The following is a 69,033-nucleotide window of genomic DNA, read 5'->3' as shown; positions in this document are numbered from 1 at the left end:
GGAGCCATGACTGGCTTGTGATGCCGAAAACCGAGAAGATGGGACCTTGGGGCAGCTGCAGGGCTGAGCGCAGTGAGCACTGATGGGTGGGAAGGAAGCCAGACCAGAGCCAGCCAGGACATCAGGCAGCATGGGGTGAGCACAGGAGCTGTCCGGGCGGCTTGTGCCTGCCTACAGAACTGAGGGAGAATGAGTTCCCAAAGCCTGGGCCTCAGGAGGGCTCCCTGGACGGGGAGGCCAAGGCACTGGCCCCACATCAGGCTAATCTTCTCTTTGGGGGCATAAGGAGATGCTGGGTAGGTGAAGGGTGTTCTGTGGGTCAGGGTCTTGGCCCCAGAGCCTTGGAGTCTGCTCTAATTTCAGGAAAGAGGGAAGGGTCAGGGATGCTTCTCTCTGGAGGGTAGGGCATGAGCCTTAGTCCCCTGCCTCCAGGCTCCCCCTGTTCCAGTCCTGAGATGCCTTCCCAGGCAGCAGACCTGGACCTCCAAGACACCGAGGAAGTGGAGGTCAGCAGAGACACCTGGCATGGTGAGTGAGCAGCCCCTGTCCCACTCTAGGAAGCCTTAGGGACCCCCCAGTGGATGCAACACTCAGCACTTCCCTGGATCTGCTGATGATCAGGGCCATCCTGCCTGGGACCCTGATTGAGCCTAGCTACCAGATTTGTCTACTCGCAGAGGCTGGGTGGGCGGGGTTTGACGGTGTCCGTGATGCTGAGGCCATAGCCAGCCCCTATGGAACTGTGAGTCAGTTCCATAGGGAACGGTGAATCCTAGGACCATCCAGACTCCATCCCTTCGGCAGAGCAGGCCTTGGAAACTCTTGTCACCTGACTTTTGTGGGGTTGGTTAGGCAAGTGTCTTCCCAGCCATCTCCGCCTCTGTAAGCTAAGTTCCAGGTCTGTGCTAGCCCTTAATAGCAACCTGAACTAACTTCTCCCAGCTAAGAGAGGCATCACAGGTCTAGTTAACCACCAGTGAGGCTCCTGCATAGGCTCAGGGCCTCCAACTGAGGGGGGCCCAGCTGCTCCTGACACCATCTTTATAAGTCTTCCAGCCCGCTCTCCCCAATCCAGCCTCTCCCTCCTGCTCTGAATAGTCCCCATTCAGGCGTCCCCTGGCCTCAGCTCCGAGACCACCATAGCCATAGTAGGGGTGAGGCTGGGAGCCATCTGCCATTTCTCCTTTCAGACTCTGAGTGGGAGCCTAAGAAGACTCGAGCCTCTCTCAATTCCCACAGCCCTGGAGATGGGCTGGCCTCAGATGGAAGGGCACTGAGGGGCCTCTTGAAGAGTCTCCCCAGCATGTCTGAGTGTGGGGACAGCCTTGGCCAGGAATGCACCTTGGAGCAGCCAGCAGCCCTGCTGCCTCCAGGGACCACGCCCTGCCCTCGGAAACGGGATGCTTGGCGCGGGGTACTCTTACCACAGGGAGCCCAAGGGGCTGAGGACAGCACCGAGGAGGCTGCTGAGCTGGGCAGTAGTTTGGGTGGCGCGCCGCGGGGCACCAAGCCTCACCGCTGCGAGGCCTGTGGGAAGAGCTTCAAGTACAACTCCCTGCTGCTGAAGCACCAGCGCATCCACACGGGGGAGAAGCCGTACGCCTGCCAGGAGTGCGGCAAGCGCTTCGGGAGCTGGTGGGGCTTCATGCAGCACCACCGCATCCACACGGGCGAGAAGCCGTACGAGTGCGGCCAGTGCGGCCAGGCCTTCAGCCACAGCTCGCACTTCACGCAGCACCGGCGCATCCACAACGGCGAGAAGCCCTACAAGTGCCACGAGTGCGGCCACGCCTTCAGCCAGAGCTCCAACCTGGTGCGCCACCAGCGGCTGCACACGGGCGAGAAGCCCTACGTCTGCAGCCAGTGCGGCAAGGCCTTCATCTGGAGCTCGGTGCTCATCGAGCACCAGCGCATCCACACCGGCGAGAAGCCCTACGCGTGCGAGGACTGCGGCAAGGCCTTCCGGGGCCGCTCCCACTTCTTCCGGCACCTGCGGACTCACACCGGCGAGAAGCCCTTCGCCTGCGGCACCTGTGGCAAGGCCTTTGGCCAGAGCTCCCAGCTCATCCAGCACCAGAGGACGCACTACCGCGAGCAGCGCACACCCCAGTAAAGCCTGTGGGCGAGCCTGCTCCTCTTGGGTGAGGTGGCAGGACGTGTCCTGTGACCAAGTTATGATAGCTAAAGAAACTCTGTTTTCTGCTAGGCATCCGTCTTGATACCCACTTCCAGTCCCTGGAAGATAAGTTCCCAATAACCCTGACTCAGTGACCTCCACCCGGAAGTGCACAGCCCTGACCATCTACTTGTTATGCAGATGGCTTCTGTGACCTGCTTGTGCAGACATTCAAGGACTATTTTGAGTTCTCCTTGGCTGCCTAATCTTGGCAGAACAGAACAGCTCCTGGCTTGCTTGTGCAGATACTTAAGGTCTTCTTGTGGGTTTTGCCTTTTAGAATCCTCCCCTCACCCTCTTCGCACAGCAGTCTCTAGTTTGGCTCAGAGATTTTTGTCCCGCTAGCGGTTTCAATAAATTCAACTAATTATAATCCGGATTGAGTCTGTGGTCTTTTCCTGGGGGTCTCGAACTCCATAACATTTGGGGGCTCGTCCAGAATCCCTGGAAGACCCCAGACTCAGGGCCAGGGGTTTCAGGATAGGCTCTAAGCAGGGCGAGGCCTGGGAGAGCCTGAGACCATGGCTGCCACAAATTAGAGTCACTAGTGAGGAACAGGCCCTAGATCGGGGCAAGTACATTGTGGACGTGGAGGCCTAGGCTAAACCCAGGCTGTGACCACTGTAAGTTTGTAAACAAAACAAGTAAAAATGGCCGGCCAATGCACATTTGAAACCCAGACCAATTAGTTCTGTTCTGGAAGTCCCGACATCTGGGGAGATAGAGGAGAGATCAGACATGATCAAAGACCCAGTCTCCAGGTACAGAGGAGGAGGACACATGCTCCTGTCCCCTGGTTTTAGTATATAAGTGAAGATGGTACCACATGTCTGTTTGTCTGGTCTCCACTGACTGCTTGGACGTTCTGTGTTTTCTGGTGTGCTTGAGTTTCACTGCAGACATGGGAAACCAAACCTCGCGGCTGCTCTCTCTCCCCACAGGTTCTCACTTCTGGAGCTTCGTTTCCCAGCTCCCTTCAGGGCCTTGCTGTCTCTTGCTCAGCTTCCTCTGCCTCTAACCATGGCTAACCGCGCCTTTCCTCATCTCGCCCCAGGAGCTGCCTGCTGTCTGTCCCTCTCACTGGCTGGCTCGCTGGAGCCCGCTGTTTAAATTGCACAGGTACATCAGGAACTTCTCTATGCCCTCCTGTTGGCCATCGTTTCCCCTCGCTCTGCTTCTGAAGGGTCTCTTTCCAGCAGCCCACACCCAGAATGTCTTATCTCTAAGCCGTCTTTGATCTCTGCTTGCCTTGGTCACTGGATTCGATTTTGCAAGAATTCAGGTGTCTTTGAGGTATGGATAATATTGAAGTATTATTTTATGCTGTTCCACTTTATTAAAAGCTGGCTCTGGAGTTGGGTTATGGTCCTCCTCTCCTGACCCAAGCATGCCTGTTTAAAAGTTTCCTCTAAAATATCTGTCTTGGGTCAGACAGGTCTCCTGCCTCTGACAGGGAAAGAAAAAACAGCCAGGAGAAAACACTCAGTGCTTCAGAACAGCTCGAGTGACTATTCCAATAGGAATTGCTGCTGTTTGCCTCACACCCCTTTTCTTGGTTTTACTTAACTCTCTCCAACTTTTGCTAAAATATAAATTCATCTCAAGATTTGTAAGACTATTATATCAACTTTCTGTGCCTTGAGGTTTGTAAGTGTATTGGATATGGTTAAACATCTGTAAAGAAAACAAAAGCAACCTGATGCCAACATTTCCTGAGTTCCCATAGTTGTCTTGTTTTTATAGTTTTCTGCCTAATGGCCTCTAGGTTACAGGTACTTAAGTTATTCTGCAACCTGACGACTTTATGAACAGATACTTCTGAACCTTTTCAGGTTGTCTGCCTCCATCTGCAGACACACACAAACTGGTTATAAAGGAAAATTAAACCCCCTGTCTAAAATCCCTCATTAGTAACTCCAGATATGAGTTGGGCTCGTTGAAAGTTAGTATTAAAGGTGTGATGGTGCATGCTTTTAATCCCAGCACTCAGGAGGCAGAGACAGGCAGATCTCTGTGAGTTCAAGGCCAACCTGGTCTACAGAGCAAGTTCTAAGACAGCCAGGGGCCACACAAAGGCGCCCTGTCTCAAATAAAAAAGTTACTATTCCTTCAAAAAGGATGAGATAGACCAGGTCACTGGGCCTTCACCTGAGTGTCCAGGAGCTCCTCCCTCCTAATTTATGCACTTAGGCCCAAACTGAATGAAGCCTCAAGGTTTTCTGGGAAAGCTAGGGTACACAGGCTACAAACTAACAAGGATGGGGTCACCTCTGCAGCAGTGGGAAAGCTGTTAAATATACTGGGTAGAGGCTGCAGGTACTGATACTCCCTTGGGAAAAAGTCCTTACAACAAATGTGTATTTATTTGCTACTTATTTAAATTTTTAATCAAAAAAAGACATAATAAAAATTAAAGTGGCTAAATGTAATTACAGATGTCTAGTTCTGACTTCTGCTTTTCTTGGCTCTTGTAACCAAAAAAATCGTTCCCCCATTCCAGGTCATGGATATTCAAGCTCTTAATAAAATGTAAACTTTCTCTCAGGATCTGTAAAGACCTTTTGGGGGGCGGGATGTAAAATTCCAAGCAAAAAAATTAGTTAATGATTAAGATTTTCAAATTCCTAAGGTTATACAGGTCTACTCAGGTTAACAGAAACTTAGATATATGTCTAGCCTCCTTGTCTTTGTTAACTTTGTTAAGCTTTAGCTACTTGGATAAACTAAATCATACCAAAAAACTGTGATATAAAAAGTTTAAAAAAAAGTAAGGCTCTCAATCTCTCTGTGGACTGTATTTATGATTTAAAGTTTTATTTTGATTCTAAAAGATTTTCAATTAAATCTTCAATTAAAAAATTTAAGGCTAAAACTTAATAAGAATAAAACTATTAAATCCTAATCTTGTAAAAACTGCCAACTTGTAAACTGTTGAAGATAATTAAGACATTCAAGTTAATCGTCAGTCGCCTTATAAGTAATAGTTTGTGCTCAAACTATGCTTGTAGTCATGCTAAATGCAAATGTAATTCATTTACAAAGACACTTTTTTAACCTTCTGTATGTTTTCAAGGTTAAGGCTAAAGTAACTGAAAAATAAGTAAAGTTTGTATAAAATCAGGTATATTGAATAGACTAGAAGATGGCCTCAAACGCCTCAGAGAGCTGCTAAATAGAGCATTTAAAATGTTTAACAAGAAAAACTGGGTTGGGGATTTAGCTCAGTGGCAGAGTGCTTGCCTAGCAAGCACAAGGCCCTGGGTTCGGTCCTCAGCTCTAGAAAAGAAAAAAAAAAAAAAAAAAAAAGAAAGAAAGAAAGAAAAAACTTCCCATAATAGACAAAAATGCCAGCTCCTAGAGACAGCCCTAAGGTCTTCTCCAAGGAATATGATGGGGCACCGAGGACTCCATCTGGATTATGGTGACACTAACCACTGAGCAAGTAATTGCTCCATGCTGTGCCCACCCCCAGGACCCTTTCTGAACTGTGGACAAACTGGAGAACTGACTGCCGCACTTTGCCTGGCCAAGGTAGGCCAACATCTCAAGTTCCTCATCCACAGGAATGTCTCTCAGAACTTCTGAGCCTGGCACCTTAAGGCTGATGCTACCCTGCACAGACCTTTTCTTTTGGGTCCACCAACCAGCTCCCAAATCATGACACAGACTTATTAGTTTTGAATGCTTGGCCTAGTTTAGGCACTTTTCTGGCTAGTTCTTTTAACTTACATCAGCCTGTTTCTCTTGATCTACCTTTTGCCTTAGGGCTTTTTACTTTTTCTTACTTTCTTGTCCTATGTCTAGCTGACTAGCCCCGAGCATCTCCTCTCTTCCTCTTCTGCAGATCTTCTCACTCGAGCCTAGCTTTCTCCTTGTATATATTCTCTCTGCCCAGCAGCCCCACCTATCCTCTCTCTGGCTAGCTATTGATCGTTTAGCTTTACATTAGACCAATCAGGTGCCTTAGGCAGGCAAGGTGAAACAAATGCAACACATCTTTACATAATTAAACATACATCCTTACATCATTAAACAAATGCAGCATAAACAAATGTAACACCCCTTTACACAATATTCTGCAGCATAAATAAATGTAACACACCTCTACACAATTAAAGTAATATTCTGCAGCATGAACAAATGTAACATATCTTTGCCTAGTTAAAATATTACGCAACACTATCCAGTGTGGCAGCCAAAGTTAGGGCTGTCCTGTGCGATGACCAAAGACTGAAACCACCTGACCTCTGCTCCTAATGAAACCATCGAGATCATCATGGAGGAGCTTCAGGTAACCATCCAGGTAGTGGGTAAGTCTGTCGATTTAATTGACAGAGAGGCCATCTGGTTGATACTTCTTGCTCAGATTTGGCCTTATCAGATCTCTGATGATGCTGGGGGCTAACTGAGCTTTGTCAGTTGACAAGAGCAAGCACCCAGCCCCCTCCCCCACACACAGCAGCAACTGCCTAGTCAGTCCATGTAATATGTAAAAATCAGGCTCTTGCTTTTTCTAGGGCCACTAAATCTCCTAAAAAAGGCAAACTTCACACTAAAAGAGATAAACTCTCAAAACAGATTTCAGTGTAACTTTTACAATTATTTTATTTTATTTTATTTAGTTTTCAAGACAGGGGTCTTTCTCTGTGTAGGCCTGGCTGTCCTGGTTCTAAACTTGCAACACCCCTGCCAAACTTCAAAGTTCTAACCAGGAAGCAGCCGTATATAATTTCCGCATAGGTGTGCCTTTTCCCTTCATTTAGTCCAGAGCGTCCTGAGCCCTGGCTCACTCTGTAGACCAGGCTAGCCTCAAACTCAAGAGATCTGCCTGCCTCTGCAGGTGTATGCCACTACCACCCAGCAAAACTTGCTTTTCAAGGACTGCTCTCAGTAATTAGCTACCTATGTTTCATGGGAAATAACTGGATTAAAAAAGCATTTGGGGTCTATAAAAGTTATGAGAGTCTAGAGAAATGATTTAGGGTATATAAATGCAAGTTATAAAGGTCTAAAAAGTAATTTAAAGTACATAAAAAATTTTAAAGTTTCAGATTTCTTGCTTGCTGTGCTATTGTTATGGGAACAGTCCAGAAGTCCGGAGTTTTAACATTAATCAATGGAGTTCTAATAAGCTATTAATCTAGCTCTGGAGAAGCACTGACCACTATTATCAGAGTCACAAGCTCCATTTCTTAAATGTTCTTTTGTTGTTTTCTCAATGTAGACTTAGCATTTCTCCCTGTGCTGCAGACATTGCTGACCAGTCTATACACACCCAGCCCTGTGGACAGAGGAAAGTGTTCACACTGTTAACCCAGAACCAGCCTTCAGAGTCCCCAGGTGCTACGGCTCAAAGGCATGAGTCTACTTCAGCTGTTTACAGACATTGTTAACTGTTTTTTCTGCAACGGGTATTTCAATTCCGATTACAACCAGTGGCGATGCTAATATATCTAAAACTTAAACAATTCATGTGAGCTTCAGAGTCTCAACTCAGATCCACCTGTCAAACAGACTCCAGATAAGTATTCCTGTCAGTCACCAGCCTAAGCTTCCACTCCTAAAGTCTATATCTGTCCCAGCAGATTTCCAATCAACTACACACTGCAATCTGCTCCAAAACCACCGAGAGCCCCATACCTACTGAAATCTGATGTAAACCAGATGTTTCTAACAAAATTTCCTACCAGCTTGAGCCCCACTTTGGGCCAGCATTCCAGACTGCTCCAAAACTATCTGCACTTTGATATCTTCACACGGTCCAGCAGAACCTGGGCAACAGACCAGACATACCCTGCGCCCTCCCAGCCTTTGACCAGCTTTCTAGCCTTCCCTATTTTAGCTGAAAAGCAGTTACAGAAGAAAGTATATCATCCCTCATCAACAGAAGGCTGGAATGTTAGGTCCAAAAGAAATCAGTTCCCCTCTACCGAAAGGAGTCACTTCCCTTCCCTGGCAAAAGGGACAAACAGCTAACTGTCTATGATGCCTATTAGCACACCAAAGCTCACGCCAGCCTCCAGGATCCTCCAGTATTACAAATACCTGTTAAACTCAGAGTTACAAAAAGGGTACTCAGTCAGGTGGTGGTGGTGCTCGCCTTTAATCTCAGCACTTGGGAGGCAGAGCCAGGCGGATCTCTGTGAGTTCGAGGACAGCCTGGTCTACAGAGCAAGATCCAGGACAGGCACCAAAACTACACAGAGAAACCCTGTCTCGAAAAACCAAAACCAAAACCAAACCAACCAAACAAAAAAAAAATCCTTCCCTCACCCGCTTCAAACGACAATGTCTAGTTCGGCTCGAGATCGTTGTCCCGCTAGCAGTTTCAATAAATTTAACTAACTATAATCCAGATCGAGTCTGTGGTCTTTTCCTGGAGGTCTCGAGCCCCATAACACAAGGTCCTGGCCTGAGAGTCCTTGGGGCTGAACCCTGAAACTAAGGACTGGCCAGGTCTGCCCACAGCCAGAATACTATGGAATGGAGACCTGGGGAGTGGGCGAGTGCCTGGAGCAGATGAGGGTCAGCTTGCCCAGAGGTGCCCATTCTCCAAGCTATGCTTGAAGGCCAGGTAGACTGTCCTCCACCTTGGTGTAGGAGCCTCACAAAACTGGTTCTGGTGCTTTCTAAACATGGCATGTTCCCCCCCTGCTCGGCCCTTATGTGTTTGTCATTTCAACCCCTTGACCCCCAATGAAGAGGCTGCATATAATCTGGTTCTATTTGCAACACGCCAACCAAACTTCAAAGTTTTTTCTCACCATTCAAGCAGCCGTGCATAATTTCCACATAGGTGTGCCTTTTCCCTTCATCTAGTTGACTAGACCGGCCCTGACTACCGCTGCCCAGCGATGAAGCCTTCTGGCTAAGCAGAGGGACCCTGGGTAGTGCCCACATGCCGTAGTGGGCTCACCAGCATAATCACCCCTTGATAGCAGGCATGGACCACGGGGAAGACTGCAGCCACTGAGGGACAGAGGGTGGAACTGAGCAAGGGGTTGCTGGGCAGGGCCGCAGCACTTCTGACAAGCAATGGGCAGCCCTGGATTTGGGGGTGGGGCAGGGTGGGGGCAGGGCACAGAGCAGCTGTGGAAGAGCCGGACCCTGCTCGCTGAGTCCTGTGATTGTGGCTGCTACAGGCACATAGCAGCCATTGTGAGAGCATCCTAGACCTGGAGGGTCACCAACAACCACCACACCATTCTGGAGTCCCCTGGGAAGCTGGGACTTCACTTTCATTCATGGAGTAGGGGACAGGACTCCAGGGAGGACACTGGAGCAAAGGAGCAGATAGCTGCTGGGATACCCAGGCAATAAGTGGCCCCAGAAGGCTCAGAAACCCAAGGAGCAGGACAAGGTTGGGAAACTGAGGCAGAAAGACATCAACTGAGAGCTACAGATGGGGAGGGGTACAGCCCAGTGGTAAAGTGTGTGGTTGGCCACATGTTTGAGTCCTGGGTTCTATCTCGAGCCTGGCTGAGGTAGGAACTGTGATAAAGGTACAACTGTAACCTCGTGGAGAACTAAGGTGTGTGGTAACCGGTCCCAGGGGTCCCAGCCCCCAGGGACCCTCTCTCTCTTCTGCTCCCTCCTCAAACAGAAGCTTCAGCCTGGGGGGCTGCAAGCCACTGGTGGGGGAGTCAGGACACGCTGAGGGTGCTTCCGAGGACAGTGTTGTTGGGGCCTTTGTTCTAGGTCACAGCAACAGATTCCGTCCCCCAAACATTTATTATAGAAAACTACAGTATTGCTTCATGGTGAGAAAGAAAGTTCAATGGCAATGGGATGCTTAGAATTCAAAGTCTTCACCTGCCTGGTTGAAGGCCCAGGCGAACCTCTCTCTCTGGGTCTTGCTGTAGATCTTCTCTATAGGTACTCCAAACCTCTTGCACCTGTAGGCAACAACATCAGTTGAGTCCTGCCCTGGAGGCCAAGGTGTGGAAGGAGGGTGGTGGCCTCGGTACATCAGGGTGACCAAGACACCTTGTGCCATCCAGATCTGCTGTCCTGGGCACTACAACCAAAATTACATTTCCTCCCTAGGTAGCAAGACATACCTGGTATGGCCCAGGTAGCCACTGCGCAAAGCCCACCCCTCCCCGCCTCCCATTCCCAGTGGGAAGGACAAGCACCCACGTGATTTAGTGTCCCCAGGGCACTGCCAGCTCCAGCCACCTCAAAGCTCAGAAGGAAGAGGCCTAAAGACAAGAGGACTCAGTATCGGGGACATCCAGTCAGGTGGTCCCTGCCACAGGAAGTTGTGCCTAGGTACAGGATGGGGCACCTATGGGACTGTACTGGGGCCTCCTAGAACCCCCAGGTCACACACAGGCACAGTGGCCTCAGGCCTACCCACCAGGCAATGCTGATCCTGGGGTCCAGATAGTTGAGCTTAGCGGTGCCCAGGGCCACCTGCTTGTTCTCCTCCTTGTCTGTGGCCTGCGTGTGCAATCGTACCAGCTGTTCCTCCAGCCTCAGCAACCGCCGCTGTTTCTGCAGCAAACTGTTGGAAAAGGAGGTGTCCATGCCTGCTGCTGAGAGCAGACCCCATGTCACGGCCTCCTTTGCCCCGGCCTTGACGTCCCTCCTGCAAATGGCCTTGTTAGCCTTCTCCAGGCACAAAGTGAGAAGTCCAGAGGGGGGTCAAAGGTCAAAACAAGCCCAGAGAGGCCGCTGGCTCCACCGATGGAGGGAGCCTTGGGATGTCAACAAGCAGGCAGGCGAGGACAAGTAACATGAACAAATACCTTTGTGACTAGAGGTGTTCAGCCCTTATCCTGTCTTTTGAAGAAAATAAATGGGGCTGGAGAGTTGGCTCAGCAGTTAAGAGCACTGGCTGCTCTTCCAGAGAACCTGGGTTCAATTCCCAGCACTCCCACGGTGATTCAAAACTATCTGTAACTCCAGTCCCAGGGGATCCGATGCCCTCTTTGACCTCCATGGGTACCAGGCACATACATGATGCACAGACATACAAGCAGGTGAAACACTCAGACATAAAATAATAAATAAATCTTAAAATTAAAGAAAATGAATTTTAGGTAAGCGGTGGTGGTGCATGCCTTTAATTCCAGCACTCAGGAGGCAGAGACAGGCGGATCTCTGTGAGTTCAAGGCCAACCTGGTCTACAGAGCAAGTTCCAGAACAGCCAGGGGCCACACAAAGGCACCCTGTCTCAAATTTTAAAAAAAAAGTAACTATTCCTTCAAAAAGGACGAGATAGAGCAGGTCATTGGGCTTTCACCTGAGTGTCCAGGCGCTCCATCCTCCTAATTTATGCACTTAGGCCCAAACTGCATGAAGCCTCAAGATTTTCTGGGAAAGCTAGGGTACACAGGCTACAAACTAATAAGGATGGGGTCACCTCTGCAGCAGTGGGAAAGCTGTTAAATATACTGGGTAGAGGCTGCAGGTACTGTCTGACACCCCCTTAGGAAAAAGTCCTTACAACAAATGGTATATTTATTTATTTATTTATTTATTTATTACAGCCAAGGCTACACAGAGAGACCCCGTCTTGAGAAAAAAAGAACTAAATAAATAAAATAAAATTTAAAAAGAGGCGTTCCTTTTACCCTTCTCCTTACCTGCCCATGGCAACCTGCTAACAATCACGACACTGTGATACTCTGATCCCAACCCTCGGACTCAGTGCTCCACATACAAATACTGGAGAAATGGACACACGTGGGAAGGCGCTACAAAAGGCACTTACAACACTGTGCACTCACAGCAGGGGCCTAGCCATAGCAGCCCGCTCAGCGACGGGCACGCTCCAGCAACGGCAAAGCCACCATCAAGTGCACACGCAGAAAGGCCAGGAGGCCAAGTGTGTCCTGTGGGCCGCTGTGCGCAGGAAAGGAGACACGAAGCCTCATGCCCTGCAGAGTGCTTCTGGTGGCACATGGGACATTTCCCAGCAGCTGTTCTGTGACAGCTGCACGCCTCACTGAACGCCCTCTAGTCTGACTGACATCTGCAGCATGCCACTGTAAAAAGATGCCACTCTGCACCTCGGGAAGCTTGTTGCAAGAAAGAAAAAGCTTCAGCCCTGAAGAACCACCGTCCTGTGATCAGGAATGCTCAAGGACGTTACAGAAGCAAAAAGGACAGTAGGGATGCCATGGATAGCTGGACACAAAGTCTTACCGCTGACTATAAGCCCCCGAACAACAGAACCCACGGACGCAAGAAGAAATAAGAAACCTGGACAGCGGTATCTCAAGCAGAGACCAGAGCGGCCACTAAAAGTGTCTCCCAAAGCAAAGCCCCCTTAAGGGCACAGCCAGAGCATTCCACCAAACCACCGACCAGGTCTCAAATAGAAGAGGGAAACGTGTCCCAGCCCATGTTCTCAAACCAGAATTACTCTGATCAAACCAGACAAAGGCGTCCCTCTGGATACAGAACAAAAGCTCCAACGAAAACAGAAGGCAGATCCCTCAGGAGAGAAAGGACATAGCACCCAGCCATGGGAACTCAGGGAGGGCTTTACATCTGAAGACAAATCAGCGTCGTGCACCGCATGAGTCTAAAAGGACAAAGCCCACAATCATCTCAGCAGAAGACCATGTGACAAAACCCAGTGCCCATCACGATCACACATGTGTACACAAAACCCTGCAAATTCCGAGAGAAGCGTCTATGAAAACCCACAGTGAACATCATACTCTATGGTGCTGGTTAGTGAAAGCTTTGCCTCTCAAGCCAGACACAAGACAAGGGGACCCCCACTGACTGTTAACCGTGTTCTGGAGGGTCCAGCCAAGTCAAGCAAAGGAAACGTAAGGCCTCCATGCCATGGATGGTGGCTATCCACCTGTACACACTCAATCGTAAGCCACCGTTTACAAGCGCAAGGAACGAAGCAAACAGACCACCAGCAGCTGCGTTTCTGGAAGTTAGGGTGGGACAAAAGTCACCACAACTGGGCTTGGCTAGCCACCCACAGGACAGCCCACTGCGAGGCTAGGTCCCGAGGGGTGCCCGGAATTAGTATCTCAGGAGGATTCCTGCTTTTCCCACTAGTCACTAGGCTCACTAGGCTCAACACATTTCACAGACAGATAACGTTGTAGTGGGTAGCCATTCCAGCTTTGATCTGGAAGTTCCAACCCCCATTGAGGCTTCGGTAACTGTCACGCCTACAAGGCGGGGCCAAGGGAGGACCCGGAAGACTCTCGATCCGGATGTGCTGCTCTCTCTGTTCCTGGACCCTGGACGGTGGAGGTAGACCGAGCAGAGTTCTCCAGAGAACACCGCTGGACTGCGATACACCTTCCCCAGACCCTGCGACCTACCTATCCCTTCATTTGTAAGTTGCGCCACTAATAAACTTTCCTTTTAACTACGTGGAGTGGCCTTAATTTCACCAATATAACGTGGTTCATGCTGGGCCTGGCTTTCCTTCTTAACATCTGGGTCTCTGCTTGTGGCAGAGGACTGGGGCAAGTCTCAGACGTCTTCCCGACAGACGGAGTCTCACATACACAGCCCCCCACGTGTCATCCCATTTGTGGTGCCAGTAACAAAAGGAACAAAAAACCGAGGAGCCTGGGGCCTCTAACATTTTCTGCCCTTGACAAAAACTTTCCCTTTGCCGATCCTGTCTCCTTTGCTGACTGCTCAGCTCCCAGCACACGCGGCACCCTTGGGCATCAACTCAGATGTGGCCTGAGGACATGACAGCAGTGAGCATCAAAGGTGACATGCACTAGACCCTAGGTCCTCTGAAACCCGGTGAAGGGCTGTAGCAAGAGAAAAGACAGAGTACAGTGGACAACACTCCTGTGCCCCCAGAGCCTGGACTCCGTGCATTAAAACCACAGCGAGCGGACTGGGGAGATCAAGAGCGCTGGCTGCTCTCTTCCAGAGACTCAGATTTGATTCCCAGAACTCACAAGGCTCTCCACCATCTGTAACTCCAGTCCCAGGGGATTTGACGCCCACATCTGGTCCCCTTGGGCATTCCATGCATAGACACACATGAAGGCAAAATATCCATACACATAAAAATAAATACATAATTAGTTTTAAAAAACAATGGTAGGGTAAGATGTCAAAATCGCCTGTGGAGGACTGGGTGTGGTGGTGCACATCTTTAATCCCAGCACTCAGGAGGCAGACGGATCTCTGTGAGTCCAAGGCCGGCCTGGTCTACAGAGCAAGTTCCAGGCCAGCCAGAGCTATGGATGAGACCTTGTCTCAACCTCCCCCCCAAAACAAAACAAACAAATACAAGGAGGGGTGAATGGCTTCTGCATCCAGGTGCTCGGAGACTCTTACACTGCTTAACACTCATAATCTTCATAATCTCATGAATACAGAGGGCTCAGCCACCATAAAAGGAGCTTTGGGAGGAGATTGGGGTGGGTGTGGGGAGCACACCCACCCCAATTCTGAATTCTGAAGTACTAGAGTTGGGTTGCTTGTGAGCTCTGGGGCTAGTGCCCCTTGGCCCCCAAAGGCTGGGGATTCTGGGTTGCTATGCCTTTTCTGAGCAGGTCCATTCTAACTCTCCATGTTGAGGTGCAAAGGCTCAGGACTGGACTCAGCTCCAGGCCACCTCTCTGGAGTCATGAATTCACAGGTCTTCCTGCTGGACATTGCCCACCATGGCAGCCCTACCAACTTTGGGCACTCCTCTGGAGTCCTAAGCTGCTTGCTGGCTGGGAGCCTAGCACTGGCCATCTTGAGAAATCAGGAGTGGCAGCTTGTGATCATTGGTAGCACGTGGCTCCTTTAACTGCCACTACAGCACAAGGCACACCAGATGGGACTCAGCCCTCGAGGACTCTGTGCTGATGTCAGCCCACTGCATGAGCAGTCTGCAGCCTTTCACAAAGGGCCTGGGTACATCCTGCCTTCCCTGGGGAGGCAGTGTGGCTGCCAGACACAGTTTGCTCCAAATGGGACTGGTCACTGTAGAAGTGATCTGGAACAAGGCCTGGGCAGGGCACATGAGCCCCCTTACACCTGGGAGATTTGAGAGTACACTTGGCTTCACTCAAGACACATCCTGCCTTTTAGTCACATCTGTGAAAACACTCTTGTCCAGATGTGGCCTCTGGATGGGAAAGTAAGTGTTTGCAGGGCCACACTTACTGAATTCATATTCAGTGAATGTGGACCATGTATCAAGGTGTGGAGGGGGCAGTACTGAGAACATCTGTGAAATGCAGGTGTGGAGGGGCTGCAGTGAGAACAGCTGTGAAATGCAGGTGTGGAGGGGCAGCACTGAGAACATCTGTGAAATGCAGGTGTGGAGGGGCAGCACTGAGAACAGCTGTGAAATGCAGGTGTGGAGGGGCTGCAGTAAGAACAGCTGTGAATGCAGGTGTGGAGGGGCTGCAGTAAGAACAGCTGTGAATGCAGGTGTGGAGGGGCTGCACTGAGAACAGCTGTGAAATGCAGGTGTGGAGGGGACAGCACTGAATACAGCTGTGAAATGCAGGTGTGGAGGGGCAGTACTGAGAACAGCTGTGAAATGCAGGTGTGCAGGTGTGGAGGGGGCAGTACTGAGAACAGCTGTGAAATGCAGGTGTGGAGGGGCAGCACTGAGAACAGCTGTGAAATGCAGGTGTGGAGGGGCAGCACTGAGAACAGCTGTGAATGCAGGTGTGGAGGGGCTGCAGTGAGGTTCTGAAACCACAAAGTGCCACCACAGCCACAGAGAGAGATTTGCACGGAGGCCTGGACCTGGCCCGGATACTCTGCCTGCCCCACTGGGGCAGATCTCAGCCACAAGCACAGTGTGTATGTACTGAGCCTCTGACCTGTTATCACTGGACTCGAGGTGGCCTGGGGGACCCCTAACAAAACCAGCCATGAACAATCCAAATATGAGCTGAAAATTCCATTGCAGCTGCATAAAAACACAATACTTAGCTTTTCCTCGACAAACTACAAATGTTTGCTGAGAGAGATTAAGGAAGACTTAGTTTAGATTTTACACACACACACACACACACACACACACACACACACACACACATACTGACTTCTGATATTCCTGATCCTCTACCTCCCAAGTGCTGGGATTACAGGTGTTTACAGATTGTGTTCAGACTGGGTACTGCATGGTGTGGTACTCCCAAATCCATCAGCAAACCTAACAACACCCCTACATTCATGGGAGAAAACTTTAAGTGTCCCCATGTAGCCAAAAACAATCTTTAAAGAGAAAAACAAAGTTAGGAATTGGGCCGTGGTGCATGCTGACGACCCCAGCCCTCGGGAGGCTAGGGCAGGACCGTTATTTGAGACCAGCCTGGGGTGCACATGAGACTGTGTCTCAAACAAACAGACCAGTTGGAGGTCTCATTCTTCCTGATCCCCACACTCAGCCAGCAGGATAGACTGGGACTGACCCAGGACACAGATGAACAGAACAAAACCAAAGTCCAGAAATGAACCCCACATCTGCAATCAACCGGTATCCAACACAGGTGCCGGGTGCATCCAGTCAAGGGCAGAGACGTTGTCTTAGCACACAATGCCTGGAAGTCTGGTGTTTACAGGAGCGAGGCTGGACCCTCAGACCCCAGACAAAAGCAAATTCAGGATGAACCAGGGACTGTGATAGCTAGGGCAACAGACCTCTCAGGAGAAAATGTGGGAATCCACCTGCATTATGGAGCCAGACAAAGCCTTAGGCACAACACTGACAGAAATGATACAAGAAAAACAAGACCCAGTGGGCTCTCCAAGCAAGGCAGCCACACCAGGACTCCTACGAAGGGAGGCAGCCACCCCAGGACTCCTACCAAGCAAGGCAGCCACACCTACCGCCCCAGAGAAGCCTGTTGAGGCTGCTGGATGCAGGGAGGGGCTGCTGATGGATACAGGTTCTGTTTCTGAAACTGGCCACACATCTCTCAAAACTGTGTGCTTTGTTTTGCTTTTTGTTTGGTTTTGGTCCTTTTTAAGACAGGATTTTTCTATGTAGCCTTGGCTGGCCTGGAACCTATTATGTAGACCAGACTGGACTTGAACTCATAGAGATCTGCCTGTCTCTGCCTCCGCCAATGCTACCATGCCCAGCGGAACTGTGCACTTTGAAAGGGTGAAATATGTGCCGTGAAAATTAGCTCAACCAAGCCGGGCGGTGGTGGCGCATGCCTTTAATCCCAGCACTCAGGAGACAGAGGCAGGCGGATCTCTGTGAGTTTGAGGCCAGCCTGGTCTACAGAGCGAGATCCAGGACAGGCTCCAAATCTACACAGAGAAAGTCTCGAAAAAGTAAAAAAGAAAATTAGCTCAACCAACTGCTCAAAATAAAAACCAGAAAGAGCCATCGCAGGCCTGCAGCCCACATCAAAGGCCAGGGCTGTTCCTTATACAGCTCTGTAATTATATTACCTCTGTCTGTGAGTAATAAAGCTTTCAAAAATCACAAAATTAGCTACAGAAAATCTTAAGTCCAAGGCTGATTCCACCCAGACTGCTCGGGGGTGGGCCCCGGGGTCCCGGCTCTCAAGGCGGCAGCCCCACACATACCTTTTGGACTTACTCTGCCCTCCAATTCTCAGGTCAGCCTTCGCCTGCTCCAGCTCCACCTGGGCCTCAGCCACCTGGGCCTTCTTTGTCTCAATCTGTGAAGAAATCAAGCCCGACATGGCTGCTTCTGTCCCCGCCCAGACTTGTCCTCAGGATTCCATCCACAGCTATTGGCCCTACATTCTTTGGGGAGTTACAGCAGATAGAACCCAGAGCCTCACAGCTGCTGGGTAAACGACTCCTGATACCACCTCTGTCCTGGCTTTACATTCTGAAACAACTCAGATGACAGAAGAGCCTGGGAGAAGGCTCCATGAAGCCACCTGGGGCTGACCCTAGCCTGATCTGTGGCTGGGAGTGAGGTCAGGAGGCCTCTAGGGCCCAACAGCGCCACCTGCACCAGCCACAAATTGATCCAACATGCCCGCCGCCGTCCTGACCTCTTTCCCAAACTAGAACACAGGCTGTGTCCTAGCAGGGAGATGACAGGCAGCCTAGCCCAGCTCTGAACCCAGATGCGGGTTCCTCCCACGGCTGACCAGGTCATGGCCCCGCGCCCCTGTCCCAGGCTCCCGGAGCAGCTGTACCCACTACACACTCCTGCCCTTCATGGTTGCCCGGCCCCAGGAAAGAGCAAAGTGAAGCAGTCAGTGCGGGGACAGCCGCATGACAGGCGCCTTCCCACCTTGTGCTGGAGCGTCCGCATCGACTTCTCGAAGGTCTTGGGGATTGCTCTCTGATGGTTACAGAGGACAGCCACAGCCCGGTTCGCCCGTTTGTAAGCTAAGACTTTGGAGGTTAGGCTGTCTTCAGCTGAGCAAAGACAATGAGAACTGTCACTGGGCTGCAGGCCGCTCTGAGTCTCCCTCTCTCCTAGTCTTTGGCGGTGCTGGCGCTGGAGGCCAGGGCCTTGGCACGCTGGCTCAAGTGTTCTACACTAAGCTACGTCCTTGGCCCTCAAAGGGCTCTTTCTGGATATGTTGTAAATGTGGGTCCCTTCTATGACACAAAGTCCCAAGGAGGAAATGACCTAAGGTGTCCCCACAAGCCAGAGCCAAGTAGGTTTAGCCATAGCAATGGAGGCACCAGGAGTCCTTTGGACCATGTCCTATTGGGGCAGAGGCAGGAGCCCAAAGCCACCCCAGGCTCCGCCATTTCCTTCTGGAACAGGGTAACCTGGAAGCCATGAGGCCCGAGGAAAGGTGAGTCAGTATTGTCTGAGCATGTGCAGTCTGGGATCCTCACCACAGGAACCCCCAACACTGAGGCTCTATGTACACATGGTATACCTCAGCTTTGCTGAGCAATATTCTCACCAGCTACGTCATTGAAAAACTGAGGTGCAGGATGCTAAGTCACTCCTGAGTCACCCATCTGCATAGCCACTTGCTCTCATACTCTCGAGAATTCTAAGGCCAGGTATCCCCAGAGCAGGTGGCCATTCTTACAAGATTTAACAAAACCATACTGGGAAACAGGACCCTGAGGTTTTTTCTTCAAGACTGGGCCTGGGAGGATGTTCTTCTGCCCAGGTTCCTGGCTCCCTAACTACATGTCTGCCCTGATGCACGAGAGATGTCCTCAGGGCCATACAGCTCACTGGCTCCAGGTTAGTCATTGTGGCAGCTTGGGGTTTAGTGAGGAAAGAGGGAAGAGCCTGGATTCAACATTTAATGAGACTGAGTCTTCACCTTGCCCTGACCAGAGAGTTCCCAGGCCCATGGGTCTGTTGTCTCCTTGAGGAAACGATGCCTAGGGAGTGGAGTGGGCATGGGTGGTAGGCATTGACCTTCATGCCCTTCTGTGCTGGGAGGAACAGAAGAAGCAAATATTGGGCAGGCTTTGCCTCCACTGAGCATCTGAAGACAGGAGAGGGAGACAGAGATCCCAGGTTGATAGCAGAGGGATCAGACAAAAAGCTGGGAAGGTCTGGGGTTACAGAAGAGGCCAGGAGTGTGGGGTACACAGCCTGTTAGGAACCTGCAAGATCTAACTAAGAGAGGCAAGGCCCTACCTAGAGGAGGAGGGTTAGGACAGACAGCAGACCAGGGTAGCAGCTAGAAGCCATGGAGCAGCAAGTGTGACATCTCCTTGTTGGGGGCCAGCGAGGCCATCCCTGCTCTGGGACTGACCCGGAGCATTCTCCCACCAACCGACATCAGCTCACGCCTAGGGCAGGCCAAGGCACAGCTCCCACGGGGGACAGTCTGGGTAGCCCTCAGGGTCAGGTGTAGGAACCTACTCACCCCTGGTCAGCACCCGCAGCTGCTCCTGCAGAGTGATGGAGGCATTGTAGGTGCGGAACACCTTGGCGGTCAGCCCCTCCATCAAGTCCTGCAAGTGTTTGTTCAGGCCGGCAGTCTGGGTACAGAGAGGAGAAAGGAGTCACGGATGGTTTCCATGGAGACATGAGTGTCATGGGCTATTCTCAGCCACTGGGAGAGGGCAGGGAAGGGGGCGTCAGCTGCTGGGTCGGAACAGAGAACACACTGGGGGCAAAGACAAGCTAGATGTGAATCCCTACTCTTTTTTGTTTTTGTTTTTGTTTTTTTTGAGACAGGGTTTCTCTGTGTAGTTTTGGTGCCTGTCCTGGAACTTGCTCTGTAGACCAGGCTGGCCTCGAACTCACAGAGATCCACCTGGCTCTGCCTCCCAAGTGCTAGGATTAAAGGCGTGCACCCCCACCCCCCAGCTCGAATCCCCACTCCCTTCCTGGACCCCACGCGCCCATCACTCAGGCTTACAGTCAGTGCATCAAAGAGGTCGTCCTTAGGGTCTTTGTCCTCCAGGAAGTGCTGAAGGTTCTGGAACACCTGAAACAGAGAAGAGCTTAACTTATTGGCACACTGAGACTCCTGGAGCACAAGCCAGCTGAGCAGGAAGGAGGTCTCACGAGGACAGGAAAGATCGCATCATGCACACCCGCAGAGTACAGAGGGGTGCATACACCAAGTCCTGGGAAGAGGTGGTATCAGCACAGTGCCAGGCCTACCCACTGGAACCTGTGTCTGCCCTCCCAACCCAAGCCTGCCCATGGTCAGTGGTCACTCACTGCTAACTCACTCACAGCCATGTGGTTAGAGCTGGAGCGGGTCTTTTGTGCCTCCACAGACCCACTCAGTGACTTCAGCAGGCAGCTAGCTCACTCCTACCCCCTCTTCCGCCAGCAACACTGACTTTTACCCAGGTGACCCAGGGCCCTGTACTGGTGGCCAAATCAGCCACACTTAGCATCACAGAGCCTCAGGAGAACAATCTCCCTCCTCTGCTCACTTTCAGGAGATGGCATGATGATCCTCCCGGCCAGGCCAACTTCCAGAGGAGAGTGCCCAGGCTGCGCAGGCCTCTCCTTAGTTTTAGCTTGCCCATCCTACCAGAGGTGCCAAGGTGGCACCAAATCATCCTTGGAATCTTATAACGTGGCCTTCTGTAGAAACAGGGTGGCCACAGGTGTGGCTGTCAGGGTGGGGTTTCATAGAGCACAGTGGCCCTGACTCCGACAGGACAGCATTGTGTGAGAGAAGACAATGGGAGAAAGCAGAGGCCCAGCATAACCAGCAGCGGCATCCAGTCTCGTGGGGCAGAAGCCAGGAGAGCAGGAAAGAGGTCCCCCAGGGTGAGGCAAAGCCAAGGCACTCATGGCACCAATGGTAGCCGGGAGAGGCAGGAAAGAGATTCTCCCCAGGCTCCTAAGGAACCAGTACTCAAACCCTGGACGGCAGGCCTCCCAGACCAAAACGCTTGTAATAGGTGTGTGTGCGTGTGCGTGCGTGCGTGCGTGCGTGCGTGGGTGCGTGCGTGCGTGCGTGCGCGTAAGCCCTGGCTGTGACGCCTCATCACACAGCCACAGGAGACACTGAACATCCCCCGTGGCTCTGCCACGCTCCGACAGAGATCCCATTGCGAGCAGGGTCAGTGAAGGCACTCACCAGCTTCTCCACCGACACGCGGTTGTTATAGCGGATGGAATCCTTCCCCAAGAAGTCCAGCTCCACAACGTGCTCTCGGCCGTCCGCCTTTTCGTGCAGCCGGACGTGCTCCGCACGGAGCGAGCAGCAGCCCACGGTGTCGGCCGTCTCACCCTCTTCCTTCCCATTTCCTGTCCGCAGTGCCAGCTAGATCGGGGTGGACACTGGTCAAGGCTGAGGTCTGTGGCAAAGGAGCACGCTCACAGCACTCACGCATACACAGTGGCACATACACGGGCATGAAGTCTAACTCTCTCTCTCTCTCTCTCTCTCTCTCTCACACACATACACACACACACACACTCACACATGCACACACTCACACACACACACACACGCACTCACTCACACACACACACACGCACTCACACACACTCACACTCACACATGCACACGCACTCACACGCACACACGCGTGCGCACTCACACATGCACACACACACACTCACACACGCGCGCACACATACCTATGATGGAGGCTCCAGCTCCGGGGAGAAGCCACCACTGTCCTTGCTGCCCAGCTCTCAAGGTCCCCACACCATGCTATACCTTATCGATAAAATAAAGGGCCACAGCCAGCTGTCTTTTCTTCCTTTCCGGGGACTTCCAGTCGGCCTGGTACTGAGCACGGATCTCATCGACGACCCCCTTCAAGCGGCGTGCCACCTCATACTTCTGCCAATCCATCTCCCCCTAAGTGAAGACAACAAACGTCACTCCACGTTCCTGGGGAGGTGGGAGAGCAGGTGACCGGACTCCTTCCCACCTCAAGCAGGTTTGATTGGGTGAGGGGTGGGGCGGCAGAGCCCAGCCTCAGAAAACTATGAGCCCCACTCGGACGCCTGTTCGACTGTGGCCACTGGGCCCAGCTGCTCTCAACACTGGCTGCCTGATCCTGGGTCATCTCTGGAGGCTGCACTAAGGGCTGAAGAGTCTCTCGCACCTGCCACCCTGGACTAGCCCAGAGGGGAAGGCCTGACACTCATGCTCTGGGGCCCAGGGCTCCCCTGGAAGGTCACGCTCTCACCTTCAGCTTGGAGCTGGGGTTCAGTATGATGTACTTGAAGGAGTTCTGGACATTCTCCATCCACGCAGCCAGCCACGTGACTGTGTTATCTGAGCGCACCTCTTTCCACTGGTGACCGGCCGGGGGCTCGGGGATCTTGGAATCCCTGCAGTAAAAAAACAGGGAGTCATAGTCTCAAGCCCTTGGTCCTCAAATACAAGCAACTCAAGGCCCCTAACTTCCCTATGTGTGTCCTGCGGCCACGCGCCTATGCAGGTATGGCTTCAGAGCTGGCTCCAAGCTCTCCAGACCCAAACAGCTGCCAACTTACACACACACACACACACACACACACACACACACACACACACACACACCCCAAGATCATACCAGAACAGAAAGCTCTATGCAGAGAATGCTGAAGCCCCAACCAGGTGGATGCCGTACACCAGCTGACACCCAGGGTCACTGCAGTTTGAGAGGTCACACAGGACTAACAGCAGCACAGCACCAGCAGAGCGCAGCAAGCCCCACGCCCAACATGCTTTTAGGTATTTGGTAAGCCAAACGCTGAAAACGCACAGCACACCACCCAGTAGGAGAACCTCAGCCCCGCTGAGCAAGATGAGAAATTCTGCTGGTGCAGAGAGATGCTGTCCACAGCTACACCTGCTGACCCAGAGCCCTGCCAAGACCCAGGATACATGGGAACAGTGTCCGGCGTCCCATCCAGTGAGGGGTCCTACCCTAAAGAGCTAAGGACAAAAGCCACCTCACCAGGCAGCCTGGGCTAGACCCAGCCAGGGTCCAATGCCCACCCATGAGAGCCTGGCTGGCTGGGTCCCACACACCTGCTGCAGTTGATGACCACATCCTCCGGCATGACTCTCCTCTTCAACATCCCCATCTTGGGATGGTCCCCTCGGCCGCAGAACAAGCCAGGTGGCTCCGTCTTGAAGTTGCCTATTTTTTCTCTGTGGCCATCTAGAATACAGTAGCCAAACTCCTGCTGAAGCTCTTCTGCCTCTTCTTTTAGCTTCTGAGTTAACACAGTACGTGGGCATCAGGAGAGAAGAAGCTAAAACCAACCCAGTTCCTGTACTGACCCAGGTCCCTCCTGCTGCTGCTGCTGCTGCTGCTGCCGCTGCCGGAGGCCTCAAAGCCCTGGCTTTCCAGCAGATGTGGGGAGAACACGGCATGAAGTTCCTCAAGCTGCAGCTCAGCAGCAACAGGGTAGCCTTCAAGGCAGGAGGAAATGAGGCAGGTTCTGGAATCACCCCAAACTCCCTGCAATGGCTGGCCAAGAAGTAAACAACTGAGAGAGGACTACATGGCGGGAGGGCTCCGTTAAATAGAGGGGAGATGTGAAAACCTGATGGTGGTGGCGCACGCCTTTAATCCCAGCACTCGGGAGGCAGAGGTAGGCGGATCTCTGTGAGTTCGAGGCCAGCCTGGTCTACCGAGGGAGTTCCAGAACAGCCAAGGCTACACAGAGAAATCCTGTCACTAAGTAAATTAATTAATTAATTAATTAATTAATTAAATAAACAGAGGGGGAGATGTGGAAAGAAGCATAGTAGAGTCAACTCACCCCATATTCCTGCCCTTGGGCCCTGTGCTACTCATAATGTTTCAAATGGAAGTGTGCTTTCTCTCTCTCCCCCCTGACCCCCACCCCTTTGGTTTTTCAAGACAGATGTAGCCTTGGCTGTCCTGGAATTTTCTCTGTAAACCAAGTTGGCCTCGAACTCAGAGATCCACCTGCCTCTGCTTTCTGAGTGCTGGGATTAAAGGTATGGACCGCCCCGATTCAGTGGTAGTGTACTTTCCAATGTGCCCCAGGAAAATGGAATTATATCCTGGACACACTTTATTTTTTTTATTTTATTTTTATTTTTTTTTTTTTTTGGTTTTTTGAGACAGGGTTTCTCTGTGTAGCTTTGCGCCTTTCCTGGAACTCACTTGGTAGCCCAGGCTGGCCTTGAACTCACAGAGATCCGCCTGCCTCTGCCTCCCGAGTGCTGGGATCAAAGGCGTGCGCCACCACCGCCCGGCTAAAAATCAGTTTTCTTTTTTGTTTTTGGTTTTTTTTTTGTTTTTGTTTTTTTGTTTTTTTGAGACAGGGTTTCTCTGTGTAGTTTTGGTGCCTGTCTTGAATCTCGCTCTGTAGACCAGGCTGGCCTCGAACTCACAGAGATCCTCCTGGCTCTGCCTCCCGAGTGCTGGGATTAAAGGCGTGCGCCACCACCGCCCAGCTGGACACACTTTAAAAAGGGGCATAACTTGAAAGTACTCAGTACCTGCTGTGACAGCACCCAGAACCTGGTCCACCTCCTAAGGCTTTTGTGGGAGGAAGGCTCTGTGGGGGACTTCCTGCAGCTTGCACCCACCAGCTACCTCCGGGTTTCCCAGAACCCACTGCTGACCTGCTTCTGCTCCCTGGGCAGGGTCCTGCGGGCCTCAGTTCTTTCCATGAAGTGCCTGTGGATCTCCACGAAGTCGCATTTGTCAAGGTGTGTGATAAGCTTTCTCTCCTCAGCTGTCATCTCCTGGACCAAAACCAGCAACACGTGCTCAGCACTCTATTACAGGCGCCGACCCATGGCGCAGGGAGTCCACACTTGGGGCCCACCGTACAGGATCACTGTGATAAACCCCAAACACGGGGCTGGAGTCCGGGCAGAGTGCTAAGGCCGGGCCACTAGACCAGTGGTTCTCAACCTGTGGGTCATGACCCCTATAAGGGGTTGGACGACTTTTTCACAGGGGTCACATATCAGATCTTTACATTATAGTTCACAGTAGTGAAATGACAGTTATGAAGTAGCAACAAAGTATCTTAGGGTCACCACAACATGAGGAACTGTATTAAAGGGTTGTAGCATTAGGAAGGTTGAGAACCACTGCACCAGACCCTCAGCCTCCAACAACTATTATACCAGAGATCCAGGTGCACGGTAGAGGCCTGTGAATAAGTCACGTGACCTCAGCTGGAAACAGCTGCCTCCTGGGCACATGGTAAAGCACAGATGCATGACTAAACCCAGGAGGAACAGGGACAGCTTAGAGGGCAGTGTGTGTAGTCTCAGCTTCAGACTTGTGGCCCTGACTCACATCCCGAGCCTTGCTCCTTCAGAAAACAACCAAATGAAATCCCCAAGTGAGCCCCTAAATCCACACCCTTCCCCAGGGCAAGGCCCCCCATGCCTCACACCATCAGGGGCCAAAGATTCTGCTGACAGAGCAGCTCACCCCAGGCTCCCAGTGACAGAAGCGCACCACCCCCAGACGCTAGCCAGCACGAATGGACTCTACTAGTACGAACCCAGGTGGGGACTAGCCAAGGATACCCATTTCCAAATGTAATTTAACGTTTCAGTAATGAAAGTGGTAAAACCCCTGACCCCCTAGCTCTGCTTTGGAGATCCCCATCCTATGCAAACTACCCATGTTGGTGGATGACAATTGCACTTTAGGGACAATTAAAGAAGAAAGCTATTAAGCACTGGATAAACTGTGGCAAATTCACTCAATGGAATATTAAAAATCCCTCTTGCCTTTGAAGGTTGGAACTTCTGCCAGACTGTGCAGCTCAGTTAATAATATGCCTTAAGACCACGTAAGGCCATGTACTTGGGGCTGGAGAGATAGCTCAGCGGTTAAGAGCACTGGCTGCTCCTCTAGAGGACCCGGGTTCAATTCCCAGCACCACATGGCAGCTCACAGCTGTCTGTAACTCCAGTTCCAGGGGCTCCATCGCACCAGGCACGTGTGTGGTGCACACATCTGTGCATGCAGGCAAGATACCCATACACAGAAAACAAAACAGAAAAGAGTATATACTTAACCTGCCGTCCTACTGTGTGCTCAGCCTGCTTGGAACCAACCTTACCATGCCTTGGATTTTCTACGCAGCCAGCTTTCACAACCCAAGCTAATGTATAGCCTGCAATCTTAAACTATGGACTCTTCCACTCCCCTGGCTTATAATAATGTGTGTGTTTTCTGTAACTGTTCAATAAATTCGGAACAAAGCCCTCTGTTAGGGACAGACACAGGCACGACAGACAGACCACATACCACAAAGCACAGACAGGCAGAAGACACAGGGAGAGAAGTGGAGAATTCAAAATTTGGGCTCGCTCTTGGTCAAAGCTACTCATGTGACGTCAACGCAATCACATTAAAGAAAGAAACAAGCTGGGTGTGGTGGCACACACATTTAATCCCAGTACTCTGGAGGCAGAGGCGGATCTCTGAGTTCGAGGCCAGCCTGGTCTACATAGAGAGTTCCAGGCTACACAGAGAAACCTTGTCTCAAAAAATTAGAAAAAAAAAAAAAACATATATATATATATATATATATATATATATATATATATATATATACACACATATATATCTCCAAATGACAAACCATACAGGAAAAGATGCTCGATGCTGTCAGTCACTAGGGAAATGCTGGGGGTGCAGGCTTGTGGTTGCTAGGTAACAAGATGCAAAGATCAGGCCAGGCTTACATGTAACACATGTCTTAAAAAAATAAGGAAAGAGAGAAACCTCACACAATACTTTCATCTCCACACTGTGTGCTTATTTTCATGGGGCAGAAAACACCCCCTGGACTGCTCCAGCCTCCCACTCTGAGAGCTGGATGCTGTCATCAGAGCCCCCAGAACAAGGTCACCACAGTCTGCCACATGCTGGGCAAACACTGTGGCCATTGAAAGCTGGCTGGGCTATAGAGATGGCAGCTGGCTGGGCAGCCACCCCCGAGTATCCCCACCAGACAGGTCCAGGGCGGCTGCTGGAGCCACTGGGACACACACCTTCCGCCAGTCACTGAAGAAGTTCCTCTGGAAGACTTCCTTGGTTGTACACTCAAGATGCAGCATTTTCCCATACAAAGTGGCGACCTCCTCCGCTGCCAAGCTCAACTTCACCGGCTTTCCTGCAGATACCACACGTGCTGACTGAGGGACCGCCACAGGCCCCGTCCAGGTGACACAACCTCCTACTTTAGCACACAGTACACCCTGAGAACACCCTAAGTCAAAATGACCAGCACTTGAGGAAGGTAAGGGCCACACACTCCTGGAGTGGCACCAGGAACATCACTGTGGGGTCTGCAACAGCCTCGGCCACCCAGTCCTTTCTTTATTACGCCGCTTCCTGCTACTCAGTTTGTATTATATGGAAGAGCGACACATGCATTTCATTATTATTGTGTGTGCGTGTGCACACATCTCACATGGGGGGTAGGGGCCCCACACATGCCATGGAGTGCCTGTGGAGGTCAGAGGACAACTTCGTGGAGTGGGTTCTCTCCTTCCATCTCTATGTGGGTCCCAAGGATCAAACTCCAGTCACCAGGCTTAGGTGGCAAACGCTTTTACTCACCGAGCCATCTTGATGGTCAAAAAAAAAGCATTTAAAAAAATATTTTCATTTTATTGCAATTCTAGGGATGAACCCCGGACCTCACGCACGCCAGGAAAGCACGCCACAGGAGCTACATACCCTTGGCCCTCACATGTGCGATTCTTTTTTTTTTTTTTTTTTGGTTTTTCGAGACAGGGTTTCTCTGCGTAGCTTTGCGCCTTTCCTGGAACTCACTTGGTAGCCCAGGCTGGCCTCGAACTCACAGAGATCCACCTGGCTCTGCCTCCCGAGTGCTGGGATTAAAGGCGTGCGCCACCACCGCCCGGCCTTCTTTTGTTTTTATTGGGAGAGAGTTCTCACAATGTTGCCCAGGCTAACCTTAAACTTGAAATCCCCCGGCCTCCGCTTCCTGAGTCTCTGGGATTACCCTGTTGTCACACCACTCCAGGCTTCTTCCAGATTCCTAAGACACCCCCCACACACACACACACACACACACACCCCGGTGTTCTGAAACCTGCCTGCGGTTCTCCTGCCAGGATTTCTGGGAACCTTGGGCTCCCCCATAGGCCCGTCCAGGATCTGTAGGTCCCAGCGACCTGCAGCGTCACAGCACACAGTCACTTCAGGGTCCTTTCCTTTTGGAGTAGTGTGAGGTGAGCACAGGGCAGCGTAACCCAAGAGTGCACAGGGGTCCCCAGGGTCCTAGAGGAAAGACTCCAAGCCACAGCCCTGTCCACCCGCTAACCATCTCCGAGCAGGAGGCCTGGCTAGGCTGTAGGGGATAAAACAGTTCTTATAGGACCTCTCTGACCTTGCAGACACAGATGAGGAGCCATGACTGGCTTGTGATGCCGAAAACCGAGAAGATGGGACCTTGGGGCAGCTGCAGGGCTGAGCGCAGTGAGCACTGATGGGTGGGAAGGAAGCCAGACCAGAGCCAGCCAGGACATCAGGCAGCATGGGGTGAGCACAGGAGCTGTCCGGGCGGCTTGTGCCTGCCTACAGAACTGAGGGAGAATGAGTTCCCAAAGCCTGGGCCTCAGGAGGGCTCCCTGGACGGGGAGGCCAAGGCACTGGCCCCACATCAGGCTAATCTTCTCTTTGGGGGCATAAGGAGATGCTGGGTAGGTGAAGGGTGTTCTGTGGGTCAGGGTCTTGGCCCCAGAGCCTTGGAGTCTGCTCTAATTTCAGGAAAGAGGGAAGGGTCAGGGATGCTTCTCTCTGGAGGGTAGGGCATGAGCCTTAGTCCCCTGCCTCCAGGCTCCCCCTGTTCCAGTCCTGAGATGCCTTCCCAGGCAGCAGACCTGGACCTCCAAGACACCGAGGAAGTGGAGGTCAGCAGAGACACCTGGCATGGTGAGTGAGCAGCCCCTGTCCCACTCTAGGAAGCCTTAGGGACCCCCCAGTGGATGCAACACTCAGCACTTCCCTGGATCTGCTGATGATCAGGGCCATCCTGCCTGGGACCCTGATTGAGCCTAGCTACCAGATTTGTCTACTCGCAGAGGCTGGGTGGGCGGGGTTTGACGGTGTCCGTGATGCTGAGGCCATAGCCAGCCCCTATGGAACTGTGAGTCAGTTCCATAGGGAACGGTGAATCCTAGGACCATCCAGACTCCATCCCTTCGGCAGAGCAGGCCTTGGAAACTCTTGTCACCTGACTTTTGTGGGGTTGGTTAGGCAAGTGTCTTCCCAGCCATCTCCGCCTCTGTAAGCTAAGTTCCAGGTCTGTGCTAGCCCTTAATAGCAACCTGAACTAACTTCTCCCAGCTAAGAGAGGCATCACAGGTCTAGTTAACCACCAGTGAGGCTCCTGCATAGGCTCAGGGCCTCCAACTGAGGGGGGCCCAGCTGCTCCTGACACCATCTTTATAAGTCTTCCAGCCCGCTCTCCCCAATCCAGCCTCTCCCTCCTGCTCTGAATAGTCCCCATTCAGGCGTCCCCTGGCCTCAGCTCCGAGACCACCATAGCCATAGTAGGGGTGAGGCTGGGAGCCATCTGCCATTTCTCCTTTCAGACTCTGAGTGGGAGCCTAAGAAGACTCGAGCCTCTCTCAATTCCCACAGCCCTGGAGATGGGCTGGCCTCAGATGGAAGGGCACTGAGGGGCCTCTTGAAGAGTCTCCCCAGCATGTCTGAGTGTGGGGACAGCCTTGGCCAGGAATGCACCTTGGAGCAGCCAGCAGCCCTGCTGCCTCCAGGGACCACGCCCTGCCCTCGGAAACGGGATGCTTGGCGCGGGGTACTCTTACCACAGGGAGCCCAAGGGGCTGAGGACAGCACCGAGGAGGCTGCTGAGCTGGGCAGTAGTTTGGGTGGCGCGCCGCGGGGCACCAAGCCTCACCGCTGCGAGGCCTGTGGGAAGAGCTTCAAGTACAACTCCCTGCTGCTGAAGCACCAGCGCATCCACACGGGGGAGAAGCCGTACGCCTGCCAGGAGTGCGGCAAGCGCTTCGGGAGCTGGTGGGGCTTCATGCAGCACCACCGCATCCACACGGGCGAGAAGCCGTACGAGTGCGGCCAGTGCGGCCAGGCCTTCAGCCACAGCTCGCACTTCACGCAGCACCGGCGCATCCACAACGGCGAGAAGCCCTACAAGTGCCACGAGTGCGGCCACGCCTTCAGCCAGAGCTCCAACCTGGTGCGCCACCAGCGGCTGCACACGGGCGAGAAGCCCTACGTCTGCAGCCAGTGCGGCAAGGCCTTCATCTGGAGCTCGGTGCTCATCGAGCACCAGCGCATCCACACCGGCGAGAAGCCCTACGCGTGCGAGGACTGCGGCAAGGCCTTCCGGGGCCGCTCCCACTTCTTCCGGCACCTGCGGACTCACACCGGCGAGAAGCCCTTCGCCTGCGGCACCTGTGGCAAGGCCTTTGGCCAGAGCTCCCAGCTCATCCAGCACCAGAGGACGCACTACCGCGAGCAGCGCACACCCCAGTAAAGCCTGTGGGCGAGCCTGCTCCTCTTGGGTGAGGTGGCAGGACGTGTCCTGTGACCAAGTTATGATAGCTAAAGAAACTCTGTTTTCTGCTAGGCATCCGTCTTGATACCCACTTCCAGTCCCTGGAAGATAAGTTCCCAATAACCCTGACTCAGTGACCTCCACCCGGAAGTGCACAGCCCTGACCATCTACTTGTTATGCAGATGGCTTCTGTGACCTGCTTGTGCAGACATTCAAGGACTATTTTGAGTTCTCCTTGGCTGCCTAATCTTGGCAGAACAGAACAGCTCCTGGCTTGCTTGTGCAGATACTTAAGGTCTTCTTGTGGGTTTTGCCTTTTAGAATCCTCCCCTCACCCTCTTCGCACAGCAGTCTCTAGTTTGGCTCAGAGATTTTTGTCCCGCTAGCGGTTTCAATAAATTCAACTAATTATAATCCGGATTGAGTCTGTGGTCTTTTCCTGGGGGTCTCGAACTCCATAACATTTGGGGGCTCGTCCAGAATCCCTGGAAGACCCCAGACTCAGGGCCAGGGGTTTCAGGATAGGCTCTAAGCAGGGCGAGGCCTGGGAGAGCCTGAGACCATGGCTGCCACAAATTAGAGTCACTAGTGAGGAACAGGCCCTAGATCGGGGCAAGTACATTGTGGACGTGGAGGCCTAGGCTAAACCCAGGCTGTGACCACTGTAAGTTTGTAAACAAAACAAGTAAAAATGGCCGGCCAATGCACATTTGAAACCCAGACCAATTAGTTCTGTTCTGGAAGTCCCGACATCTGGGGAGATAGAGGAGAGATCAGACATGATCAAAGACCCAGTCTCCAGGTACAGAGGAGGAGGACACATGCTCCTGTCCCCTGGTTTTAGTATATAAGTGAAGATGGTACCACATGTCTGTTTGTCTGGTCTCCACTGACTGCTTGGACGTTCTGTGTTTTCTGGTGTGCTTGAGTTTCACTGCAGACATGGGAAACCAAACCTCGCGGCTGCTCTCTCTCCCCACAGGTTCTCACTTCTGGAGCTTCGTTTCCCAGCTCCCTTCAGGGCCTTGCTGTCTCTTGCTCAGCTTCCTCTGCCTCTAACCATGGCTAACCGCGCCTTTCCTCATCTCGCCCCAGGAGCTGCCTGCTGTCTGTCCCTCTCACTGGCTGGCTCGCTGGAGCCCGCTGTTTAAATTGCACAGGTACATCAGGAACTTCTCTATGCCCTCCTGTTGGCCATCGTTTCCCCTCGCTCTGCTTCTGAAGGGTCTCTTTCCAGCAGCCCACACCCAGAATGTCTTATCTCTAAGCCGTCTTTGATCTCTGCTTGCCTTGGTCACTGGATTCGATTTTGCAAGAATTCAGGTGTCTTTGAGGTATGGATAATATTGAAGTATTATTTTATGCTGTTCCACTTTATTAAAAGCTGGCTCTGGAGTTGGGTTATGGTCCTCCTCTCCTGACCCAAGCATGCCTGTTTAAAAGTTTCCTCTAAAATATCTGTCTTGGGTCAGACAGGTCTCCTGCCTCTGACAGGGAAAGAAAAAACAGCCAGGAGAAAACACTCAGTGCTTCAGAACAGCTCGAGTGACTATTCCAATAGGAATTGCTGCTGTTTGCCTCACACCCCTTTTCTTGGTTTTACTTAACTCTCTCCAACTTTTGCTAAAATATAAATTCATCTCAAGATTTGTAAGACTATTATATCAACTTTCTGTGCCTTGAGGTTTGTAAGTGTATTGGATATGGTTAAACATCTGTAAAGAAAACAAAAGCAACCTGATGCCAACATTTCCTGAGTTCCCATAGTTGTCTTGTTTTTATAGTTTTCTGCCTAATGGCCTCTAGGTTACAGGTACTTAAGTTATTCTGCAACCTGACGACTTTATGAACAGATACTTCTGAACCTTTTCAGGTTGTCTGCCTCCATCTGCAGACACACACAAACTGGTTATAAAGGAAAATTAAACCCCCTGTCTAAAATCCCTCATTAGTAACTCCAGATATGAGTTGGGCTCGTTGAAAGTTAGTATTAAAGGTGTGATGGTGCATGCTTTTAATCCCAGCACTCAGGAGGCAGAGACAGGCAGATCTCTGTGAGTTCAAGGCCAACCTGGTCTACAGAGCAAGTTCTAAGACAGCCAGGGGCCACACAAAGGCGCCCTGTCTCAAATAAAAAAGTTACTATTCCTTCAAAAAGGATGAGATAGACCAGGTCACTGGGCCTTCACCTGAGTGTCCAGGAGCTCCTCCCTCCTAATTTATGCACTTAGGCCCAAACTGAATGAAGCCTCAAGGTTTTCTGGGAAAGCTAGGGTACACAGGCTACAAACTAACAAGGATGGGGTCACCTCTGCAGCAGTGGGAAAGCTGTTAAATATACTGGGTAGAGGCTGCAGGTACTGATACTCCCTTGGGAAAAAGTCCTTACAACAAATGTGTATTTATTTGCTACTTATTTAAATTTTTAATCAAAAAAAGACATAATAAAAATTAAAGTGGCTAAATGTAATTACAGATGTCTAGTTCTGACTTCTGCTTTTCTTGGCTCTTGTAACCAAAAAAATCGTTCCCCCATTCCAGGTCATGGATATTCAAGCTCTTAATAAAATGTAAACTTTCTCTCAGGATCTGTAAAGACCTTTTGGGGGGCGGGATGTAAAATTCCAAGCAAAAAAATTAGTTAATGATTAAGATTTTCAAATTCCTAAGGTTATACAGGTCTACTCAGGTTAACAGAAACTTAGATATATGTCTAGCCTCCTTGTCTTTGTTAACTTTGTTAAGCTTTAGCTACTTGGATAAACTAAATCATACCAAAAAACTGTGATATAAAAAGTTTAAAAAAAAGTAAGGCTCTCAATCTCTCTGTGGACTGTATTTATGATTTAAAGTTTTATTTTGATTCTAAAAGATTTTCAATTAAATCTTCAATTAAAAAATTTAAGGCTAAAACTTAATAAGAATAAAACTATTAAATCCTAATCTTGTAAAAACTGCCAACTTGTAAACTGTTGAAGATAATTAAGACATTCAAGTTAATCGTCAGTCGCCTTATAAGTAATAGTTTGTGCTCAAACTATGCTTGTAGTCATGCTAAATGCAAATGTAATTCATTTACAAAGACACTTTTTTAACCTTCTGTATGTTTTCAAGGTTAAGGCTAAAGTAACTGAAAAATAAGTAAAGTTTGTATAAAATCAGGTATATTGAATAGACTAGAAGATGGCCTCAAACGCCTCAGAGAGCTGCTAAATAGAGCATTTAAAATGTTTAACAAGAAAAACTGGGTTGGGGATTTAGCTCAGTGGCAGAGTGCTTGCCTAGCAAGCACAAGGCCCTGGGTTCGGTCCTCAGCTCTAGAAAAGAAAAAAAAAAAAAAAAAAAAAGAAAGAAAGAAAGAAAAAACTTCCCATAATAGACAAAAATGCCAGCTCCTAGAGACAGCCCTAAGGTCTTCTCCAAGGAATATGATGGGGCACCGAGGACTCCATCTGGATTATGGTGACACTAACCACTGAGCAAGTAATTGCTCCATGCTGTGCCCACCCCCAGGACCCTTTCTGAACTGTGGACAAACTGGAGAACTGACTGCCGCACTTTGCCTGGCCAAGGTAGGCCAACATCTCAAGTTCCTCATCCACAGGAATGTCTCTCAGAACTTCTGAGCCTGGCACCTTAAGGCTGATGCTACCCTGCACAGACCTTTTCTTTTGGGTCCACCAACCAGCTCCCAAATCATGACACAGACTTATTAGTTTTGAATGCTTGGCCTAGTTTAGGCACTTTTCTGGCTAGTTCTTTTAACTTACATCAGCCTGTTTCTCTTGATCTACCTTTTGCCTTAGGGCTTTTTACTTTTTCTTACTTTCTTGTCCTATGTCTAGCTGACTAGCCCCGAGCATCTCCTCTCTTCCTCTTCTGCAGATCTTCTCACTCGAGCCTAGCTTTCTCCTTGTATATATTCTCTCTGCCCAGCAGCCCCACCTATCCTCTCTCTGGCTAGCTATTGATCGTTTAGCTTTACATTAGACCAATCAGGTGCCTTAGGCAGGCAAGGTGAAACAAATGCAACACATCTTTACATAATTAAACATACATCCTTACATCATTAAACAAATGCAGCATAAACAAATGTAACACCCCTTTACACAATATTCTGCAGCATAAATAAATGTAACACACCTCTACACAATTAAAGTAATATTCTGCAGCATGAACAAATGTAACATATCTTTGCCTAGTTAAAATATTACGCAACACTATCCAGTGTGGCAGCCAAAGTTAGGGCTGTCCTGTGCGATGACCAAAGACTGAAACCACCTGACCTCTGCTCCTAATGAAACCATCGAGATCATCATGGAGGAGCTTCAGGTAACCATCCAGGTAGTGGGTAAGTCTGTCGATTTAATTGACAGAGAGGCCATCTGGTTGATACTTCTTGCTCAGATTTGGCCTTATCAGATCTCTGATGATGCTGGGGGCTAACTGAGCTTTGTCAGTTGACAAGAGCAAGCACCCAGCCCCCTCCCCCACACACAGCAGCAACTGCCTAGTCAGTCCATGTAATATGTAAAAATCAGGCTCTTGCTTTTTCTAGGGCCACTAAATCTCCTAAAAAAGGCAAACTTCACACTAAAAGAGATAAACTCTCAAAACAGATTTCAGTGTAACTTTTACAATTATTTTATTTTATTTTATTTAGTTTTCAAGACAGGGGTCTTTCTCTGTGTAGGCCTGGCTGTCCTGGTTCTAAACTTGCAACACCCCTGCCAAACTTCAAAGTTCTAACCAGGAAGCAGCCGTATATAATTTCCGCATAGGTGTGCCTTTTCCCTTCATTTAGTCCAGAGCGTCCTGAGCCCTGGCTCACTCTGTAGACCAGGCTAGCCTCAAACTCAAGAGATCTGCCTGCCTCTGCAGGTGTATGCCACTACCACCCAGCAAAACTTGCTTTTCAAGGACTGCTCTCAGTAATTAGCTACCTATGTTTCATGGGAAATAACTGGATTAAAAAAGCATTTGGGGTCTATAAAAGTTATGAGAGTCTAGAGAAATGATTTAGGGTATATAAATGCAAGTTATAAAGGTCTAAAAAGTAATTTAAAGTACATAAAAAATTTTAAAGTTTCAGATTTCTTGCTTGCTGTGCTATTGTTATGGGAACAGTCCAGAAGTCCGGAGTTTTAACATTAATCAATGGAGTTCTAATAAGCTATTAATCTAGCTCTGGAGAAGCACTGACCACTATTATCAGAGTCACAAGCTCCATTTCTTAAATGTTCTTTTGTTGTTTTCTCAATGTAGACTTAGCATTTCTCCCTGTGCTGCAGACATTGCTGACCAGTCTATACACACCCAGCCCTGTGGACAGAGGAAAGTGTTCACACTGTTAACCCAGAACCAGCCTTCAGAGTCCCCAGGTGCTACGGCTCAAAGGCATGAGTCTACTTCAGCTGTTTACAGACATTGTTAACTGTTTTTTCTGCAACGGGTATTTCAATTCCGATTACAACCAGTGGCGATGCTAATATATCTAAAACTTAAACAATTCATGTGAGCTTCAGAGTCTCAACTCAGATCCACCTGTCAAACAGACTCCAGATAAGTATTCCTGTCAGTCACCAGCCTAAGCTTCCACTCCTAAAGTCTATATCTGTCCCAGCAGATTTCCAATCAACTACACACTGCAATCTGCTCCAAAACCACCGAGAGCCCCATACCTACTGAAATCTGATGTAAACCAGATGTTTCTAACAAAATTTCCTACCAGCTTGAGCCCCACTTTGGGCCAGCATTCCAGACTGCTCCAAAACTATCTGCACTTTGATATCTTCACACGGTCCAGCAGAACCTGGGCAACAGACCAGACATACCCTGCGCCCTCCCAGCCTTTGACCAGCTTTCTAGCCTTCCCTATTTTAGCTGAAAAGCAGTTACAGAAGAAAGTATATCATCCCTCATCAACAGAAGGCTGGAATGTTAGGTCCAAAAGAAATCAGTTCCCCTCTACCGAAAGGAGTCACTTCCCTTCCCTGGCAAAAGGGACAAACAGCTAACTGTCTATGATGCCTATTAGCACACCAAAGCTCACGCCAGCCTCCAGGATCCTCCAGTATTACAAATACCTGTTAAACTCAGAGTTACAAAAAGGGTACTCAGTCAGGTGGTGGTGGTGCTCGCCTTTAATCTCAGCACTTGGGAGGCAGAGCCAGGCGGATCTCTGTGAGTTCGAGGACAGCCTGGTCTACAGAGCAAGATCCAGGACAGGCACCAAAACTACACAGAGAAACCCTGTCTCGAAAAACCAAAACCAAAACCAAACCAACCAAACAAAAAAAAAATCCTTCCCTCACCCGCTTCAAACGACAATGTCTAGTTCGGCTCGAGATCGTTGTCCCGCTAGCAGTTTCAATAAATTTAACTAACTATAATCCAGATCGAGTCTGTGGTCTTTTCCTGGAGGTCTCGAGCCCCATAACACAAGGTCCTGGCCTGAGAGTCCTTGGGGCTGAACCCTGAAACTAAGGACTGGCCAGGTCTGCCCACAGCCAGAATACTATGGAATGGAGACCTGGGGAGTGGGCGAGTGCCTGGAGCAGATGAGGGTCAGCTTGCCCAGAGGTGCCCATTCTCCAAGCTATGCTTGAAGGCCAGGTAGACTGTCCTCCACCTTGGTGTAGGAGCCTCACAAAACTGGTTCTGGTGCTTTCTAAACATGGCATGTTCCCCCCCTGCTCGGCCCTTATGTGTTTGTCATTTCAACCCCTTGACCCCCAATGAAGAGGCTGCATATAATCTGGTTCTATTTGCAACACGCCAACCAAACTTCAAAGTTTTTTCTCACCATTCAAGCAGCCGTGCATAATTTCCACATAGGTGTGCCTTTTCCCTTCATCTAGTTGACTAGACCGGCCCTGACTACCGCTGCCCAGCGATGAAGCCTTCTGGCTAAGCAGAGGGACCCTGGGTAGTGCCCACATGCCGTAGTGGGCTCACCAGCATAATCACCCCTTGATAGCAGGCATGGACCACGGGGAAGACTGCAGCCACTGAGGGACAGAGGGTGGAACTGAGCAAGGGGTTGCTGGGCAGGGCCGCAGCACTTCTGACAAGCAATGGGCAGCCCTGGATTTGGGGGTGGGGCAGGGTGGGGGCAGGGCACAGAGCAGCTGTGGAAGAGCCGGACCCTGCTCGCTGAGTCCTGTGATTGTGGCTGCTACAGGCACATAGCAGCCATTGTGAGAGCATCCTAGACCTGGAGGGTCACCAACAACCACCACACCATTCTGGAGTCCCCTGGGAAGCTGGGACTTCACTTTCATTCATGGAGTAGGGGACAGGACTCCAGGGAGGACACTGGAGCAAAGGAGCAGATAGCTGCTGGGATACCCAGGCAATAAGTGGCCCCAGAAGGCTCAGAAACCCAAGGAGCAGGACAAGGTTGGGAAACTGAGGCAGAAAGACATCAACTGAGAGCTACAGATGGGGAGGGGTACAGCCCAGTGGTAAAGTGTGTGGTTGGCCACATGTTTGAGTCCTGGGTTCTATCTCGAGCCTGGCTGAGGTAGGAACTGTGATAAAGGTACAACTGTAACCTCGTGGAGAACTAAGGTGTGTGGTAACCGGTCCCAGGGGTCCCAGCCCCCAGGGACCCTCTCTCTCTTCTGCTCCCTCCTCAAACAGAAGCTTCAGCCTGGGGGGCTGCAAGCCACTGGTGGGGGAGTCAGGACACGCTGAGGGTGCTTCCGAGGACAGTGTTGTTGGGGCCTTTGTTCTAGGTCACAGCAACAGATTCCGTCCCCCAAACATTTATTATAGAAAACTACAGTATTGCTTCATGGTGAGAAAGAAAGTTCAATGGCAATGGGATGCTTAGAATTCAAAGTCTTCACCTGCCTGGTTGAAGGCCCAGGCGAACCTCTCTCTCTGGGTCTTGCTGTAGATCTTCTCTATAGGTACTCCAAACCTCTTGCACCTGTAGGCAACAACATCAGTTGAGTCCTGCCCTGGAGGCCAAGGTGTGGAAGGAGGGTGGTGGCCTCGGTACATCAGGGTGACCAAGACACCTTGTGCCATCCAGATCTGCTGTCCTGGGCACTACAACCAAAATTACATTTCCTCCCTAGGTAGCAAGACATACCTGGTATGGCCCAGGTAGCCACTGCGCAAAGCCCACCCCTCCCCGCCTCCCATTCCCAGTGGGAAGGACAAGCACCCACGTGATTTAGTGTCCCCAGGGCACTGCCAGCTCCAGCCACCTCAAAGCTCAGAAGGAAGAGGCCTAAAGACAAGAGGACTCAGTATCGGGGACATCCAGTCAGGTGGTCCCTGCCACAGGAAGTTGTGCCTAGGTACAGGATGGGGCACCTATGGGACTGTACTGGGGCCTCCTAGAACCCCCAGGTCACACACAGGCACAGTGGCCTCAGGCCTACCCACCAGGCAATGCTGATCCTGGGGTCCAGATAGTTGAGCTTAGCGGTGCCCAGGGCCACCTGCTTGTTCTCCTCCTTGTCTGTGGCCTGCGTGTGCAATCGTACCAGCTGTTCCTCCAGCCTCAGCAACCGCCGCTGTTTCTGCAGCAAACTGTTGGAAAAGGAGGTGTCCATGCCTGCTGCTGAGAGCAGACCCCATGTCACGGCCTCCTTTGCCCCGGCCTTGACGTCCCTCCTGCAAATGGCCTTGTTAGCCTTCTCCAGGCACAAAGTGAGAAGTCCAGAGGGGGGTCAAAGGTCAAAACAAGCCCAGAGAGGCCGCTGGCTCCACCGATGGAGGGAGCCTTGGGATGTCAACAAGCAGGCAGGCGAGGACAAGTAACATGAACAAATACCTTTGTGACTAGAGGTGTTCAGCCCTTATCCTGTCTTTTGAAGAAAATAAATGGGGCTGGAGAGTTGGCTCAGCAGTTAAGAGCACTGGCTGCTCTTCCAGAGAACCTGGGTTCAATTCCCAGCACTCCCACGGTGATTCAAAACTATCTGTAACTCCAGTCCCAGGGGATCCGATGCCCTCTTTGACCTCCATGGGTACCAGGCACATACATGATGCACAGACATACAAGCAGGTGAAACACTCAGACATAAAATAATAAATAAATCTTAAAATTAAAGAAAATGAATTTTAGGTAAGCGGTGGTGGTGCATGCCTTTAATTCCAGCACTCAGGAGGCAGAGACAGGCGGATCTCTGTGAGTTCAAGGCCAACCTGGTCTACAGAGCAAGTTCCAGAACAGCCAGGGGCCACACAAAGGCACCCTGTCTCAAATTTTAAAAAAAAAGTAACTATTCCTTCAAAAAGGACGAGATAGAGCAGGTCATTGGGCTTTCACCTGAGTGTCCAGGCGCTCCATCCTCCTAATTTATGCACTTAGGCCCAAACTGCATGAAGCCTCAAGATTTTCTGGGAAAGCTAGGGTACACAGGCTACAAACTAATAAGGATGGGGTCACCTCTGCAGCAGTGGGAAAGCTGTTAAATATACTGGGTAGAGGCTGCAGGTACTGTCTGACACCCCCTTAGGAAAAAGTCCTTACAACAAATGGTATATTTATTTATTTATTTATTTATTTATTACAGCCAAGGCTACACAGAGAGACCCCGTCTTGAGAAAAAAAGAACTAAATAAATAAAATAAAATTTAAAAAGAGGCGTTCCTTTTACCCTTCTCCTTACCTGCCCATGGCAACCTGCTAACAATCACGACACTGTGATACTCTGATCCCAACCCTCGGACTCAGTGCTCCACATACAAATACTGGAGAAATGGACACACGTGGGAAGGCGCTACAAAAGGCACTTACAACACTGTGCACTCACAGCAGGGGCCTAGCCATAGCAGCCCGCTCAGCGACGGGCACGCTCCAGCAACGGCAAAGCCACCATCAAGTGCACACGCAGAAAGGCCAGGAGGCCAAGTGTGTCCTGTGGGCCGCTGTGCGCAGGAAAGGAGACACGAAGCCTCATGCCCTGCAGAGTGCTTCTGGTGGCACATGGGACATTTCCCAGCAGCTGTTCTGTGACAGCTGCACGCCTCACTGAACGCCCTCTAGTCTGACTGACATCTGCAGCATGCCACTGTAAAAAGATGCCACTCTGCACCTCGGGAAGCTTGTTGCAAGAAAGAAAAAGCTTCAGCCCTGAAGAACCACCGTCCTGTGATCAGGAATGCTCAAGGACGTTACAGAAGCAAAAAGGACAGTAGGGATGCCATGGATAGCTGGACACAAAGTCTTACCGCTGACTATAAGCCCCCGAACAACAGAACCCACGGACGCAAGAAGAAATAAGAAACCTGGACAGCGGTATCTCAAGCAGAGACCAGAGCGGCCACTAAAAGTGTCTCCCAAAGCAAAGCCCCCTTAAGGGCACAGCCAGAGCATTCCACCAAACCACCGACCAGGTCTCAAATAGAAGAGGGAAACGTGTCCCAGCCCATGTTCTCAAACCAGAATTACTCTGATCAAACCAGACAAAGGCGTCCCTCTGGATACAGAACAAAAGCTCCAACGAAAACAGAAGGCAGATCCCTCAGGAGAGAAAGGACATAGCACCCAGCCATGGGAACTCAGGGAGGGCTTTACATCTGAAGACAAATCAGCGTCGTGCACCGCATGAGTCTAAAAGGACAAAGCCCACAATCATCTCAGCAGAAGACCATGTGACAAAACCCAGTGCCCATCACGATCACACATGTGTACACAAAACCCTGCAAATTCCGAGAGAAGCGTCTATGAAAACCCACAGTGAACATCATACTCTATGGTGCTGGTTAGTGAAAGCTTTGCCTCTCAAGCCAGACACAAGACAAGGGGACCCCCACTGACTGTTAACCGTGTTCTGGAGGGTCCAGCCAAGTCAAGCAAAGGAAACGTAAGGCCTCCATGCCATGGATGGTGGCTATCCACCTGTACACACTCAATCGTAAGCCACCGTTTACAAGCGCAAGGAACGAAGCAAACAGACCACCAGCAGCTGCGTTTCTGGAAGTTAGGGTGGGACAAAAGTCACCACAACTGGGCTTGGCTAGCCACCCACAGGACAGCCCACTGCGAGGCTAGGTCCCGAGGGGTGCCCGGAATTAGTATCTCAGGAGGATTCCTGCTTTTCCCACTAGTCACTAGGCTCACTAGGCTCAACACATTTCACAGACAGATAACGTTGTAGTGGGTAGCCATTCCAGCTTTGATCTGGAAGTTCCAACCCCCATTGAGGCTTCGGTAACTGTCACGCCTACAAGGCGGGGCCAAGGGAGGACCCGGAAGACTCTCGATCCGGATGTGCTGCTCTCTCTGTTCCTGGACCCTGGACGGTGGAGGTAGACCGAGCAGAGTTCTCCAGAGAACACCGCTGGACTGCGATACACCTTCCCCAGACCCTGCGACCTACCTATCCCTTCATTTGTAAGTTGCGCCACTAATAAACTTTCCTTTTAACTACGTGGAGTGGCCTTAATTTCACCAATATAACGTGGTTCATGCTGGGCCTGGCTTTCCTTCTTAACATCTGGGTCTCTGCTTGTGGCAGAGGACTGGGGCAAGTCTCAGACGTCTTCCCGACAGACGGAGTCTCACATACACAGCCCCCCACGTGTCATCCCATTTGTGGTGCCAGTAACAAAAGGAACAAAAAACCGAGGAGCCTGGGGCCTCTAACATTTTCTGCCCTTGACAAAAACTTTCCCTTTGCCGATCCTGTCTCCTTTGCTGACTGCTCAGCTCCCAGCACACGCGGCACCCTTGGGCATCAACTCAGATGTGGCCTGAGGACATGACAGCAGTGAGCATCAAAGGTGACATGCACTAGACCCTAGGTCCTCTGAAACCCGGTGAAGGGCTGTAGCAAGAGAAAAGACAGAGTACAGTGGACAACACTCCTGTGCCCCCAGAGCCTGGACTCCGTGCATTAAAACCACAGCGAGCGGACTGGGGAGATCAAGAGCGCTGGCTGCTCTCTTCCAGAGACTCAGATTTGATTCCCAGAACTCACAAGGCTCTCCACCATCTGTAACTCCAGTCCCAGGGGATTTGACGCCCACATCTGGTCCCCTTGGGCATTCCATGCATAGACACACATGAAGGCAAAATATCCATACACATAAAAATAAATACATAATTAGTTTTAAAAAACAATGGTAGGGTAAGATGTCAAAATCGCCTGTGGAGGACTGGGTGTGGTGGTGCACATCTTTAATCCCAGCACTCAGGAGGCAGACGGATCTCTGTGAGTCCAAGGCCGGCCTGGTCTACAGAGCAAGTTCCAGGCCAGCCAGAGCTATGGATGAGACCTTGTCTCAACCTCCCCCCCAAAACAAAACAAACAAATACAAGGAGGGGTGAATGGCTTCTGCATCCAGGTGCTCGGAGACTCTTACACTGCTTAACACTCATAATCTTCATAATCTCATGAATACAGAGGGCTCAGCCACCATAAAAGGAGCTTTGGGAGGAGATTGGGGTGGGTGTGGGGAGCACACCCACCCCAATTCTGAATTCTGAAGTACTAGAGTTGGGTTGCTTGTGAGCTCTGGGGCTAGTGCCCCTTGGCCCCCAAAGGCTGGGGATTCTGGGTTGCTATGCCTTTTCTGAGCAGGTCCATTCTAACTCTCCATGTTGAGGTGCAAAGGCTCAGGACTGGACTCAGCTCCAGGCCACCTCTCTGGAGTCATGAATTCACAGGTCTTCCTGCTGGACATTGCCCACCATGGCAGCCCTACCAACTTTGGGCACTCCTCTGGAGTCCTAAGCTGCTTGCTGGCTGGGAGCCTAGCACTGGCCATCTTGAGAAATCAGGAGTGGCAGCTTGTGATCATTGGTAGCACGTGGCTCCTTTAACTGCCACTACAGCACAAGGCACACCAGATGGGACTCAGCCCTCGAGGACTCTGTGCTGACGTCAGCCCACTGCATGAGCAGTCTGCAGCCTTTCACAAAGGGCCTGGGTACATCCTGCCTTCCCTGGGGAGGCAGTGTGGCTGCCAGACACAGTTTGCTCCAAATGGGACTGGTCACTGTAGAAGTGATCTGGAACAAGGCCTGGGCAGGGCACATGAGCCCCCTTACACCTGGGAGATTTGAGAGTACACTTGGCTTCACTCAAGACACATCCTGCCTTTTAGTCACATCTGTGAAAACACTCTTGTCCAGATGTGGCCTCTGGATGGGAAAGTAAGTGTTTGCAGGGCCACACTTACTGAATTCATATTCAGTGAATGTGGACCATGTATCAAGGTGTGGAGGGGGCAGTACTGAGAACATCTGTGAAATGCAGGTGTGGAGGGGCTGCAGTGAGAACAGCTGTGAAATGCAGGTGTGGAGGGGCAGCACTGAGAACATCTGTGAAATGCAGGTGTGGAGGGGCAGCACTGAGAACAGCTGTGAAATGCAGGTGTGGAGGGGCTGCAGTAAGAACAGCTGTGAATGCAGGTGTGGAGGGGCTGCAGTAAGAACAGCTGTGAATGCAGGTGTGGAGGGGCTGCACTGAGAACAGCTGTGAAATGCAGGTGTGGAGGGGACAGCACTGAATACAGCTGTGAAATGCAGGTGTGGAGGGGCAGTACTGAGAACAGCTGTGAAATGCAGGTGTGCAGGTGTGGAGGGGGCAGTACTGAGAACAGCTGTGAAATGCAGGTGTGGAGGGGCAGCACTGAGAACAGCTGTGAAATGCAGGTGTGGAGGGGCAGCACTGAGAACAGCTGTGAATGCAGGTGTGGAGGGGCTGCAGTGAGGTTCTGAAACCACAAAGTGCCACCACAGCCACAGAGAGAGATTTGCACGGAGGCCTGGACCTGGCCCGGATACTCTGCCTGCCCCACTGGGGCAGATCTCAGCCACAAGCACAGTGTGTATGTACTGAGCCTCTGACCTGTTATCACTGGACTCGAGGTGGCCTGGGGGACCCCTAACAAAACCAGCCATGAACAATCCAAATATGAGCTGAAAATTCCATTGCAGCTGCATAAAAACACAATACTTAGCTTTTCCTCGACAAACTACAAATGTTTGCTGAGAGAGATTAAGGAAGACTTAGTTTAGATTTTACACACACACACACACACACACACACACACACACACACACACATACTGACTTCTGATATTCCTGATCCTCTACCTCCCAAGTGCTGGGATTACAGGTGTTTACAGATTGTGTTCAGACTGGGTACTGCATGGTGTGGTACTCCCAAATCCATCAGCAAACCTAACAACACCCCTACATTCATGGGAGAAAACTTTAAGTGTCCCCATGTAGCCAAAAACAATCTTTAAAGAGAAAAACAAAGTTAGGAATTGGGCCGTGGTGCATGCTGACGACCCCAGCCCTCGGGAGGCTAGGGCAGGACCGTTATTTGAGACCAGCCTGGGGTGCACATGAGACTGTGTCTCAAACAAACAGACCAGTTGGAGGTCTCATTCTTCCTGATCCCCACACTCAGCCAGCAGGATAGACTGGGACTGACCCAGGACACAGATGAACAGAACAAAACCAAAGTCCAGAAATGAACCCCACATCTGCAATCAACCGGTATCCAACACAGGTGCCGGGTGCATCCAGTCAAGGGCAGAGACGTTGTCTTAGCACACAATGCCTGGAAGTCTGGTGTTTACAGGAGCGAGGCTGGACCCTCAGACCCCAGACAAAAGCAAATTCAGGATGAACCAGGGACTGTGATAGCTAGGGCAACAGACCTCTCAGGAGAAAATGTGGGAATCCACCTGCATTATGGAGCCAGACAAAGCCTTAGGCACAACACTGACAGAAATGATACAAGAAAAACAAGACCCAGTGGGCTCTCCAAGCAAGGCAGCCACACCAGGACTCCTACGAAGGGAGGCAGCCACCCCAGGACTCCTACCAAGCAAGGCAGCCACACCTACCGCCCCAGAGAAGCCTGTTGAGGCTGCTGGATGCAGGGAGGGGCTGCTGATGGATACAGGTTCTGTTTCTGAAACTGGCCACACATCTCTCAAAACTGTGTGCTTTGTTTTGCTTTTTGTTTGGTTTTGGTCCTTTTTAAGACAGGATTTTTCTATGTAGCCTTGGCTGGCCTGGAACCTATTATGTAGACCAGACTGGACTTGAACTCATAGAGATCTGCCTGTCTCTGCCTCCGCCAATGCTACCATGCCCAGCGGAACTGTGCACTTTGAAAGGGTGAAATATGTGCCGTGAAAATTAGCTCAACCAAGCCGGGCGGTGGTGGCGCATGCCTTTAATCCCAGCACTCAGGAGACAGAGGCAGGCGGATCTCTGTGAGTTTGAGGCCAGCCTGGTCTACAGAGCGAGATCCAGGACAGGCTCCAAATCTACACAGAGAAAGTCTCGAAAAAGTAAAAAAGAAAATTAGCTCAACCAACTGCTCAAAATAAAAACCAGAAAGAGCCATCGCAGGCCTGCAGCCCACATCAAAGGCCAGGGCTGTTCCTTATACAGCTCTGTAATTATATTACCTCTGTCTGTGAGTAATAAAGCTTTCAAAAATCACAAAATTAGCTACAGAAAATCTTAAGTCCAAGGCTGATTCCACCCAGACTGCTCGGGGGTGGGCCCCGGGGTCCCGGCTCTCAAGGCGGCAGCCCCACACATACCTTTTGGACTTACTCTGCCCTCCAATTCTCAGGTCAGCCTTCGCCTGCTCCAGCTCCACCTGGGCCTCAGCCACCTGGGCCTTCTTTGTCTCAATCTGTGAAGAAATCAAGCCCGACATGGCTGCTTCTGTCCCCGCCCAGACTTGTCCTCAGGATTCCATCCACAGCTATTGGCCCTACATTCTTTGGGGAGTTACAGCAGATAGAACCCAGAGCCTCACAGCTGCTGGGTAAACGACTCCTGATACCACCTCTGTCCTGGCTTTACATTCTGAAACAACTCAGATGACAGAAGAGCCTGGGAGAAGGCTCCATGAAGCCACCTGGGGCTGACCCTAGCCTGATCTGTGGCTGGGAGTGAGGTCAGGAGGCCTCTAGGGCCCAACAGCGCCACCTGCACCAGCCACAAATTGATCCAACATGCCCGCCGCCGTCCTGACCTCTTTCCCAAACTAGAACACAGGCTGTGTCCTAGCAGGGAGATGACAGGCAGCCTAGCCCAGCTCTGAACCCAGATGCGGGTTCCTCCCACGGCTGACCAGGTCATGGCCCCGCGCCCCTGTCCCAGGCTCCCGGAGCAGCTGTACCCACTACACACTCCTGCCCTTCATGGTTGCCCGGCCCCAGGAAAGAGCAAAGTGAAGCAGTCAGTGCGGGGACAGCCGCATGACAGGCGCCTTCCCACCTTGTGCTGGAGCGTCCGCATCGACTTCTCGAAGGTCTTGGGGATTGCTCTCTGATGGTTACAGAGGACAGCCACAGCCCGGTTCGCCCGTTTGTAAGCTAAGACTTTGGAGGTTAGGCTGTCTTCAGCTGAGCAAAGACAATGAGAACTGTCACTGGGCTGCAGGCCGCTCTGAGTCTCCCTCTCTCCTAGTCTTTGGCGGTGCTGGCGCTGGAGGCCAGGGCCTTGGCACGCTGGCTCAAGTGTTCTACACTAAGCTACGTCCTTGGCCCTCAAAGGGCTCTTTCTGGATATGTTGTAAATGTGGGTCCCTTCTATGACACAAAGTCCCAAGGAGGAAATGACCTAAGGTGTCCCCACAAGCCAGAGCCAAGTAGGTTTAGCCATAGCAATGGAGGCACCAGGAGTCCTTTGGACCATGTCCTATTGGGGCAGAGGCAGGAGCCCAAAGCCACCCCAGGCTCCGCCATTTCCTTCTGGAACAGGGTAACCTGGAAGCCATGAGGCCCGAGGAAAGGTGAGTCAGTATTGTCTGAGCATGTGCAGTCTGGGATCCTCACCACAGGAACCCCCAACACTGAGGCTCTATGTACACATGGTATACCTCAGCTTTGCTGAGCAATATTCTCACCAGCTACGTCATTGAAAAACTGAGGTGCAGGATGCTAAGTCACTCCTGAGTCACCCATCTGCATAGCCACTTGCTCTCATACTCTCGAGAATTCTAAGGCCAGGTATCCCCAGAGCAGGTGGCCATTCTTACAAGATTTAACAAAACCATACTGGGAAACAGGACCCTGAGGTTTTTTCTTCAAGACTGGGCCTGGGAGGATGTTCTTCTGCCCAGGTTCCTGGCTCCCTAACTACATGTCTGCCCTGATGCACGAGAGATGTCCTCAGGGCCATACAGCTCACTGGCTCCAGGTTAGTCATTGTGGCAGCTTGGGGTTTAGTGAGGAAAGAGGGAAGAGCCTGGATTCAACATTTAATGAGACTGAGTCTTCACCTTGCCCTGACCAGAGAGTTCCCAGGCCCATGGGTCTGTTGTCTCCTTGAGGAAACGATGCCTAGGGAGTGGAGTGGGCATGGGTGGTAGGCATTGACCTTCATGCCCTTCTGTGCTGGGAGGAACAGAAGAAGCAAATATTGGGCAGGCTTTGCCTCCACTGAGCATCTGAAGACAGGAGAGGGAGACAGAGATCCCAGGTTGATAGCAGAGGGATCAGACAAAAAGCTGGGAAGGTCTGGGGTTACAGAAGAGGCCAGGAGTGTGGGGTACACAGCCTGTTAGGAACCTGCAAGATCTAACTAAGAGAGGCAAGGCCCTACCTAGAGGAGGAGGGTTAGGACAGACAGCAGACCAGGGTAGCAGCTAGAAGCCATGGAGCAGCAAGTGTGACATCTCCTTGTTGGGGGCCAGCGAGGCCATCCCTGCTCTGGGACTGACCCGGAGCATTCTCCCACCAACCGACATCAGCTCACGCCTAGGGCAGGCCAAGGCACAGCTCCCACGGGGGACAGTCTGGGTAGCCCTCAGGGTCAGGTGTAGGAACCTACTCACCCCTGGTCAGCACCCGCAGCTGCTCCTGCAGAGTGATGGAGGCATTGTAGGTGCGGAACACCTTGGCGGTCAGCCCCTCCATCAAGTCCTGCAAGTGTTTGTTCAGGCCGGCAGTCTGGGTACAGAGAGGAGAAAGGAGTCACGGATGGTTTCCATGGAGACATGAGTGTCATGGGCTATTCTCAGCCACTGGGAGAGGGCAGGGAAGGGGGCGTCAGCTGCTGGGTCGGAACAGAGAACACACTGGGGGCAAAGACAAGCTAGATGTGAATCCCTACTCTTTTTTGTTTTTGTTTTTGTTTTTTTTGAGACAGGGTTTCTCTGTGTAGTTTTGGTGCCTGTCCTGGAACTTGCTCTGTAGACCAGGCTGGCCTCGAACTCACAGAGATCCACCTGGCTCTGCCTCCCAAGTGCTAGGATTAAAGGCGTGCACCCCCACCCCCCAGCTCGAATCCCCACTCCCTTCCTGGACCCCACGCGCCCATCACTCAGGCTTACAGTCAGTGCATCAAAGAGGTCGTCCTTAGGGTCTTTGTCCTCCAGGAAGTGCTGAAGGTTCTGGAACACCTGAAACAGAGAAGAGCTTAACTTATTGGCACACTGAGACTCCTGGAGCACAAGCCAGCTGAGCAGGAAGGAGGTCTCACGAGGACAGGAAAGATCGCATCATGCACACCCGCAGAGTACAGAGGGGTGCATACACCAAGTCCTGGGAAGAGGTGGTATCAGCACAGTGCCAGGCCTACCCACTGGAACCTGTGTCTGCCCTCCCAACCCAAGCCTGCCCATGGTCAGTGGTCACTCACTGCTAACTCACTCACAGCCATGTGGTTAGAGCTGGAGCGGGTCTTTTGTGCCTCCACAGACCCACTCAGTGACTTCAGCAGGCAGCTAGCTCACTCCTACCCCCTCTTCCGCCAGCAACACTGACTTTTACCCAGGTGACCCAGGGCCCTGTACTGGTGGCCAAATCAGCCACACTTAGCATCACAGAGCCTCAGGAGAACAATCTCCCTCCTCTGCTCACTTTCAGGAGATGGCATGATGATCCTCCCGGCCAGGCCAACTTCCAGAGGAGAGTGCCCAGGCTGCGCAGGCCTCTCCTTAGTTTTAGCTTGCCCATCCTACCAGAGGTGCCAAGGTGGCACCAAATCATCCTTGGAATCTTATAACGTGGCCTTCTGTAGAAACAGGGTGGCCACAGGTGTGGCTGTCAGGGTGGGGTTTCATAGAGCACAGTGGCCCTGACTCCGACAGGACAGCATTGTGTGAGAGAAGACAATGGGAGAAAGCAGAGGCCCAGCATAACCAGCAGCGGCATCCAGTCTCGTGGGGCAGAAGCCAGGAGAGCAGGAAAGAGGTCCCCCAGGGTGAGGCAAAGCCAAGGCACTCATGGCACCAATGGTAGCCGGGAGAGGCAGGAAAGAGATTCTCCCCAGGCTCCTAAGGAACCAGTACTCAAACCCTGGACGGCAGGCCTCCCAGACCAAAACGCTTGTAATAGGTGTGTGTGCGTGTGCGTGCGTGCGTGCGTGCGTGCGTGGGTGCGTGCGTGCGTGCGTGCGCGTAAGCCCTGGCTGTGACGCCTCATCACACAGCCACAGGAGACACTGAACATCCCCCGTGGCTCTGCCACGCTCCGACAGAGATCCCATTGCGAGCAGGGTCAGTGAAGGCACTCACCAGCTTCTCCACCGACACGCGGTTGTTATAGCGGATGGAATCCTTCCCCAAGAAGTCCAGCTCCACAACGTGCTCTCGGCCGTCCGCCTTTTCGTGCAGCCGGACGTGCTCCGCACGGAGCGAGCAGCAGCCCACGGTGTCGGCCGTCTCACCCTCTTCCTTCCCATTTCCTGTCCGCAGTGCCAGCTAGATCGGGGTGGACACTGGTCAAGGCTGAGGTCTGTGGCAAAGGAGCACGCTCACAGCACTCACGCATACACAGTGGCACATACACGGGCATGAAGTCTAACTCTCTCTCTCTCTCTCTCTCTCTCTCTCACACACATACACACACACACACACTCACACATGCACACACTCACACACACACACACACGCACTCACTCACACACACACACACGCACTCACACACACTCACACTCACACATGCACACGCACTCACACGCACACACGCGTGCGCACTCACACATGCACACACACACACTCACACACGCGCGCACACATACCTATGATGGAGGCTCCAGCTCCGGGGAGAAGCCACCACTGTCCTTGCTGCCCAGCTCTCAAGGTCCCCACACCATGCTATACCTTATCGATAAAATAAAGGGCCACAGCCAGCTGTCTTTTCTTCCTTTCCGGGGACTTCCAGTCGGCCTGGTACTGAGCACGGATCTCATCGACGACCCCCTTCAAGCGGCGTGCCACCTCATACTTCTGCCAATCCATCTCCCCCTAAGTGAAGACAACAAACGTCACTCCACGTTCCTGGGGAGGTGGGAGAGCAGGTGACCGGACTCCTTCCCACCTCAAGCAGGTTTGATTGGGTGAGGGGTGGGGCGGCAGAGCCCAGCCTCAGAAAACTATGAGCCCCACTCGGACGCCTGTTCGACTGTGGCCACTGGGCCCAGCTGCTCTCAACACTGGCTGCCTGATCCTGGGTCATCTCTGGAGGCTGCACTAAGGGCTGAAGAGTCTCTCGCACCTGCCACCCTGGACTAGCCCAGAGGGGAAGGCCTGACACTCATGCTCTGGGGCCCAGGGCTCCCCTGGAAGGTCACGCTCTCACCTTCAGCTTGGAGCTGGGGTTCAGTATGATGTACTTGAAGGAGTTCTGGACATTCTCCATCCACGCAGCCAGCCACGTGACTGTGTTATCTGAGCGCACCTCTTTCCACTGGTGACCGGCCGGGGGCTCGGGGATCTTGGAATCCCTGCAGTAAAAAAACAGGGAGTCATAGTCTCAAGCCCTTGGTCCTCAAATACAAGCAACTCAAGGCCCCTAACTTCCCTATGTGTGTCCTGCGGCCACGCGCCTATGCAGGTATGGCTTCAGAGCTGGCTCCAAGCTCTCCAGACCCAAACAGCTGCCAACTTACACACACACACACACACACACACACACACACACACACACACACACACCCCAAGATCATACCAGAACAGAAAGCTCTATGCAGAGAATGCTGAAGCCCCAACCAGGTGGATGCCGTACACCAGCTGACACCCAGGGTCACTGCAGTTTGAGAGGTCACACAGGACTAACAGCAGCACAGCACCAGCAGAGCGCAGCAAGCCCCACGCCCAACATGCTTTTAGGTATTTGGTAAGCCAAACGCTGAAAACGCACAGCACACCACCCAGTAGGAGAACCTCAGCCCCGCTGAGCAAGATGAGAAATTCTGCTGGTGCAGAGAGATGCTGTCCACAGCTACACCTGCTGACCCAGAGCCCTGCCAAGACCCAGGATACATGGGAACAGTGTCCGGCGTCCCATCCAGTGAGGGGTCCTACCCTAAAGAGCTAAGGACAAAAGCCACCTCACCAGGCAGCCTGGGCTAGACCCAGCCAGGGTCCAATGCCCACCCATGAGAGCCTGGCTGGCTGGGTCCCACACACCTGCTGCAGTTGATGACCACATCCTCCGGCATGACTCTCCTCTTCAACATCCCCATCTTGGGATGGTCCCCTCGGCCGCAGAACAAGCCAGGTGGCTCCGTCTTGAAGTTGCCTATTTTTTCTCTGTGGCCATCTAGAATACAGTAGCCAAACTCCTGCTGAAGCTCTTCTGCCTCTTCTTTTAGCTTCTGAGTTAACACAGTACGTGGGCATCAGGAGAGAAGAAGCTAAAACCAACCCAGTTCCTGTACTGACCCAGGTCCCTCCTGCTGCTGCTGCTGCTGCTGCTGCCGCTGCCGGAGGCCTCAAAGCCCTGGCTTTCCAGCAGATGTGGGGAGAACACGGCATGAAGTTCCTCAAGCTGCAGCTCAGCAGCAACAGGGTAGCCTTCAAGGCAGGAGGAAATGAGGCAGGTTCTGGAATCACCCCAAACTCCCTGCAATGGCTGGCCAAGAAGTAAACAACTGAGAGAGGACTACATGGCGGGAGGGCTCCGTTAAATAGAGGGGAGATGTGAAAACCTGATGGTGGTGGCGCACGCCTTTAATCCCAGCACTCGGGAGGCAGAGGTAGGCGGATCTCTGTGAGTTCGAGGCCAGCCTGGTCTACCGAGGGAGTTCCAGAACAGCCAAGGCTACACAGAGAAATCCTGTCACTAAGTAAATTAATTAATTAATTAATTAATTAATTAAATAAACAGAGGGGGAGATGTGGAAAGAAGCATAGTAGAGTCAACTCACCCCATATTCCTGCCCTTGGGCCCTGTGCTACTCATAATGTTTCAAATGGAAGTGTGCTTTCTCTCTCTCCCCCCTGACCCCCACCCCTTTGGTTTTTCAAGACAGATGTAGCCTTGGCTGTCCTGGAATTTTCTCTGTAAACCAAGTTGGCCTCGAACTCAGAGATCCACCTGCCTCTGCTTTCTGAGTGCTGGGATTAAAGGTATGGACCGCCCCGATTCAGTGGTAGTGTACTTTCCAATGTGCCCCAGGAAAATGGAATTATATCCTGGACACACTTTATTTTTTTTATTTTATTTTTATTTTTTTTTTTTTTTGGTTTTTTGAGACAGGGTTTCTCTGTGTAGCTTTGCGCCTTTCCTGGAACTCACTTGGTAGCCCAGGCTGGCCTTGAACTCACAGAGATCCGCCTGCCTCTGCCTCCCGAGTGCTGGGATCAAAGGCGTGCGCCACCACCGCCCGGCTAAAAATCAGTTTTCTTTTTTGTTTTTGGTTTTTTTTTTGTTTTTGTTTTTTTGTTTTTTTGAGACAGGGTTTCTCTGTGTAGTTTTGGTGCCTGTCTTGAATCTCGCTCTGTAGACCAGGCTGGCCTCGAACTCACAGAGATCCTCCTGGCTCTGCCTCCCGAGTGCTGGGATTAAAGGCGTGCGCCACCACCGCCCAGCTGGACACACTTTAAAAAGGGGCATAACTTGAAAGTACTCAGTACCTGCTGTGACAGCACCCAGAACCTGGTCCACCTCCTAAGGCTTTTGTGGGAGGAAGGCTCTGTGGGGGACTTCCTGCAGCTTGCACCCACCAGCTACCTCCGGGTTTCCCAGAACCCACTGCTGACCTGCTTCTGCTCCCTGGGCAGGGTCCTGCGGGCCTCAGTTCTTTCCATGAAGTGCCTGTGGATCTCCACGAAGTCGCATTTGTCAAGGTGTGTGATAAGCTTTCTCTCCTCAGCTGTCATCTCCTGGACCAAAACCAGCAACACGTGCTCAGCACTCTATTACAGGCGCCGACCCATGGCGCAGGGAGTCCACACTTGGGGCCCACCGTACAGGATCACTGTGATAAACCCCAAACACGGGGCTGGAGTCCGGGCAGAGTGCTAAGGCCGGGCCACTAGACCAGTGGTTCTCAACCTGTGGGTCATGACCCCTATAAGGGGTTGGACGACTTTTTCACAGGGGTCACATATCAGATCTTTACATTATAGTTCACAGTAGTGAAATGACAGTTATGAAGTAGCAACAAAGTATCTTAGGGTCACCACAACATGAGGAACTGTATTAAAGGGTTGTAGCATTAGGAAGGTTGAGAACCACTGCACCAGACCCTCAGCCTCCAACAACTATTATACCAGAGATCCAGGTGCACGGTAGAGGCCTGTGAATAAGTCACGTGACCTCAGCTGGAAACAGCTGCCTCCTGGGCACATGGTAAAGCACAGATGCATGACTAAACCCAGGAGGAACAGGGACAGCTTAGAGGGCAGTGTGTGTAGTCTCAGCTTCAGACTTGTGGCCCTGACTCACATCCCGAGCCTTGCTCCTTCAGAAAACAACCAAATGAAATCCCCAAGTGAGCCCCTAAATCCACACCCTTCCCCAGGGCAAGGCCCCCCATGCCTCACACCATCAGGGGCCAAAGATTCTGCTGACAGAGCAGCTCACCCCAGGCTCCCAGTGACAGAAGCGCACCACCCCCAGACGCTAGCCAGCACGAATGGACTCTACTAGTACGAACCCAGGTGGGGACTAGCCAAGGATACCCATTTCCAAATGTAATTTAACGTTTCAGTAATGAAAGTGGTAAAACCCCTGACCCCCTAGCTCTGCTTTGGAGATCCCCATCCTATGCAAACTACCCATGTTGGTGGATGACAATTGCACTTTAGGGACAATTAAAGAAGAAAGCTATTAAGCACTGGATAAACTGTGGCAAATTCACTCAATGGAATATTAAAAATCCCTCTTGCCTTTGAAGGTTGGAACTTCTGCCAGACTGTGCAGCTCAGTTAATAATATGCCTTAAGACCACGTAAGGCCATGTACTTGGGGCTGGAGAGATAGCTCAGCGGTTAAGAGCACTGGCTGCTCCTCTAGAGGACCCGGGTTCAATTCCCAGCACCACATGGCAGCTCACAGCTGTCTGTAACTCCAGTTCCAGGGGCTCCATCGCACCAGGCACGTGTGTGGTGCACACATCTGTGCATGCAGGCAAGATACCCATACACAGAAAACAAAACAGAAAAGAGTATATACTTAACCTGCCGTCCTACTGTGTGCTCAGCCTGCTTGGAACCAACCTTACCATGCCTTGGATTTTCTACGCAGCCAGCTTTCACAACCCAAGCTAATGTATAGCCTGCAATCTTAAACTATGGACTCTTCCACTCCCCTGGCTTATAATAATGTGTGTGTTTTCTGTAACTGTTCAATAAATTCGGAACAAAGCCCTCTGTTAGGGACAGACACAGGCACGACAGACAGACCACATACCACAAAGCACAGACAGGCAGAAGACACAGGGAGAGAAGTGGAGAATTCAAAATTTGGGCTCGCTCTTGGTCAAAGCTACTCATGTGACGTCAACGCAATCACATTAAAGAAAGAAACAAGCTGGGTGTGGTGGCACACACATTTAATCCCAGTACTCTGGAGGCAGAGGCGGATCTCTGAGTTCGAGGCCAGCCTGGTCTACATAGAGAGTTCCAGGCTACACAGAGAAACCTTGTCTCAAAAAATTAGAAAAAAAAAAAAAACATATATATATATATATATATATATATATATATATATATATATATATATACACACATATATATCTCCAAATGACAAACCATACAGGAAAAGATGCTCGATGCTGTCAGTCACTAGGGAAATGCTGGGGGTGCAGGCTTGTGGTTGCTAGGTAACAAGATGCAAAGATCAGGCCAGGCTTACATGTAACACATGTCTTAAAAAAATAAGGAAAGAGAGAAACCTCACACAATACTTTCATCTCCACACTGTGTGCTTATTTTCATGGGGCAGAAAACACCCCCTGGACTGCTCCAGCCTCCCACTCTGAGAGCTGGATGCTGTCATCAGAGCCCCCAGAACAAGGTCACCACAGTCTGCCACATGCTGGGCAAACACTGTGGCCATTGAAAGCTGGCTGGGCTATAGAGATGGCAGCTGGCTGGGCAGCCACCCCCGAGTATCCCCACCAGACAGGTCCAGGGCGGCTGCTGGAGCCACTGGGACACACACCTTCCGCCAGTCACTGAAGAAGTTCCTCTGGAAGACTTCCTTGGTTGTACACTCAAGATGCAGCATTTTCCCATACAAAGTGGCGACCTCCTCCGCTGCCAAGCTCAACTTCACCGGCTTTCCTGCAGATACCACACGTGCTGACTGAGGGACCGCCACAGGCCCCGTCCAGGTGACACAACCTCCTACTTTAGCACACAGTACACCCTGAGAACACCCTAAGTCAAAATGACCAGCACTTGAGGAAGGTAAGGGCCACACACTCCTGGAGTGGCACCAGGAACATCACTGTGGGGTCTGCAACAGCCTCGGCCACCCAGTCCTTTCTTTATTACGCCGCTTCCTGCTACTCAGTTTGTATTATATGGAAGAGCGACACATGCATTTCATTATTATTGTGTGTGCGTGTGCACACATCTCACATGGGGGGTAGGGGCCCCACACATGCCATGGAGTGCCTGTGGAGGTCAGAGGACAACTTCGTGGAGTGGGTTCTCTCCTTCCATCTCTATGTGGGTCCCAAGGATCAAACTCCAGTCACCAGGCTTAGGTGGCAAACGCTTTTACTCACCGAGCCATCTTGATGGTCAAAAAAAAAGCATTTAAAAAAATATTTTCATTTTATTGCAATTCTAGGGATGAACCCCGGACCTCACGCACGCCAGGAAAGCACGCCACAGGAGCTACATACCCTTGGCCCTCACATGTGCGATTCTTTTTTTTTTTTTTTTTTGGTTTTTCGAGACAGGGTTTCTCTGCGTAGCTTTGCGCCTTTCCTGGAACTCACTTGGTAGCCCAGGCTGGCCTCGAACTCACAGAGATCCGCCTGGCTCTGCCTCCCGAGTGCTGGGATTAAAGGCGTGCGCCACCACCGCCCGGCTACATGTGCGATTCTAAAATACAGATTTCCACACAGGAAATTACAGGAACAAAATAAAAGTGAATGCGTCACAGTGGGAAAATGTGACCACTGCAGGTGTAACCCCTCCGTGCTCAGGGACTTCCTGTACTTCACGAAAAGGTCAGCACGACAGAAGAGTGCACAGAAGCCCAGACAGAACACCAGGTGGGCGCCCAGGCTATTCCCGACGGAAATCTCTCAACGGAATGTCGGAAGAGTTTCAGAACAAGAATTTCAGAAACAATATGTGTGGGTAAAGGCCAAGCAAGCGTGGCGCCCTGAGTTTGATCCCGGGTCCCACGTGAAAAACCATGGAAGAAGAAAATTGGCTCTACAGAGTTATCCTCTGACCTCCACAGTACACTCTGGCCCATGTGCCTGAGGCCACATCATAGGTACACATGGGCCCAGCAGGTGTGTACACCATCATAAGGCAAAGGCAAGAAAATCTCTGTGAGTTTGAGGCCAGCCTGGTCTACATATTAAGTTCTAGGACAGCCAAGGCTATGTAGAAAGACCCTGTCTCAAAAAAATAAATAAATAAATAAAAAATAAAACAGGAGAATGAGAAGGAGGAGGAGGAGGAGGAGAAGAAGATACAATCTGTGCTAGGTGTGATAGCCCACACCCTGAATCCCAGCACTCAGGAGGCAGAAACAGGCGGATCTCTATGCGCTCAAGGTCAGCGTGTTCTGCATAGAGAGTTTCAGGCCAGCTAGTGAGACTCGGTTTCAAAATACCAAAAACAGACAGACAGGAACAGGTTCAGTGTTCCACACCACACAGGGACACACACAGCACACACTGTGTATCTCCACCACCACCTCTCGCCAGGCGGCCAGCCTAGATGCAGATGTGCACTGTCATTGTGTACTCAGGAGAGGCTGGGAGACCAAAGCAGCTCACCCCAGCCTTCGGCAAGTCTGGGTACAACGCGTGTCCCTGAAACACAAACTCGTGTCTCTCCTTCCTTGTAGCAGCCTGCCAGTGGCCATCTACATCTGTGAGAGTACACACACACACACACACACACACACACACACACACACACACACAGAGTTTCTGGAGGACTCCAGGGTTGGCCCCTGTCCTCTATGCTGTCAGCCAGTCCATCAAGAAGCAGGGAAGAGGAGGACTTTGCACCCGATGCTGGGAAGGTCAGCACGTCTTCTCCGCATGCCGACCATTCAGAGAGAGAAAGTCGGCCCAAACCCAACAGCACACACACCCTCGGCCTCACCATCGTAGAAGAAGCGCACTCCATCCGGAAGGGGTTCGTAGGCAGGGGTGAAGTATGGGCCCCTGTGCTCCAGCTGCTTCCACTTCACTCTGCTCCTGCTCTTTTCTTCCCACCTGAAGAGACAGGAGAGTGCCCGAGTGGAGCCCGGCTCGCACCACACCAGGCCATTCGTGGATGCCCCCCTTGGCCTATTTACCTGGGAGGAAGACACCGTCTAAGGAGGTGGGGCAAACCGACAGGCCGTCACAGTCCAGTGTGTCCCCGCCAGGGTCCAAACTCAAGGGGCCTAGCTGAGTAGAAAGGGGGGCGATGCCCCTTTCTGAGGCTCAAGGGATCCCCAGCTTGGCCCCTCTGGAACCTCTTCACGGGGTCCCACAGAGAACCCCTCAGTATAGCCATCTTACCTGGCAATTAAAAGAGCGTGGCTGTTATGGCCGGGCGGTGGTGGCGCACGCCTTTAATCCCAGCGCTCTAGAGGCAGAGGGCAGGTGGATCTCTGTGAGTTCGAGGCCAGTCTGGTCTACAGAGCAAGATAAAGGACAGCCAGGGCTGTTACACGGAAAAATCTCTCTGTTATACATAAATCTGTTACACAGAGATCTTCCTGCCTCTGCTTCCTGAGTGCTGGGATTAAAGGCGTGCCCCACCACCATCCAGCTGACAGATGTTTCTGAAGAGTCTTTCTTGATGTCCCCACAGTGAAGGGATCAGGTGGAGTGGAGCTACCCAGTGACTGAAAGTGAGTGTAGGTGGGGAGGTCAGGGGACAAGGGACCAGGTCCTGAACCATAAAGCAACTCCAGGTATGCCCTGAGAACGTAAGGAGCCAGAGCAGGCTTCATAAGCACTGAGAGCTCTGGCAGATTTGGATGCCCGAGGCGGGTGTCCCATGAACAATGCAGGAGGGGAAGGGAGAAAGGATGGCCAAATCCCATCCCACCTCTCTCATGGGTCTGGGGGGGGGGGGGGAACATTCCCTGCTCCAGTCTGCTGGCAGCCCGCTCTGAAGACGGCAGGATGCAGAAGTGTTTCATGATGTGGGCTCAGACAACACCTTCCTCCAGTGTTCTCCCCGTCCAACGTCATAAAATGTGGACAGCACGGAGCATCAAGCTCCTCACCACAACCGCTAGGTGGATTCTACCAGCAACTCCATTTCACAGTCAAGGACACAGAACTCATAAACTCATTGTGGCGTAAGTGATATTCCCTTGTCCAGTCAGAGACCGAGTACCAAACAAGTTATCTGGGCGTCCTGCTGTGCCCCTACAATCTAGCAGCTTCTCCAAAAGGACACAATTCTGCCCCATCCTGTCTTGCCCTGGAATCCCTGAGGCCCAAGAACTTAGCTCCGCCAGCAGAGGCTGAGCTACCAAAGGCAGGTCAGCAGGCCTACTGTACAGGCTGATCCTGGAAGAGCTGTCTTCACTGTGAACCACGCCCCCTCCTCTCCCCTCCCCGCCCCACCTCCTGCGATCATACCAGGACACCCCTTCCTTAAGCACTAAGATAGCAACAATCCCTCAGCAGAGGAGCTCTGGCTGGATGCTTCTGGGAACCTCCGTGCAGAAGGAGCAAGGCTAAAAAGCCCGAACCTCACAGAGATGCCCAGCCTGGACACCCATCCCAACCCCAGAACGCAAGTACAGGGCCTCTTCCTCAGTCTCCAGGAAGTCCAGCAGGACAAGCTAGTGACCTGGCCTAGGGACGGAAAGCTAAGGCCACGTGACAAAGAGCGTAGGAATCCTGAAGTGGGCCGGAGACCAACCAGGGAGCCTGGGAACCACACTGGGAGAGGACCTCCTCCAACCAAACGCTGGGAGAGGACCTCCTCCAACCAAACGCGGCAGCTCGGAGTCCCAGCCCAACCACATGGGTGACCGAATTTCCCAACGTGTCTGGTGTGACCCGGCACAGGAGCAGGATTCGGCAAGTCACTAACAAATGCTGCGCCCTGTCTATCTATCCTGAGCTCCGTTCCACTCGCCTTACCCTGCTCGGTTGGCCTTCGCGCCCTGGGACGCCTGGCGGCAGTGGACGCGGCGGAAGACATGCTGGAAACGCCGGCACAGGACCCGGAGAGGTAACAGCAGCATGCGTGTGCGTGCGTGTGTTCATCTGGCTCTCTGGAGGCCACGCCCTTCAGGCAGAGCCCCGCCCACATTCTTCCCGGAGTCCCGCCCAGCCCCTTCCCTCTTTGCGACAGCTGCCCTAGCCTGGGCCAAGAAGTGCCCCTCCTCTCTCCTAGCGCCTCTACCTGCCATGGCAGCCTGGAGAAGTCGTGACTAGACCGACATGGTCAAAGGCCCCTACCTACGTGGTAAAACACCAAACGCTTGCACTTGCAGAAGGACGCGGTTGCAGGTACCAAAGCAACCTTCCCTGGGCAACTGACCAACAGCACTGAAAGTTCTGCAAAGATCGGTGTTGCCCAGGCCCGCTACCAAGAGACCAGCGACTCAGATCTCAAGGCATCTGTACCAAGCAGCAAAAGACTTCCAACCAGCAGCCGGCTGGGCCCCAGCTAGCAGCAGGCAGCCCTATTTCCCCTAAAGCAGCCATACAGGCCTGCAAGAAGCTGGTGAACTAACAGGAAAGGTGGGAATGAGGCGGAAACCTGCAGGGAAGAGCAAGCTGGCTCTGTTGGTCCCACCCACAGTCACCAACTTACTGGATTCTTACTGACATCTAGCGGTCAGAGGCAGGAACAGAGGCGAGGAAGGGCTAGAGCGCCCCCTGCTGGACACATCCAGCACTACAGAAAGTTGGCTAGGTATGATCAACAAACCCCAAGAGGTTCTGAGAAGTGCACTGGGCATTCCAGGTCTGTAGCTGCCTTCCCTGGACCCTTGTCTTCTTGAAGACCAGCAAGAGGTTCTGGGAAGTGCACTGGGCATTCCAGGTCTGTAGCTGCCTTCCCTGGACCCTTGTCTTCTTGAAGACCAGCAAGAGGTTCTTGGAAGTGCACTGGGCATTCCAGATCTGTAGCTGCCTTCCCTGGACCCTTGTCTTCTTGAAGACCAGCTGGGGAGCACGGCTTCACAGCTTTCAGGTTCTCACAGCAGATAAGAGCAGCCCTGCTTTGCACCCGAGACCCAGACTTGAGAAAGCATTTCAGGTGGACCGTGATGAATGCTGGAGCTGACAGTCAGACCTTGTGACCCCAAAGCCCACCATAAAGCTGTTCTGTGACAGTAGTGTCCACTCACAGGCCGTAGCCCCTAGCAGAGAGCTGGGGGGGGGGAGCGTCCTACATTGTGGAGGACCTATAGTTCAGGATAAGCAGGGGCATTTGACTTCAACACACACTCAATACAACAATCTCACTATGACGAACACACAGGACAGTTCACGTGGCTTTCTTCAACTTGATGGGCTACCGTGGCTTGTGCCTGCCTATGGGACACAGTTCAGGAGGTGTCTCTGAGGCCATCATCTGCCCTTCTACTAGACAAGTTTAATTTCCCTGAATCTCAACCTCCTCCAGCACCTCCCTCATAAAGTGTGATCGGAGCAAGGCAGATGTAGTGAGAGACTTCAACCACCTCTCTCCCTGATGCCCCTGAAACCCACAGCTCAGAACTCCACTGCAGCAGCTGGGGAGACGGCTCAGTCAGGACGTGCTTGCTGCACCGGCACCAGGGCCTGAGTTGGAGCCCCAGCACCCATGCCGAAAAGCCGGGTGTGGTGGCTCACACTTGTAACTCCAACACTGGGGAAGCAGAGATGGGCAGACCCCTGGGGCTTGATGGCCAGCCAGCCTAGCCATCTAGTGAGTTCCAGTAAGTTGGACTGACATCTGAGGTTGTCTTCTGGTCTTGGTCTGCACACAGACGTGCTCTCATAGACATGTGAACATGGCACACGCACACACGCGCACACACACACAGTATATATATATATATATATATATATATATATATATATATACACTGCCCTAGCCCACACAGTCCCCCACAAGCTCACTCTCACAGGACATATGTCTCCGGACGGGCTGTGAGTCCTACTCCAGGGTTTTCTCTTCCAGTTCCTCATCCTGTGGTCTCCCCTGCCTTCCCTCTCTTCTCTCTCCTGGAAGCCAAAGTCTCCAATTTGGACTTACCAAACCCTGGGACTCATCTCCTAACTCTGTGTTCCCACCTAAGCTGCCATGTTCTTCTCTCTGGGTCCCTTCAGCTCACACATCAAGCCCCTCCTTCCCAATGGTCCCTGCTCCTCTCCAGCACCAGCCTTCCTGGCTCCTGAAGCAGCTGGTCTGGCCAAACGTGCCATGGGCACTGCTGTCCTTGAAGCCAGCCACTGGCAGTCTGCCAACACGGTATCGTCTGAGGCCCTTTCTTCTCTCCCTCTTCAGGTTTCTTCTCTGTCTCTTTCTTCCTGTCCTTTTGGATTGTCACACAGCCCTTGCCCTGGCTGTCCTCTCTGAGAGTGCACACAGCTATTGTCTCTTTCACGCTCTGCGCTTGCGTCTTGAGGTACAGCCCAACAGAAACCCCCTCATGTCCATTGAAGACCACCCTCCTCTTGTCTGTGGGATTTCCTAAGAGCCTGGAGACTTACATAAGGGAAAATATACAGTGAGTGAACCACGTCCTCAGGCAGTACCCGATTGAGGCTATCAGAGGGAAGATGGCTTCACCACGCCCTCACTGCCTGTTCGCTTACATTGGCAACTGATTTAGTATGTAGAGGCGAGACATTATAAAATTAGGACACATTTGCCCAGCGCACATGCATGCCAAGGCAAGCACTTTCTCACGTTTCTGGAAGTCATTTACACAGAGGTTGACAAGATGGCTCCTTGCTGTACGAGGATGACTTGAATTGCATCCCAGAACCCATGTAAAGGTTGACAACAACCAATTCCACAAAGTTGTCCACTGACCTCCATGAACGGACCATGGCACATGTGCACACACACATAAGCAATAAGTAATTTTATTTATTTATTTATTTATTTATTTATTTATTATGGTTTTTAGAGACAGGGTTTCTCTGTGTCGTTTTAGTACCTGTCCTGGATCTCGCTCTGTAGACCAGACTGGCCTTGAACTCACAGAGATCCACCTGGCTCTGCCTCCCGAGTGCTGGGATCAAAGGCGTGCACCACCACCGCCCGGCAGTGATAAGTAATTTTCAAAAAGCCATTTGCACAGTGTGATTCTACTATTTCTACTGTAAAATACACCAAGTATTTCTACACTTGACCTCAGACAGTCAATATATCAGTCACTTCTAAATATCTAGGGCTGGATCGTTCATGTAGAGCTTATCTACTCTGTACACAACATTGTAAATAAAATCGTAAGCAATGGTTACAATCCGAGAACCCATTGGTCTTGCTGCCACTTGGGACCATGCTTCTGCCACTGAGTCCCCAATGAACTGCTTCCCTGTGCAGTGATGGACCTGCCTCTTTCTCACACATCAGTCACTCCCATTTTCGTACACTGAGCCAGGTTGTTCTGGAACATAGCACTAACGAGAAACGAATTCTCTACCCTGCCCTTTTGTGGAGCAGATCTGTCTCAGCTTGGGACTGTGCAGGGCCCAGGATGCATGGTGCCTGTGGAGTCCTGCAGGCAAGCCGCAGCTACTGAGCACAGCACACATGGCCACACTCTAGTCACCGGCCAGGCCATCCTTGAGACCCACCTTTACATGCAGAGCTACAAGCTCAGAAGAAAACAGAGGCAGGACAGTCCTCCCAGGGCCTAGGAGAGGCAAGCACTCAGGATGAGCTGGTATGGATGCTGGATGCAGGAATCCAAGGGCACCAGCCTGAGTCTGCAGCAGAAGCAAGCCCAAACCGTGAAGAACTGGCTGGCCCTGCCAGATCTCTCCGAACACATGCACACATACACACGTTGTCACTGAGAGGTGTCGCTCACACCCACGTAGAGCAGAGACTCTGGCAGCCCCAGGCTGCGCTCCCACACCACTGGCTGGCACTTCAGCAGAGAGTTTTTCTCTGTTTTAAATTAAAACACAGATACGTCTTGCATTCATTTGAGTAGTAAAGTTTAGCACCCACTCAGGGCTTTCATAAAATATACAAAGAGCACATTACACAGTTCCAGAACACGAGAGAAGGGGGAGTTCACACTTGAAGCGTGCTGATTAAAATTGATCACCAGAAAGACAGCAAAGCCCCACTCATATGCCTCTTTTCCACATTAACTCCAATGGCTGGTCTTGCTTCTAGAAGAATCTGAATCAGTAGTAGCTATGCGTATAAAGCCTTGCCCTAGGGGCTGAGGTCACTCTGAGAGAAGCCTGCTTTTCCTCGGTGGGCACACTAACCCACCATGCCGTGCTATCCTGGCCGGAGACACGGCGTGGGGCATACCTTGCTTTGAGGCAGATTTTCAGAAGGACATTGCCATTTGTCACGGTGCGTGAAAACTTATGTGAAGCTCATTTCTCAACTCCTGTGTGACTGAGGCTCTGCTCAGGGTCCCTGGAGCTCAGAGGTCCTGCAGCCAACTTGAAGGCTTCGGGGGAGGGCGGAGAGGAAAGCATTGCTCCAAAGACAGCTGCTGGGACTCCCTGCAAGAAGTCTGAGGCGGAAGACCTTGCTAAGTCACCTCCAGAGTGGAGAGTGAGAAGTGCCCACTGGGCCGGAAGACACTGGGAACCAGGGTTTTGATCAGGCCTTGCCTTCACATCTGCTTTCCAAGATCCCAGGAGACCATGCAAAAAAAAAAAAAAAAAAAAAATTTAAGGCTGGAGCAGTAGAGAACTAAAGGACTCCAACCAGAAGTGAAGTCACATCCCAAGAGGTCTTCTTTTGCAGGGAGGGGGGTTTAAACAGGGTCTCACATAGCCCAGGCAGGCCTCATACTCATTATGCAGCTGGGGATGACCTTGAACTCCTGATCTTCCTGCTTCCACCTCCCAAACCCTGGGATTCCAGGGGTGAGCCTTCCAGGCAGTTTTTGAAACAGAACACCCTGAGTCAAGGCTGTGAGGTGCCACCACTGGTCAGGCTGGGTGCTCAGGACCAGAGGGTAAGGGTAGACCTTCCGACTCAGACCTCAGACTCATTAAAGAGACTGAGGACACCATTCCTGTCTGGTGGCCAGGACCCCCTGATTCCGGGGGTGGGCTCCTGGGGTGGGAAAGCCTTTCTCCCTATCCCAGAGGCCCCATCAGCCCTCCCTTTCAGGGAAGGCCCAGCCACCAGCAGCTCCGCACAAGCTTCCCACCTCCGAGTCCCTATCGCCAGCACAGTGACCAGCAAATGTGCCGTGAAAAATCTGTAGAGGACAAGAGATGACACCCTCGGGTTCACACTTCCAGCCCTGCTTTGTTGTCCTCTGCCACAGGCTCAGCCCAGGGTCCCTTGTGGCCCTTGTGACTCTCACTGGGCAGACCCATTCCCCAGTCCTCCATCAGGCCCAGATGTGGGGTGTAGCACCGGTGAAGACTGGGCAGGACAAGGTGTGCCAGGAGGGTCCTGAGCCGACAAGACCTTCACTCAGTCAGCTGTCGGTCATGCAGTGGATGACAGAGGGAGGCCTCTCACAGCATCCCTTGAAAAGCACTTGCCTTCAGGGACTGACCCAGGGACTCAGAGTGGGACACACATACACACACACACACACACACACACACACACACACGCACGCACGCACGCACCCACGCACACACGCACGCACGCACCCACGCACACACGCACTCACTCCCGCACTCAAGCTCCCCATGCCTCCTCTCCCTTCTCCCACATTTGAGGACAAGGAGTCTCACAGAAGGAATAGAGAAGATCTGGCCAGGCGTTATCACAGCTATGATGCTAACAATAGAGGAGTCCAGCCGCCGCACCTCTCATCTGCTGGGGAGACAGCTGAGCTCCCACCTTTTGACTAGGGAACTCATCTGACAAAGCAGAGGTACGAGCCTGATGGATTCCCCTGCCTCTCAACCCTTGTCAACCCGCTGCTCTACCATAAAGATGATCCTGACAGTGTGGTTGCTCAGAGCACTTCCTCACTATCCCCAGGAGTCCCGCCAAGCAACTCCACCCTGCACAGCACCTCACCCGCAGACACCTCAGCATCACCTCACGTGTCAGGGCTGATCTGTTAAACAACAGCCACGATGCCATTATCACGTTCTAAAAAGATACAAAATCCCTTAAGAGCATCAGATTCCCAGAGAGCGCTCATGCCTCAGCTGCCCCTGGGTTTCCTAGTTTTAACTTTTACAGGGCTGGGGGCTGAACTCGAGGTCCTGAACATGCTAGGCAACCATTGGACTTATCACCTCTGAACCTTGGTATAAATCGGAATCAAAACTTGTGGTGATATTTTGTTTGTGCTCTTAATAAATAAATAAATAAAGCTTGCCTGAAGATCAGAGGGCAAAGCCAGCCACTAGTTAGCCATAGAGGCCAGGCACTGGAGGGACACACCTTTAATCCCAGCACTAGGGAAGTGGAGACAGGAAGTGATATGGCTGGGCAGAGAAAGGAATAGAAGGCAGGAGGAGACAGAAGCTCACCCCTCAGGCTAAGGAGTTGGTGAGGTAAGAGGTGGCTGTGGCTTGCTCTTTTGTCTCTCTGATCTTCCAGCATTTACCCTGATATCTGACTCCAAGCTTTTATTATTAAGACCAATTAGGATTCGCACTACACAAAAACGCCAACACATTTGGTCGTACTTTCTGACTCCCTTTAATTAATTTCTTTCTTAAAGCACTGGCTGTTCTTCCAGAGAACCTGGTTTCAGTCCTGTGCTGGCTAGTTTATGTCAACTTGACACAAGCCAGAATCATCTGAGAGGAGGGAACCTCAGTCAAGACAATGCCTCCATCAGGTCGGGTTGTAGGCACCCTGGAAGGCATTTTCTTGATTAGTGATTGATGGGGGAGGGCCCAGCCCATTGTGGGTGGTGCTATCCCTGGTCTTATGGGCCTGGGTTCTATAAGAAAGCAGGCTGAGCAAGCCACAATGAGCAAGCCAGTAAGCAACTCTCCTCCATGGCCTCTGCAGCAGCTCCTGCCTCCAGGTTCCTGCCCTGTTTGAGCTCCTGCCCTGAATTCCCTTGAAGATGAACTGTGATGTGGAAGTGTAAACTGAACAAACCCTTTCCTCCCCACGTTGCATTTGGTCACGGTGTTTCATCACAGCAATAGTAACCCTAACTAGGACAAATTCCCAGCCCCCCACATGTCAGCTCACAACCATCTGTAACACCGTCTTTTGTGTCAGATTCCACAGACACCAGGCATGCGTGTGGTACACAGACGTACATGCACCAAAATACCAATGCATACAAAATAAAATGAAAATGAAAAGATTTATCTTATTTATTTATTTATTTATTTATTTATTTATTTATTTATTTATTTTTTGGTTTTTCGAGACAGGGTTTCTCTGTGTAGCTTTGCGCCTTTCCTGGAGCTCACTCTGTAGCCCAGGCTGGCCTCGAACTCACAGAGATCCGCCTGGCTCTACCTCCCGAGTGCTGGGATCAAAGGCGTGCGCCACCACCGTCCGGTTTATTTTATTTATTTATTTATTTTTGAGTGTGTGTGTGTGTGTGTGTGTGTGTGTGTGTGTGTGTGTGTATACAGATGCATGCAGAGACATGATGTCAGAAGAGGATGTCAGAACCCTGGTGCTGGAGCGGTTGTAGCCATCTAACGTGAGTGCTGGGAGGCAAATTGTAAGAGCAGGAAGCACCCCTAACCACTGAGCCATCCCTCCAGTCCCCTTCCTTTTTATTTTTAATTAAATATCTTTTGTTTGTTTGTTTGTTTGTTTGTTTGTTTGTTTTTTTCAAGACAGTTTCTCTGTGTAGCTTTGCGCCTTTCCTGGAACTCACTCTGTAGCCCAGGCTGGCCTTGAAATCACAGAGATCCACCTGGCTCTGCCTCCCGAGTGCTGGGATTAAAAGCGTGCGCCGCCACCACCACCCAGCTTTAAATATCTCTTAAACTTTTAAAAAAGTTCAACTTCAGAAAAATCCCTCACAGGCATGCCCAGAGGATTAGGTCTTAGTTAATTCCAAATCCAGTCAAAGTGACAAGACCAGCCATCACACTGAAGGACAGCTAAACTTTTCTCAAGCCTTTCTGCCATTTTACTTGAATATATTCATTTGAAATGGGAAATGTTGGGATAATCTTTGTGTACACTGTGTGAAGATGTACCTATGTCCTTCCTCATCTGCCCAAGGCACCTTCTGATTGGTTTAATAAAGAGCTGAATGGTCAATAGCTAAGGAAGAAGAGGATAGATGGGACTTCCGGGCAGAAATGGGAACTCTGGGAGAGAATCTAGGGTGGAATGATTTGTTAGCCAGATGCAGAGGAAGTTGGATGCACATACTGAGGAGAGGTAACAAGCAATGTGGCAGAATATAGATTAATATAAACAGGTTAATTCGGGGCTGGAGAGATGGCTCAGAGATTAAGAGCACTGACTGCTCTTCCAGAGGTCCTGAGTTCAATTTCCAGGAACCACATGGTGGCTCACAACCATCTGTAATGAGGTCTGGTGCCCTCTTCTGGTGTACAGGAATACATGCAAGCAGAACAC

The 69,033-nt window shown here is 51.4% G+C and overlaps 4 protein-coding genes across 8 annotated transcripts in view; 2 read left to right on the top strand and 2 right to left on the bottom strand.

Annotated features, from left to right (window-relative positions):
- The window catches only part of Gli4 (GLI family zinc finger 4), a 4,191-nt gene extending 1,970 nt beyond the window's left edge, over nucleotides 1-2,221 (top strand). For 2 of the 3 annotated variants that reach the window (XM_059247270.1, XM_059247271.1), the window contains 3 exons: nucleotides 1-135; nucleotides 433-528; nucleotides 1,191-2,221. The exon at nucleotides 1-135 is cut by the window's left edge. In XM_059247270.1, the coding sequence (XP_059103253.1) occupies nucleotides 456-528; nucleotides 1,191-2,113 (996 nt within the window). In that variant the 5' untranslated portion in view covers nucleotides 1-135; nucleotides 433-455 and the 3' untranslated portion in view covers nucleotides 2,114-2,221. The remainder of the gene's footprint in view (nucleotides 136-432; nucleotides 529-1,190) is intronic. The other variant, XM_059247269.1, reaches the window with a different exon arrangement.
- A 7,667-nt stretch (nucleotides 2,222-9,888) lies between these two features.
- Nucleotides 9,889-27,714, bottom strand: LOC131896583 (DNA topoisomerase I, mitochondrial). The gene is made up of 12 exons (XM_059247314.1): nucleotides 27,482-27,714; nucleotides 25,079-25,201; nucleotides 23,504-23,691; nucleotides 22,674-22,818; nucleotides 22,196-22,339; nucleotides 21,608-21,793; nucleotides 20,423-20,491; nucleotides 19,925-20,039; nucleotides 18,364-18,491; nucleotides 17,679-17,773; nucleotides 10,536-10,682; nucleotides 9,889-10,071 (listed from the first exon to the last, which is right to left on the bottom strand). Exons 1-12 carry the CDS (start codon nucleotides 27,545-27,547, stop codon nucleotides 9,969-9,971), a joined length of 1,509 nt encoding a protein of 502 aa, XP_059103297.1. The 5' UTR covers nucleotides 27,548-27,714; the 3' UTR covers nucleotides 9,889-9,968.
- Nucleotides 27,715-28,543: 829 nt separating this feature from the next.
- Nucleotides 28,544-31,086, top strand: LOC131896627 (zinc finger protein GLI4-like). 2 transcript variants are annotated; one of them, XM_059247373.1, is made up of 3 exons: nucleotides 28,544-29,000; nucleotides 29,298-29,393; nucleotides 30,056-31,086. In XM_059247373.1, the coding sequence occupies exons 2-3, from the start codon at nucleotides 29,321-29,323 to the stop codon at nucleotides 30,976-30,978; spliced, it is 996 nt and encodes a 331-aa protein (XP_059103356.1). In that variant the 5' UTR covers nucleotides 28,544-29,000; nucleotides 29,298-29,320; the 3' UTR covers nucleotides 30,979-31,086. The 2 variants fall into 2 exon arrangements, with proteins under 2 accessions (XP_059103356.1, XP_059103355.1); XM_059247372.1 differs by having other exon boundaries at nucleotides 28,544-29,393.
- Nucleotides 31,087-38,753: 7,667 nt separating this feature from the next.
- Nucleotides 38,754-60,603, bottom strand: LOC131897042 (DNA topoisomerase I, mitochondrial-like). Of its 2 annotated transcripts, XM_059247902.1 has the most exons (14): nucleotides 60,483-60,603; nucleotides 58,492-58,604; nucleotides 56,351-56,472; nucleotides 53,944-54,066; nucleotides 52,369-52,556; nucleotides 51,539-51,683; nucleotides 51,061-51,204; nucleotides 50,473-50,658; nucleotides 49,288-49,356; nucleotides 48,790-48,904; nucleotides 47,229-47,356; nucleotides 46,544-46,638; nucleotides 39,401-39,547; nucleotides 38,754-38,936 (listed from the first exon to the last, which is right to left on the bottom strand). In XM_059247902.1, exons 1-14 carry the CDS (start codon nucleotides 60,584-60,586, stop codon nucleotides 38,834-38,836), a joined length of 1,782 nt encoding a protein of 593 aa, XP_059103885.1. In that variant the 5' UTR covers nucleotides 60,587-60,603; the 3' UTR covers nucleotides 38,754-38,833. The 2 variants fall into 2 exon arrangements, with proteins under 2 accessions (XP_059103885.1, XP_059103886.1); XM_059247903.1 differs by lacking the exon at nucleotides 56,351-56,472 and having other exon boundaries at nucleotides 60,483-60,593.
- Between the last annotated feature and the right edge of the window lie 8,430 nt (nucleotides 60,604-69,033).

This window comes from Peromyscus eremicus, chromosome 20 (assembly GCF_949786415.1).
Source record: "Peromyscus eremicus chromosome 20, PerEre_H2_v1, whole genome shotgun sequence".
Classification (NCBI taxonomy): domain Eukaryota; kingdom Metazoa; phylum Chordata; class Mammalia; order Rodentia; family Cricetidae; genus Peromyscus; species Peromyscus eremicus.
This window is presented reverse-complemented; position numbering and strand designations above follow the sequence as displayed.

Coding starts and splice junctions, on each gene's coding strand:
- LOC131896583 (XM_059247314.1), bottom strand. CDS start 27,547: ATGCTGCATCTTGAGTGTACAACCAAGGAAGTCTTCCAGAGGAACTTC. Junction 25,202..27,481: donor TCTTCAGTGACTGGCGGAAG/GTGTGTGTCCCA, acceptor GTTTTGGTCCAG/GAGATGACAGCTGAGGAGAG. Junction 17,774..18,363: donor TGCGGACGCTCCAGCACAAG/GTGGGAAGGCGC, acceptor ATTTCTTCACAG/ATTGAGACAAAGAAGGCCCA.
- LOC131896627 (XM_059247372.1), top strand. CDS start 29,273: ATGAGCCTTAGTCCCCTGCCTCCAGGCTCCCCCTGTTCCAGTCCTGAG. Junction 29,394..30,055: donor CAGCAGAGACACCTGGCATG/GTGAGTGAGCAG, acceptor TTCTCCTTTCAG/ACTCTGAGTGGGAGCCTAAG.
- LOC131897042 (XM_059247902.1), bottom strand. CDS start 60,586: ATGCTGCTGTTACCTCTCCGGGTCCTGTGCCGGCGTTTCCAGCATGTC. Junction 52,557..53,943: donor TGCCCAGGGAGCAGAAGCAG/GTCAGCAGTGGG, acceptor GTGTTAACTCAG/AAGCTAAAAGAAGAGGCAGA. Junction 49,357..50,472: donor GCGTGTCGGTGGAGAAGCTG/GTGAGTGCCTTC, acceptor TCTCTGTTTCAG/GTGTTCCAGAACCTTCAGCA.